General features: G+C 51.8%; 4 protein-coding genes across 25 annotated transcripts; 3 read left to right on the forward strand and 1 right to left on the reverse strand.

Moving 5' to 3' along the window:
• The first annotated feature begins 6,059 nt into the window (after positions 1-6,059).
• On the forward strand, positions 6,060-10,248 carry FXYD3 (FXYD domain containing ion transport regulator 3). Of its 5 annotated transcripts, XM_069550672.1 has the most exons (7): positions 6,060-6,627; positions 8,075-8,107; positions 8,214-8,237; positions 8,804-8,878; positions 8,957-8,993; positions 9,314-9,351; positions 9,489-9,688. In XM_069550672.1, exons 1-7 carry the CDS (start codon positions 6,588-6,590, stop codon positions 9,506-9,508), a joined length of 267 nt encoding a protein of 88 aa, XP_069406773.1. In that variant the 5' UTR covers positions 6,060-6,587; the 3' UTR covers positions 9,509-9,688. The 5 variants fall into 5 exon arrangements, with proteins under 5 accessions (XP_069406773.1, XP_069406770.1, XP_069406772.1 ...); XM_069550669.1 differs by lacking the exon at positions 9,314-9,351 and having other exon boundaries at positions 6,467-6,627; positions 9,489-10,248; XM_069550673.1 differs by lacking the exon at positions 8,214-8,237 and having other exon boundaries at positions 6,479-6,627.
• A 445-nt stretch (positions 10,249-10,693) lies between these two features.
• On the reverse strand, positions 10,694-19,502 carry LGI4 (leucine rich repeat LGI family member 4). The gene is made up of 9 exons (XM_069550486.1): positions 18,923-19,502; positions 18,446-18,517; positions 18,119-18,190; positions 16,696-16,767; positions 16,518-16,589; positions 16,124-16,293; positions 13,893-14,057; positions 13,304-13,809; positions 10,694-11,669 (listed from the first exon to the last, which is right to left on the reverse strand). Exons 1-9 carry the CDS (start codon positions 19,093-19,095, stop codon positions 11,355-11,357), a joined length of 1,617 nt encoding a protein of 538 aa, XP_069406587.1. The 5' UTR covers positions 19,096-19,502; the 3' UTR covers positions 10,694-11,354.
• A 1,971-nt stretch (positions 19,503-21,473) lies between these two features.
• On the forward strand, positions 21,474-37,258 carry FXYD1 (FXYD domain containing ion transport regulator 1). Of its 14 annotated transcripts, none has more exons than XM_069550611.1 (12): positions 23,315-23,429; positions 25,110-25,142; positions 25,723-25,797; positions 26,279-26,315; positions 27,228-27,277; positions 27,458-28,076; positions 32,879-32,908; positions 34,907-34,981; positions 35,123-35,165; positions 35,316-35,356; positions 35,598-35,688; positions 36,859-37,258. In XM_069550611.1, exons 5-11 carry the CDS (start codon positions 27,242-27,244, stop codon positions 35,681-35,683), a joined length of 930 nt encoding a protein of 309 aa, XP_069406712.1. In that variant the 5' UTR covers positions 23,315-23,429; positions 25,110-25,142; positions 25,723-25,797; positions 26,279-26,315; positions 27,228-27,241; the 3' UTR covers positions 35,684-35,688; positions 36,859-37,258. The 14 variants fall into 14 exon arrangements, with proteins under 14 accessions (XP_069406719.1, XP_069406727.1, XP_069406723.1 ...); XM_069550612.1 differs by having other exon boundaries at positions 35,123-35,156; XM_069550613.1 differs by lacking the exon at positions 35,598-35,688.
• A 292-nt stretch (positions 37,259-37,550) lies between these two features.
• On the forward strand, positions 37,551-49,156 carry FXYD5 (FXYD domain containing ion transport regulator 5). Of its 5 annotated transcripts, none has more exons than XM_069550665.1 (9): positions 37,551-37,866; positions 38,343-38,462; positions 38,552-38,612; positions 40,452-40,544; positions 41,135-41,233; positions 44,395-44,508; positions 45,600-45,629; positions 45,710-45,784; positions 48,852-49,156. In XM_069550665.1, exons 3-9 carry the CDS (start codon positions 38,552-38,554, stop codon positions 48,899-48,901), a joined length of 522 nt encoding a protein of 173 aa, XP_069406766.1. In that variant the 5' UTR covers positions 37,551-37,866; positions 38,343-38,462; the 3' UTR covers positions 48,902-49,156. The 5 variants fall into 5 exon arrangements, with proteins under 5 accessions (XP_069406766.1, XP_069406765.1, XP_069406769.1 ...); XM_069550666.1 differs by having other exon boundaries at positions 37,580-37,807; XM_069550667.1 differs by lacking the exon at positions 37,551-37,866 and adding an exon at positions 38,131-38,218.
• The last annotated feature ends 19,032 nt before the right edge of the window (positions 49,157-68,188 follow it).

The following is a 68,188-nucleotide window of genomic DNA, read 5'->3' on the forward strand; positions in this document are numbered from 1 at the left end:
AGAGCACAAAACTCCGGGTTACAATATGTGTGTGTGCGCTCAGTTGCTCAGTCATATCTGACTCTTTTCGACCCCATGGACTGTAGCCCACCAGGCTCCTCTGTCCATGGGGATTCTCCAGGCAAGAATACTGGAGTGGGTTGCCATGCTCTTCTCCAGGAGATCTTCCCAACCCAGGGATCGAATCCATCTCTCTTATGTCTCCTGCATCTCAGGAAGATTCTTTACCACTGAGCCACCAGGAAGCCCATGAGTCACCCTGTCTGGCACCTCACGTGACTCCTGGAGGCCAGGCAGACAGCAACATGCCCACAGCCACACCCTCAAAGTGGCAGGACAGGACCTGACAGTTCCCACTTTTCTCCCACAGGTGCTGATTCTCATGTCACAGGGAGCAGCTCCACAAAGCCCCAGGAGGTGCCATTCATCTGTCCATGGGTATCCCTGATCCCAGCCTTTCCCCATGACTGCGCAGTGAAAAAGTCCGCCTGGCAATGCAGTAGACTCAGGTTCGATCCCTGAGTTGGGAAGATCCGCTGGAGAAGGGAATGGCAACCCACTCAAGTATTCTTGTCTGGGAAATCCCATAGACAGGGAAGCCTGCGGGGCTACAGCCCATAGGGTCGCAAAGAGTACATACACACACACATAAATGTATTTGTATATAATCATACACGCATAATGCATACACATATATAAATAAGCAGACACACTTTAAATACGACTGAAGTCAAATCAACTTGGAAGACTCATCCCCCCCAAATTCAAACCCCAAAGGATGCAAGCGCTTACATGCACTCCACTCCTGCAGACTTTGCCCAGGTTCTCAGTGTTCACATTCCTTTCAACCACACAGGGGTCTCAAGCCCTGCCTCTCCCCGCCCTAAGCCCCAGGCCCAGCCCAACACCCACGTGGATGGGGCACATTCTAGGCCAGCCTGCTTTGGGTGTAGCCTTATAAACATCTGTCTATCCAAATGCAAGATCACGTGACTAAAGCTTCAGGGAACAAAGCTGGCAGAAGACTCTAACTGGGGCTCTTCTCAGGCTGCAACCAGCCCTTAGACATGTTTTGTCTAACCTGCATATTTTTTTTAATGGAAGCTAACTTTTAACATAGAGAGTGCTGCATAAAGATCCAGGTTGCTGGCATCTTTTGAAAGCATAGAAGCAATTCGCTAGAATTGTATACAGGTTATCCTGAAATTCTTTTAACTTTTTTCCTCAAAGTAGTACATTTGCAGGATATAAAATTCAGAAGGTACAAGAGGGTGTATGAGGATAAGTGAGTCTCCCTTCCCAGGCATCCCCCAGCTTCTGGGTCCTCCTTTTTAGAAGCAACCATGGGTGCCAATCTCCAAAGATACTTCCTTCATTCATAAGTACATGGTTATACATTCTTTCTCCCCCTTACAAATGGTAGCATACTTCTCAACACCTTGCTGTTTCTCCCCCATAACAAGATGTCTAGGAGATACTTCAGTTCTGTTCGCCAAGTTGCCATCGTGACTTGTAGTCTCACACTTGTCTTGCTTTACTTGTTCATGATTCTTGTCTGGCCCTTTTGGCAACTGAGTATGCAGACTCTGGCACAGTGAAGGATGGTGCATCCTTCCTAGCCACCCTGCACTGGTCCCCACTCAAGTTTGGATGCATGCAGTTCCCTGACTTCCCGGCAGAGGGAGACACCACTTCATCCCCAAGACCACCAAAGGGGTCTTAAAAGGGACATGGCTATCCTGAAATGTCTGGGAAAGAGATGCTGTCTGCCCAAACACAAAGACCCCCTTAGCTGGGCTGGGATCCTCCCCAAATCAGGCCTCCCCTTCTCTGTTTCTAACTCCCTCTGAACCTCCTGCTTTGACTGAGCCACATCCTGACTGAGCCCCACTCTTTGTTGAGACTGGCCTCTCCTTGATGGGAATTGGGGGGAGACCCTGTCCTACTCTAGGGCCTGGGATTGAGAATTTGCCCGAGGGACCCACATAAAGAACGTATGTATCTGGACGGGTATTCCTTGCCCCACCCTCGTCTTTCCCTGCTGAGAAGTGGGGGTAGGGGGGTCCTTTCTCCCTGCCCCCAGCAGACAGCTCTGTCAGAGCCTTGACCTCGAAACCTCCTGTCCCTGTCCTGCCCTCCAACACTCGCCATGGCACCCTTTCTCTGGCCTGGCTCCGGTGGCCTTCTTCCCACCCCCGCAATGGTGTTGGGGGTCGCCTGGAGTCCAGCTGGTGGCCAGTGCAGAGCCACCCCTTTCCTGGCCCTGCCCCTCCCCGTGACCCCAATCCTCCGCCAGCCACTCAAAGGCGCCTTGTTCTCCATCCAGCCCCCAGACAAAAGTCCCTCTGTCTAAAAAGGAGGAATTGGGGGGAGGGGGCACCCCAACGGGAACCAAGTGGGGGCCTGCATAGACCCCAGCCGGAAGGAATGCCATGAGGTGGGGGGGGAGGGGCAAGGGAGGCCAGCACAGTGCAATCGTCTTATCCAGGGTAACAGGCAGCCCCCACCCCAATGCCCACTGCAGAGACATGCGGCTCCCAGCACCCTAGGGAAGAGCCCCGGCTGGGAAGGTCTGCCTTGAGCTGGGAACCTAGTGTCCAGCTCCCTAGGCCGTAATGGGCAGGATAGGGGAGAGGTCATGGTCTAAGGCCCAACAACCCCCACCCCACCCCCACCCTTACCCCTTGGGCATCCCACCCCCACCTCATGACCTTGGGCCTATTGGCCCATTTTGCTGACCCTCCAACTGTGTCAACAGCAACAAGTAGCCCAGAGGAAGACTTTAGATTTCCCACGATGGCCACCAATCCCTCCTCCAAGGACAACACCCAGTCTAAGTAAGAAAGATTACATTATTACAACCAAAGCATGGCCTTCTCCCATCACCCCGCCAGGCAACAGCTCTGCTATTAAAGACTGGAATATCTCCCCCTTCCCTGTCCTTTTCTGAGGGGCAAGAGATTGGAGAACACACCCTCCCTGCATGTGAGGGGCCAAGTTCCAGCCCTCATCCTGTTCTCCTGCCCTGCCTAAGGTTGCTATGATCTTGGAGACCCCAGGGGAGCTCCCTGCCACTGGAAGGGGGTTGGGGGGTGTGAGTGGGAACTGTCTCTTTAAGAGCAGGCATGAGGTGAGAGAACCCCTGAGCTTTAGGGAGTCAGACTAGTTCTCTACCTGCCCAGGTTTGCTTAGGGCGTGGTGGCTGTGGATAAAGGCAGGACTCAGGCTAAGCGGCCCACTCTCCCGGAACCCGATCCTCCTCACAGCCTGGGAAGCACGCAGGTGAGGGGCTGGGGCCCTCTCCCTCCAACTCCTTCTTGGCTCTGCCCCTCTCTCTACTACTTTCTGTTAAAGATGCCTAGGACCTTCCCATATCAAGGGTCCTTCTCTGGGGGAGCAGATTAGAGAACACCTTCCCTCCCCATCAGTCTCTGTACAAGGGGCTGAGTGAGGCAGCTGGGGTGAGGGTAAGGCCCACAGATGGAACAGGGTGTCCGGAAAACTGGTGGGTCTGGGTATATTGGGGTGTCTGCATAGACCCCAGACTGGATTGGGGATCAGAGGAGATGGGTGGATGATGATGGACTTGGGGTGTCCTCATGTTGGGAATATGCTGGTCCTGAAGACCTCTAGGGAAAGGGGCTGGAGGCTTCCTGGGGAAGCTCTAAAACAGGGGGGTGGGGAGAAGATTTTGGGGGCACAAGGGAGTCATTTTGCTCATGCCTGTAGGGCCTGGCCACCATCATGGAGAAATAGAGGGACAGACAGTAGGGGGTGGATGGTGGAAATGGTCCTCCCACCACCACTGGGATCTCTGGGGTTGGGAGAGAGCAGAGAGGGGTGGGTTCAGCCTCCACTGCAGGCTGCCTTCCTCTCCAAGTCTTCACCCTGACCGCAGTCTGTTCTGGAGCAGCCGGAGAGACCTCTTTCCACAACAGCCTGAACAGGGCAAGGGAGGGCACATGATCAGACGCCAGCTCCCAGCGGCCAGCAGTGTGGGACAGTCAGGTGGCAATGTGCAGGGGCTAAGGTGTGGCTGAGACCACCCATCAGTGCCCCCTGTGCTGGGCATGCTGGGAGATCCCTGGAGATGGGGCCTATGGAGCCCCCCACCAGCCAGGGGGGTTTGGAGGCTCCCATGGAAAGAAGCTTAAGCCCTGAGACTGAGTCCTGCAAGACAGTCTAGAGCATTAAATTCAGTTCACAGGGGTTCTAGGGTTGTGATAGCAACGTGGGCTAATCATAGTGCCAACTTCATCAAGCTGCGAAGATTATATGCATGAATAAGTGCAAAGAGCTGAAAAGTGTGCCCGGCGTGGGGTAAACACTCAATCAGATCAGCTCTTATCACCAGCGTTAGTGTTACCATGGGGGGACAAAGACTAGTGTGTTCACTTTAGACAAGTGTCCTTCCACAGACCCAAGCTGGGGCCCTGTAAGCTTTCCTGCCCACACACCCACTCCAGCTCTGCCCCTGCCCCCTATTTGGGGGGGTCCTAATTGGAGACGGCAATGGCACCCCACTCCAGTACTCCTGCCTGGAAAATCCCATGGATGGAGGGGCCTGGTAGGCTGCGGTCCATGGGGTCGCTAAGAGTCGGACACGACTGAGCAACTTCACTTTCACTTTTCACTTTCATGCATTGGAGAAGGAAATGGCAACCCACTCCAGTGTTCTTGCCTGAAGAATCCCAGGGGTCGGGGAGCCTGGTAGGCTGCCGTCTATGGGGTCACACAGAGTCGGACACGACTGAAGTGACTTAGCAGCAGCAAACCCCTTAATAATGTTTCTCAAAGCAACAGGCTCTTTCCTTGCAAGAAATGGATTTTCAGAGTGACATTGTGGGTCTGGTATACAGGATGAACAAGGAAGCTAAGAGGGCTTCCCAGGTGGCTCAGTGGTAAAGAACCCATCTGCTAATGCAGGACACACGGATTCAATCCTTGGGCAGGGAGATCTCCTGGAGAAGGAAATGGCAGCTCTCCCCAGTGTTCTTCCCTGGGAAATCCCACGGACAGAGAAGCCTGTTGGGCTATGGTCATGGGGTTGCAGAGTTGGAGATGACTGGGCGACTGAGCACAGACACAAGGGCGCTAAGAAGGCTCCCAGGATCTGGGGTGGGCACAGAGAAATAAAGGCATCTGTAGAACATTATGGAAACAGAAAAGGAAACTCAGGGTAGGGGTTCTATGGAGGCTAGAGGAAGTAGTGGGGGGGGGGGTGGGTTGCAGGCTTCCCAGGTGGCTTATAGGTAAAGAATTTGCCTGCCAAGCAAGAGATACAGTTTCAATTCCTGGGTTGCGAAGATAACCTGGAGAAGGAAATGGCAACTCACTCCAGTATTCTTGCCTGGAAAATTCCATGGACTTAGGAGCCTGGTGAGCTACAGTCCATGGAGTGGCAGAGAGTCAGACACAACTGAGCGCGCAGAGAGAAACCGGGTGCTGTCTCCAGGTGTGCACAGGAGCAGAGCAGGGGATGCAATGGGCTTCCTGCCAGGCTCAGGGGAGGTGGGGGGTATGCTTTGCCATCTGTGAAATGGGGTCTCCAGGATTCTTGGGAGGTTCCATGAGTGAAAACCCAACAAGGTCATTTGGCGGAGCCCAGCAGCGGGTGGATCTAAGTGTTAGCTCTTGCTATCAAGATTGGGACAAGCTATGCTGTGCTATGGCAGTGGGGCAGGGGGAGGGGAGGGGACAGGGGGACGCACGGGGGACTGAACATGACGAGGAAGGGGACGGTGGAGTGTTCTTCGTCCTGGGCAGACCTACCTGGGGAAAGAGGAAGTGTCTGCTGCTGCAGGAGCTTGGTGGGAGCAGAGGCAGGGACAGGGGTTGGGGCTGGGACTAGGGTAGAGACAGGACCCGAGGACCAGGGTGGGATAGGCGGGGGTGGGGCAGAAGCAGAATGGTGGGATGCTGGCAGTGTGGGACAGAAGATAAGGCTGGGGCTGCAGCCAGGCGATTCTTTTCCAGGCCTGCACCCCACCCCTCGCTGAGTTCTCTCCCCTCCACATCCTGCCCTGAGCAGCCCAGGCCCCAGCCCAGGCTCCAGCCCTGGCCCGGCAAAGTCTGGGCAGGGCGGGCAGGCTCCAAACTGTCTATGGGAGACACCCCCGGGGACCAGGCCTCCTGCCACCTGGCTCCCAACACTCCATTCCCTACAACACCCCGAGGCCCTGAGAGAGTCAGCCAGGTCTGGTTTAAATCCCGCCTTCTGGCAAGGTGACCTCGAGCACCCACTTTCACCTCTGGAGCCTCAATGTCCCCATCTGTAAGATGGGGATAACAGTGGGCAGCCCCTTCCTCATTTGGTTTCCAGGGTGATTCGCTTAAGCCTGAAGTCCACATCCAGTGAGTTATTATTGCTCCTCCCTCTTCCGGTCTGAGTTCTCACCCAGCCCCCACTGCACTCTCCCACTCCTTATCTCTCAGCCCAGTGAGTTTCAAGGCCAGGCTTTCTGCCCTGGGGTGAGCTGTGTACCCTGGGTGGAGAGCAGAGTAGCAGGAGGTTGGGAACCAGAGGCCTCCGGGGTCCCTGCTGAAGCTGGTCGCTCTCCCCAGACCCCACCAGGCCAGCGATCGACATGCAAGAGGTGGCGCTGAGGCTGCTCGTCCTCCTGGCAGGTGAGTGTCCCTTCCTGGACTGCGTCTCCCTACATCCCCTCAGCTGGGTGGTGATCACGTGTGCATGTCACTCTCATGCTTTCTGCCTCCCCCATGGGGTGCGGAGCTTCAGGACAGCATCTCCTAGAGGGTAGGGCGTGTCCCACGGGTGATTTCAGGGGACATGAAAAGGAGGGCCTCTTACAGCCAAGGCTCACACAGCTCATCATCGTCTTGAGGTCTCCTTGATGACATCTGGGAGACGGCTCGGCCCTGGGCTACCGTATCTTCAACACTACGAAACACTTTATTACAAGTGGGAAGAGCTTCGTGGTTATGTGGCAATTACCAAAAACCCCCTGGGCCTTGGTTTCCCCATCTGGACAATAGCAGCACCTACTCAGAGAGTCACTATGAGGATTAAACGAGTTACAATTTGCAGCAACCCACTCCGGTATTCTTGCCTGGAGAATCCCAGGGACCATCTATGGGGTCGCACAGAGTTGGACACGACTGAAGTGACTTAGCAGCAAGGGTAGTGCCTGGGACAGAATAAGCACCCTGTGTCTATGCTTTAAATATAATTTTTTAAATGTGAATATCCCTTTAACAAAGGGTGAATAGAGCTTAGTCCCAAAGCTAAACAGCCGACTGCTTCTAGCCAGAATTCAGTCCTAGTCCTTTGCTTTCATTGTCTTTGTTTTTATCCATTATATCAAGCAAGACTGGTATTCCATTCAGGATAGTGATGGAAAGTTCTTTTTTAAAAAAAAGTGTATTCATTTTATTAAGTTTAAGGTGTACTGAGTTTATTAAGCTCCAATACTCTCGGCCACCTGATGCAAAGAAAAGTCCTGAGGCTGGGAAAGATTGAGGGCAAGAGGAGAAGGGGGCGGCAGAGGATGAGATGTTGGGATGGCATCACTGACTCAATGGACATGAGTTTGAGCAAATTCAGGGAGGTGGTAAAGGACAGGGAAGCCTGGTGTGCTGCAGTCCATGGGGTCGCAGAGTCGGATGGACATGAGGTAGCAACTGAACAACAAATTAGTAATTAGTAAGTCACTTTCAGGGAAATGGGGGTTGGGATGTGGATGTGGCAGACCCAGGAGATGACGGCTGAGAACACCTGGGAGTGCAAGCCATCTGTCATCCCCACGAGACTCTCGCTCGTTTCTATGGGGGGTGTGAGTCAGGTGTCTGCAACATCAGGCCAAAGGCTGACTAGGTGATCAAAAGCCACCCAAATGGAAACCTGCTTCAGGGGTGGGGCTCAGTAGGGGAAACCCTCACTCTCAAGGTGGAATGTGCAGAGATAACTAGTTTGGGGTTGAACCCCTGTGCCCTCAAGATGGGGGAACTGTCCATCAGGGGACCCTTTGCTGAGGCCAAGGGTTCCATGGCCTTGCTCCCAGCTTTGCCGAGGCCAGCACCTCCATCTCTCTCCTTCCCTGCTTCTCCCCACCAGGCCTGCCTGCCTTGGATGCCAACGACCCAGAAGGTGAGCCAGACTGACTCCTCCACCAGTCCACCTCCAAAGTCTCCCTGATGAGCCCTGCATCCCAGCTCTTGTCCTCGATTCATGTTCTTTATTTTTTTCCTTGCAGATAAAGACAGTCCTTTCTACTATGGTGAGAGCCTCTGCCCCTCCCTTTGCATCCCCCACCCACCCCTCGTACCTATTTTGTGCCAAGGGTCCCACACAGGTTGGGTGAGGGTCTGATGGGGGTGACCTCAGGGGTGAGACTGATGGTGTACTGTTCAATGCCCCCAGTTGAACAGTAAAAATGATGGATTAAGGGAATCAGATATGCCAGTCTGGTCCTTGGGACTCCCCACATTTTCTTCCACATAGCCCCACGCTCCCTCCCTCTTCAGGTCTCTATTCAAATGTGCCCTTTCGGAGGAGTCTTCCCTGGCCACTCTCCCTCAAAGAGCTCCCCTCTGGCTTTCTGTCTCTTGGACTTGCTGATTTGTCTTCAGACCCCTTCCTTCTCTCTACCTAATACCACATTAAGTCTCTGGTGCTTGCTCTGCGCAACCTGTAAAATCAGCAGAGGGGCATGGGGGGAGCCACCTGTTCTCTCCACTGCTATAACCCACATCAGAGGTGCCCAAGGGACATTGTCAAGTAGCTGGGGGCTCGGTTGGGGAGGGCATGGGCTGGCACCAAGGGCCCCCTCTGGGTTTCTCCTAGACTGGTACGGCCTCCGGGTTGGCGGGCTCATCTTTGCAGGGATTCTGTGTGCCATGGGCATCATTGTCCTCATGAGTGAGTGCAGGGGCTGGCGGGGTGGCGGGCAGGGCAGGGCTGGGGGTGTCCTCCCCTGACATCCTCTCCCCCTAACAGGTGGGAAATGCAAATGCAAGTTCCGACAGAAGCCCAGGTAAGATGGGTTCCCGGCAGTGTGCCTGCCTCATGCTGGAGATGCCTTTCCGGGATAAAGAGCTAAATCTCACAGGAAAAAGCCAGGCCTCCGGGCCCTGCCCTGGAAAATTCCTGCCCCTAAGATTTTTCCAGGCTCATTCTTCAGAGCCATGAATCTTCAGAGGGCCTCAAATCCTGAAGTGCTTTTGGTCCCCGGGATGGTGTAACCCTGTGAAAAAATAGCTAGGGAGCTATGTCAGGGCAAGCTGAGAGTCCTCTAGCCGTGAAGGAGAGGAGAAACAGGAGGGATCAGAGATCTCACCACTTTTCTCTCCTTAGCCACCGTTCAGGAGATGCCCCACCTCTCATCACTCCAGGTAAGATAGGGACAGAGTAGGGCTGAGAGGGACACAGTGGGGTAGGGAGGAGATGGGGTGTGTGTGTGTGTATGGAGGCACCCTGGGGAGAAATAACTTGATCCACTCTCACAAGCTGACTCTGTCACCTCTTCCAGGCTCCGCCCAAAACTGTTGAGAATGGATCAGCTCCAAGGACCACTCTTTCCCCAAGTCCTGGCTCTGCAAGGGAGCCTGAACTCCCAGATGGAATTCTCCACTCCCTCCTCAAACCGCCTGGCCAGGGCTCCATCTCACCTCTCCCTGGAGGGGTCTCTGTTCAATTTTTACTCTAAAATGATTTTTGTCTCATACCCAAGCAGCCTTGAGACTCCCTATATTTGCATTGGGGTTTGTGGCGGGAAGGGCAGGAGAAGGTTGATATGCATGGGGGCTGGCACGGAAGCTGGCAGCTGAATCTCTTCCCTGGAATGAGACCACAGGCCTGCTTCCGCATGACCTGGGGCCCGACCTCTGCCTCCGTGGCCATGGGAGCCACACGTGCAATTTAAAATGCTCTACTTAGGGGATATTTTTGAGATTGAAAGGGAGCTCCAGCCAGATGAAATACTGGGCCCTCAAGTGGACGCTGGGACCATCCCAGGAAAGCTAGGATGTGGAATGATCCTAGTACCCAGGAGTACCCAGACAGCTTGATTATAATAGTGAGGCCCTATGACCCTCCTAGAGAAGGAAATGGCAACACACTCCAGTATTCTCGCCTAGAGAATCCTATGGACAGAGGAGCCTGGTGGGCTGCTGTCCATAGGGTTACACGGAGTGGGACACGACTGAAGCAACTTAGCCTGCATGCATTCATGGCCCTCCCACTCACCTCAGATCCCACTTCATTATAAAAGATGCTTCCTAACACCCAAATGTTCCTATGAGAACTTTACATTACTCCCCACAATATCTCTAATAATATATAACAGCTACATGGTATGAGAACCTCTAACCAGGTTTGAACTCCTTTACACAGCCTCCAATACCCAATAAGACTTTCAAAAAGTCCCCAAGAACCACAAAAATGCCTAAAACCCTTCAAAACATCTCCAAATATCTCCTGGAATACACAGACCAACACTAAGCCCATGACCTAACCCCCTAACAATGCCTTTATATCCCCTGCACACCCCCACAAAGCCCCCCATACGAGCCCACGCTCCTTAGAGACCTCGTGAAAGCTCACCAAGGGCAGCCAGAACGCACCCTGGGACACCTCCCCTCTCCTTAATATAGCTCCTGGGACACTACTCCTCCTTCCCTACCTCAACCCCATGCCACAGGAGACACCTTCTCCCAATAACCCCACAACAGCAGGTGGGGCGGGTGCACAGCGCGTTTATTGAGCCCATGCACTTTCCGTCCGCGATCGTGTTACCGACCCGGGAGAGGCACCCCTGGCTCCCGGCTAAAACGCGGTCTTTCCCACCTATCCCTCGCGCACGCGCAAGAGGAACAACACGCTGGGCTTCCGCCTCGGCAGCAGGCGTGCGCACAAGCAGTAGAGGAAGTTAGCAGGCCCGGCAGGGAAAACTGCCCAGCGACTGATGACGTCATGAAGGCGGGCACTAAAAGCGATTGGCAGGATTGAGTTTAGAAGGAAAAGGAAAGCTATCGCCTTCTCAGTACTTTGACAGGGAACAGAAGGGGTGGGAGTGTGTTGAGGGAGACTTCTCCAGACTCATGGAGCTCTTCACATTACCCTCCCACCATGATTTGTCTACCGGCTCCATGCAGTGGTCCCCCAGCCTGAGCCCCCAAGTCATCTTTGATGAGTATCATCTGGTGTCATCTCCCAGCCAAGATGTTGCTTAAGACTGAAAGGGCAGCTCTTGCCTCGAACTTGGCTTGTGGTCAGCATCTCACAGGACCAGCTGTCACTTCTGAATAAGGCCAGGAGGCCAGTAAAGGGGACATCCTGAGGCCCAGGAATCCCCATGCCAGCCCCCTGCCAGCCATGTCCCACGTCCCTTCCAGACTCAGGCACTGAGGTCTAACTCATGATGCTGGTAGATCTGTGTGGGGCCCTTGAAGCAAGCAGCGAAGAGGAAGCGTCTGCCGGCCATGGTGATGTGAGCAAAGGCCCGAGGGGCCACTATCGCTGGGGGGCCCAGCTCCTGCAGTGGTTCCAGGAGCCCCTTGTCAGGCTCAAGGTGGAAAACCTGGCTGAAGGCGAAGTCACTGCCCAGGATGGCCAGCTGGTCCTTGGCAATGAGCAGTGGCTGGAAGACGTGGGCCCCTCGAGAGGGAAGTTTCTGCAGCAGGCGAAACATGGAGCCATCCCAGCGCATGACCTGTGGGAGGGGGGCCGCTCATTAGGGCTGGGGTCCCCAGGGCCAGGCCTGCTGGTCAGTGGTCCCCTAGGCTCCGGAGGACTTGAAATAGCTCAGGAACAGAGGCTTGTAAGTTCACAAACTCCCACAGCTTTCTCATCTTCCTAAATGTCACCAACCAGCTGCTCAGCCCACAGACTTGGAGTCACTCTGGACCCTTCCCTCTCCTTCAGCCCCACATAGAATCAGTCAGCCCTGGAGTCAGTTTCATCTATGATGGTATGCACTTCTCCCATCTCCTCTGACTGCACTCTGGCCCAACCACAGTCACCTGCCTCCTGGACCATCACATAACCTCCTCCCTCGTCTTCTTGGTCTCCTTGCTCTTGTCCCTGTGCCTACAGTCTGCTCCCCACGCAGACACCCTGTGAACCCCTGAGTCATATCAGTGCCTCTCAGGCTCAAAGCCCTGCCCATGGCTATATCTCACTCCAGAGAGTGCTGGAGGGAGTGGGCCATTAGCCCTGGGGGTTCAGGGTGTGGTGGCTGTGGTTAAATGTAAGTACTGGGGACTTCCCTGGTGGCAGAGTGGATAAGAATCCACCTGCCAAGGCAGGGGACATGGGTTCGACCCCTGGTCTGGGAAGATTCCACACACTGTGGAGCAATTAAGCCTGCAAGCCACAACTACTGAGCCCACAAGCCACAAATATTAAGTGCTGTGTGTGCCCCACTACTGAAGCCCACGTGCCTAGAGCCTGTGCTCTGCAACAAGAGGAACCACTGCAATGAGAAGCCTGTACACTGCAACGAAGACTAGCCCCTCTTTGCCACAACTAGAGAAAGTCTGAGCAAAAACCAATGAAGACCCAGAACAGCCATAAATAAAAACTTTAAAAAAATTGTAGGTAGTGGAGTGTGTCAGTTTGGGAGTAGAAGCAGAATCTTGGGGCCGGTGTCAGTGTTGGGAGATGGAGAGTGGTTTAGGGTCAAAGGTCCATCTAGTCAAAGCTATGGTTTTTCCAGTAGTCATGTATAGATGTGAGAGTTGGACCATAAAGAAGGCTGAGCACCAAATAATTGATGCTCTCAAACTGGGGCACTGGAGAAGATGCTTAAGTCCCTGCACAGCAAGGAGATCAAACCAGTCAATCCTAAAGCAAATCAACCCTAAATACTCATTGGAAGGACTGATGCTGAAGCTCCAAAACTCTGGCCACTTGATTCGAAGAGCTGACTCATTGGAAAAGACCCTGATGCTCGGAAAGATTGAGGGCAAGAGGAGAAGGGGACGACAGAAGATAAAGTGGTTGGATGGCATCACCAAATCAATGGACTTGAGTCTGAGTGAACGCCAGGAGATAGTGAAGGGCAGGGAAGTCTGGCGTGCTGCAGTCCATGAGGTCGCAAAGAGTCAGATACAACTGAATAACCAAACAACAGTCTTGAGGGGTCACACTCTTGGAGTTTGCATTGGGATAGGGTCAGAGCTCAAAGATTAGCATATTAGGAAGGTCAGCTGTCAGGCAGGTCAGCCTTCAGAGGCCAGCGTGTGAGGTTGGGTCAGTGCTTAAGAGGCCAGCCTGGAGTGGGAGTGAGCTGCTGCCAGTCAGGTGGGGCCTGTGCCCACCCCGCAGGATTGTGCCCAGCCTCACCATTGAGTCCCCGATGTAGCGTGTCAGGCATAGGAACACGTCCCCGCCGGCCTGGAAGTGGCGCGTGGCATAGACATCCTCAGCCTCAGGGATGTCCGTCCGCCTCTCGAAGCGGCCGCCGAACCAGTGGAAGAGTACAGGCCGCTGCGAGGCAGAGGCCAGCAGCAGATGGGGCCGGCCATCCAGTTCGAGGGCCTCGACGTCCGTGTCCCGATGCCAGGCATGCAGGCTCTGGCGCGGGTAGAAGCCGGGCCCGTCCCGGCACAGCAGTGTTGTGCTGCCCGCCTTGGAGGCGTCGGCCACCACGAAGCAGGGCTGCCCATCCAGCCACAGGAGCTCAGCGTCATTGGGCCGCAGCAGCCGCCGTGGGGCCAGGACCTGCAGTGGAGCTAGGCGCAGGTCGGGGCTGGGCCGGGCCCACAGCTGCGAGCCTCCCCACAGGCGGGCGGCCAGCACGAAGAGGCGGGGGCCCAGTGCCAGCGGCTTGCAGGACACCACCGAGGGCGCTGTGGGGAGCAGGGGAGCAGGGGGCCCTGTTAGACCAGCTGGGCAGGCTATCCGGCAGGTGGGAGGATGGGAGGGGGCTTACCAGACAGCTCTTCCTCCTGACGGAAGCGCTGCAGGCTGTAGTCCCAGGCCAGGATCAGGCAGCGGCCGGCAAAGGGCTGTGCCAGGACAATGTAGGGCTCCTCCTGGTAGGAGAAAGCCTCTACGCCCAGCGCTGACTCTCCCACCGTCTGGAACCAGGACAGCTCTGGAGGCAGGGGGAGGGGAGAGAGTCAGACAGGCCAGGGGGACACCCAAGGGTCCTCATCACCTAGCCTCAGCTTGCACATCTTTGCAGTGAGGACCGCCACGGTGCTGACCTCATGGGGATACACAGCGGAATCTTTTTATCTCCCTGGACGTATTAACTCACAACCACACGGTGATACTCTATTTTCTAATCTGGATGGCATCATCAAATAATTAGAAACAGTACTTTTATCATTCATTTAACTCCACAAGATCCCTGTGGGGTATATTCTGTTATTATATCCACTTTGCAGAGGAGGAAACTGAGGCACAGGGAGCCAACTGTCCAGCCAAATCCATCCTTCCTGTTTTCCATCACACAGGGTTGCATCTGGCCACAAAGCCACCCAATCAGAGGCCGTGAGCCCAGCACTGCCCCCATGCCACCTCCTGACATTGGCCATGAGCCAGAGCAGAGTGATGGTTCTAGTGCTCGCCTTGCTTCTAGGAGGACCGCTTGTCCTGGACTAGGTCCCTTTCCCCTCCTCCTGTGAACTGGCAGGTGGATGGGCTCACAACTTGGTTTCAACCATGGAAAGCAGGATAACACCCAGGGGCTGCCCCACCGCCCTGAACTCCTCTCATCTCAGACCCTTCTGTTTTCTTTGCGTCATGGTATTTAGACCCTCTCTGTTACAGCAGCTTAGCATTGATGGTAACAATGCACCCAGATTGTCCAGTGTGGTGGCGGTGGACTCCAGGTGACAATACTTCATTCTACAAGCCAGGACCTACTTCTAGGGGCCTGGGTTGAATCAATGAACCAAACAGCTAAGGATGCCCATACAAAGGGGATTTTTTTTCAAATGGCCACCAAATCATGTCACTGTGTGCTCAAAACTGTCCCTCTGTGGCTTCCCACAGTCCTCTGGATAAAGTCCACCTTCTTCTCTGTGTCTTTCAAAGTTCTGCAGAGTGAGGCCCTTGCAGGTAAGACATCTCATCTGTGTCCTTCCCTTCCTCACTCCGCCAAGAACTTCCTCCTTCCATCCTCAGTCAGGACAAGCTTTGTGCTGCCTTGGGGGGGGGGGGGTCACTGCACATGCTGACCCCGTCCTCTGTCCTCCAGTTGGCTACAGCCACAGCTGGCGCTACCTCTTTGGAGAAGCCTTCTCCGATGCCCCAGGAAAGGTAGGACCACCCCCTAAACTCCCTCATCATCCTCTGTGTTTATCACAATGGGTACCATGCATTTACTGTGCAATGTTTATTTAATGTCTGAGGCCCCACCTCCAGGACTGTGACCTCGTGAGGCAAAGGCCCCGGGTTATCTTGGTCACCACAGTGTGCCCATTGCCTCTTACAGAGCTGGTCACCGAGTGGACCTCAGTAGGTGTTTGTTGAATAACTGAACCAAGAGTGACTAAGTTAAATTTCCTTGTTCTATGAATTCTGAAGACCAAAAACTTGTCTTACATTTTGAGGGTGATGATGTTAGTAATGATCTTCAGGTCTGAACTCAAAGTTTCACTCCTTCCAAACCCTCCAGCTATGTCTGGCTCCCACTCTGACACAGGGCTCCCACATGTCCATGGGTTCTCTCCCCCAGTCCTGGCCCTGACCCTTCTGTGCTATCCCCATCTCAGCCCTGGTCATTCTAGGCCAGCCCTCTCTGCTTGCCTCTGGGTGTGGGCTCTGTGAGGACAGACCCAGGGCTGGCTTCATCACTCCTGTGCTCTCTGCTTTGCCCAGTACCCATAAAGGTACCAGAATATATTTGCGGAAAAGCAAAGTGATCGGAGGAAATATTTTTTACATGGTCAGTTTCATATTAATAACAACAACAATGAGAATGAACATTTATGAGGGCCTCCCCTCCCAGGGGTCCTGCCAAGTACATCACTGAACTCTCTTGCAGGAGTCCTGTGTCACGGTGTATTACCCCTATTCACAGGTAAGAAAACTGAGGCTCCGGGAGATGCTTGCTCAGCAGACTCTCAGCCAGGAACTGGCAGGGCAGGGAGGTGAGCCCCTCAGCCCTGGCCACCCCTGCTGTCCCTCCCACCCCGCCGGGAAAGCCCCCACCTATGGCTCTGCACTTGAACGTCTTGGGGTCCACGTGGCGGAGCTGCATGTGGGCCAGGGCGGCGGGGCCGGCGCAGGCCCCGGTCCCCACGCTGGCGTTCACGGTGGGGATCCACTGCAGCAGCCAGAGCGCGCGGCAGTCGCACTGGAACGGGTTCCCACGGAGGTCCCTGGGGCAAGAGGCCGGGGAGGGGCTGCGACCCGGCTTCCAGCCCGCCGGGGGGCCACACTCCCCACCCCTTCCCAGGCTAGGGCCCCACCGCGGTGCGGAAACTACGTAAAACCCATCGCAGTCACACTCACTCGTTCCAACCAGAAATGGGCACAGACGCCCCCTTCCCCCACCCACATGTCCCCCAATCCCCCCAACCCTCCCCGTCCCCCTGGGCCTCACACATGAGTCAGTGTCTCCAGGCCCCGGAACAGGAACCTGGGGAGGGTCTCGAGATGGTTATTGGCCAGGCTCCTGGTGGAGGGAGAGAAGGAGAAGCCATCAGCAGCTCCTAGGATGATGCCAGGGTGATGGGTGTGGGGTGCCTCCCAGGGTGGGCTGGGGCAGTGGAAGCACTCACAGATGTGTGAGTGAGCGAAGTCCTCTGAGGGCATTCTTAGAGATGGATCCAATCTCATTGTCCTCAATAAAGCTGCGGAGGGAAGATTGGGTCAGGGGGAGGTCCCCCGGTTCCCTGCTGTAGCCCCACAGTGGTTGGGGAACTCACCCCATGGTAGCCACAGGCCACGGCAACATGTGGAATTCTCTCCCAACGCCTTGCATAAACCCAGGGAAACACCTCCCAGGAGCCTCTCTCTTCACCAAGGTCCCAGCCTGCAATCCCAGGAGCCAAGAACCTGACCTTATCGTCCTTGCCAGCTTCACCAGGAACCATCACCACCACAGCCACCATGACCAACCCCAGTACGAACACCAATATGACCACTCACACCTGCACCATCATCCATTATGTCCAGTGCCTCTCCCACCATCGTCACCCCCAGTACCAAAAACTGCCAGCATCACCGACCACATACCACGCCACCACCATCACCAACACCAACATCGCCCGCTATTCCCATCATCAGTACCAGCATCAATAGCATCAACATCATCCAGCCTCACAGCAGCAACATTGATAAGCATCACCAAGAACACGTTCTTCATAATCAGCACCAAAACCACGGCCACCATCATCACCCACACTGCCACCGTTACCACGAGCACCAGCATTGCCAGTCCCAACATCATTACCCTCGGCGCTCACAGCATCACTGCCATCAGCACCACTACTGCCACAATTCCTGCACGTACACCTACCTTTACCATCACCACCAAACCCAATACCAACAACATTGCATTGCGCCAACATCCTACCCCAAACCACTGCCACCACCAGCACCCATATCATAACCACCAGTGTCCACAGCACTGATCATTATTACGAACACCAACCCTTCAGACTTCATCATCAGTGCCCACTGATGGTCCAACAGCACCATCACCCTTGGGTCCACCATTTTTATCCAAATCATCCCCACTCCGTCATCCGCAATAATGCCACTGCTTCCCTGTGAGCACCATACCCATTATCATCTCCGCCAACACTACTGCTGGCGTCGTGCCGTCAACACCACCACCGCCATCAGTACCACCATCACCAGCTAACTCAGAGTCGCTGCCTCTTAATTGGGAACATTTCCTTATCTCTGGCCTCTTTGTACCCTCCCTGGTCTCCTGAAAGTCAGGTAGGACCAGAAACAATCATGGGTTACCCAGGACTTCGTGCATCTTGAAACAGAGAGGGCCGTGGGGGCAGGCTGAGATTACACAGCTGAGCAGGAGCCCCAACCCCACTCAAGAGGCCGGCTGTCTTGCCCCTCCAGACACTTCTCTCTAGGGCAACAAGCTCCTCCTTTCCCCCCACTCTAGGAGCCGTGGAGGAGCACCTCCTTCCTCTCCCAGGCCCCCATTCCTGCCCCACCCCTCCTAGCCTCACTCACAGGTACTGCAGGTGGGATAGGCCCGCAAACGCATCATCCTCAATCACGGAGAAGGAGTTGGATGTGAAGAGGCTGGCAAGGAGGTAAGAGAGCAATTTTTCCAGAGTCACTGCGCCCCACCTGACATGTTAACCTCGGCTCCCCCCAACCCCAGCCCACGTGGGCATGGTCACACACACAGGCATGCAGTGTGACGATGTGGATCACACAGATACTTTCACAGACATGCACAAACACGTAAGTGTGCACACTCGCCCCGCCCCCCACGTGCATGTGCGTGGACAGCCCCTCCCTCGGGTGGCCTTCGCTCAGCCGGACCCCACTCACAGCAGGTGCAGTGACGGCACCCTCAGGAAACTGCCGGCCTTCAGCTGGGTGATTCGGGTCCTAACGAATGAGCTGGGGACGTGCGCAATGGTGGGTGAGGAGAAAACCGCTCCAGTGCGCCACTCCCATCCCAGAGCCGGCTCCTGTCCGAGGGGGGCAGGAGGGAACCTGATCCTGGGTGTGTGTATTTCCCCTGCATTCCAGGGGAGACGGGCAATTGCCCTCCTTGCTTGGCAAGGATCCTGGCAGCACTCTGCACACCCCATGGTTCTCCCTCCCCCGAGGTCCGCCCACAAGATGCCCCTGCCCTCTGGAATTCCCATCCCCACCCCTGCTCCCTTTCAAATCCCAGTAGCCCCCTCCCAGGACTCCCAACATCCTTTGCTGCCCCCTCCCAAGATCCTGACGGGCCCTCCAGCCCCCAGGGTCCCAGGACTCCCATCCCCAGCCTCAGGCCCCCAGAGGGCTGACACTCACAGCGACAGCAGGGTCGGGGAGAGGATCTCGGGCAGGTCCACGGAGCCCTCACACAGAGCACTGTCTTTGGAGCAGGAGCAACTTAGAGGACACTTTCCCTTTGGGGGTCTCCAGGCCTCCCCCACCCCCAGCCCAGCCAGCAGCAGCAGTAGCAGAACTCCCGCCCCTCCCATGCCCCCTGACCCCCGCCGAGGCAGCAGCTTTTCTCTGCCCTCCCAGCTCGGCCCAGGTCTTGGCCACTACATCTCCCATGCCAGGCGACCCTCCATGCCGCCAGCTGGCACGCCCTGCCCCGGCTTCTCTCTCCTCTCGGTCTCTCTTCAGCCTGTCTTTCTTCCTCTTTGTCTTCGGTGTCTAAATTTCTGCTTATGTCCTTTTCCCTGTTTTTGTGTCTCTCTCCTTTTCTGTATTTCTGACTCTGTTAGTCTGTTTCCCACTCTCTATCTCTGTCTCTCTATCTGAGTTGTCTTTCTCTTTCTCTTTTTCTCTGTCTCTGTCTGTCTGTTGGCCTCTCCTTCTCTGTGTGTGTGTGTGTGTCTGTCTGATGTCTTTATTTCTGTCCCTCTGCCCCCCCACCCCCCCCAACCCTTCCAGCTCCCTGGAAGTTTCTTCCCCTCCTCCCACGTCTCTTCTCCCGGGAGGTTTGGGAAAGGGACTCTCTGGGCACCGGGCGCTCAAGGCAAAGCAGGGAAAGGAGGCGGGGGTCAGAGGCCATAGGAAGAGCAGCCCCTGGGGAAGGGGCCAGAGGGCCCCAAGGGAGGGGAGGGGCCACTGGGGGCTGAGCTGCCCTGGCTCCTCCCAGCCAGCCCCCTCCCCAGACACCCAACTCCACTCCACTCACGGAGGGTGAGAAGGATGTCACCAGGGTGGGGACCGGATGGCTCTGTCGGCAGGAGGGGGAGTGGAAGGAGAGACCACTAGGGGCTGGAGCCGTCCAGGCCACTCCCATCCAGCCCCCTCCCCTGGCTCCAGGAGGGTGTGGAGGGCACTGGCCCCGAGGCTTCAAGGGACCAGCTCAGATCCAGCTGCTCCCTCTGGTGGCAATGCTCAGCAGGACAGCCACCCTGCTCCAAACCGACAACCTCTCTTGCCCCTCCTGAAGTTAACCCCTTGAGTGCCCACCACCCACTAGGGGTAGGGAGTCAAACCGAGGAAAAAAAGGATGAGAATGCCAGCCCTTTCTTTAATATTGACTCCGTACCACGCCCTGTCCTACCAGTTCATCTGTTAGCTCATGCTGCCTCACTACAACCCTCTGAGGCTGGGATGATCATACGGCTATTTTACAGAAGGAAATACTGAGGAAACGGGTCCAGTCATTTGCGATCTAGGTTATCTAACTGGGGCAAAGCCAGGGAGCAAGCCCAGGCAGCCAGCTCCATGGCTTCTCTTCCTTTGGAGGTCAGAACCTATGGATATTGGCTGCTTTCATTTTGGACCAAGCTTTTTAGCAGTCTGGATAGATTCTATCCATTAAATAACAAAAGGAAATAAATGACCCTTGTTACTCAACAGTCAATGTGAAATAGCAGTAATAATGCTCAGTGAGAGCTTGCTGTGCATCAGTCTTGACACGAATTTACTCGGCTCTCCACCCACCCACCCCCCTCCCGCCAACAGCCCGTGAGGTGGGTAGTATTACTAACTCCCACTTTACAGATGGGAAAACTAAGGCATGAGGAGAACACAGCCTCTGTTGGCACTGCTGCACACACCCAGAACCCTTGGAGGACAAGGGGCTTAGCAGCATCTGCTCTGGCGGGGCCACTCATATCTGGGTCCCTAATCCTTAGTTTGCCCATCTGTCAAATGGGGCAATTGTGGCACCCACTTCTCAGATGTGTAGAGAATTCAGGGAGAGGATAGAGAGGGTTTAGAGCAAAGTGGGTACCCAACAGGTTGGGGTAAATTTCGGACCAAGTGCTTATCCAGCACCCAAGGAGCTCTGTGATTTGAGCAAGGCCCTTCAAATCTCTGGTACTTCAGATGTAAAACAAGGATGAGAAACTTCTTTACAGGGTCTATGAAAAGCTAAATAAAGAACTTAGGGCCAGGGACACAGAGTAAAGACAGACAGGCTTAAATCCATACTCACTGAGTTCTCAGCACAGCTGGGTTCTTACTCCTGTTTACGATAAGAAGAATCACAAGGATGAGGATGGTGAGAGCTTTTTTTTTTTTCTTTTTTGGATCACTTACTGTGTGCCAGACTTAACTGTGTTCTAAATGTTTTCCATGGGTCATTTCAGATCATCATCCGGACCTCCCTCTGAGTCGAATACACTTTTAATTTTCATTTTACAGAAGAAGAAACTGAGCCACAGGAAGTTAAGTCATTGGTACATCGCCAGCTAGAAGGTGGCAGGGCCTGTCCTCTTTGGAGCAGCGGGTTCTGAAGGGGAGGATAACGGCGCACTGGCTAAAGCTAGCCAGGTGTCCCCTCCCTCCTGTCCCCCTGACTCCTTACCACCCCTCCCCAAGGCTACGCACACATTAGGGTTATCATTAACCAGGACTGCTGGTGACCCTGGAGTACAGGGCCATCAAGGTCAGAGGCTCAGACGGATGGGGATGAGGGAGCTTTTGAAGCTGCCAGGATCCTGTGAGGCCGTGTGCGCATGCGTGCACGTATGCATGTGTGTGTTTGTGTGTGTGTGAGGGCCACTCGTGCCTGAGTGTGAGCACATCTACCTGCCGCTGATCTGTGTCGCAGAGCGCGGTACCTGAGCCCAGGTCTCTTTCAGGCAGGGGCAATTTCTACCCTTAACCACCAGAGGGACCTTAGGAGAAGGATCTTCACTTTGCTAACCCTTGGTTTGCAGATCTCTAAAATGGGGTTAATAATAAGACAAGGTTGGGTTCAAAGACCTCTGAGCCCGGCCCGGAGTGATACGTGTGGCCTTAGTGACGTCTCCTTTTTGTAGGATAGGAAACCGAGGCACGGAGTAGTCTCTTGGGCTGCTTGAGCTCTCTCACTCCACAGGGAATGGCAGCGTCCAGAGCTGATCCCCGATTTCTTGGTCACCAGAGCCTGTGAGCCCAGCCCACCCATGAGGATGCCAGGTGCGCTGTCCTCCACGGGGGCCTGGGGGGCCACAGGATCTCAGGGACAGGGTGCTTTGGGGCTAAACAGATCAACACAGGTTTGGTGGTGTCTCCGAGTGTGTGACCACAGTGTGTCAGCCTGTACATGTCACTGTGTGGCCAGCGGTGTGCCTGTTTGCCCATGTGTGAGGATGTGAACACAAGCATCTGTGTGTGTGTGTCTGTTTTTATGGTTATGAAACCACAGCGTGGCTGCTTGTATGGCTGTGTCCTTGACTGTTTCTGCTTCTCTGTGAACCCACATAAATATGTGTGTGTGTGTGTGTGTGTGTGTGTGTGTACAAATGGACGCAGTTTGTGTGCCTTCACATGCCTGAGATTGTGTAGGAGTGCTGACCTTAAGCCCGGTGACCTTAAGCCCAGGCTGGGCCCAGTTCCTAGGAAGCAGTGCAGAAAATCATTGGCACCCACCCTCTCACCCTAGCTCAGAAGCTGTAATGTGGCTTTGAATGTATTCAAGTGTGTGCGCATTGGTGTATTTCTGTACAGACAGTGTGTTATCTTTGTGACCATTTGTAAGTGTGCTTAAAGCTCTGTGCCCAGCTGGGTCTTTGATTGTGTCTCCATACGGGCACCAGCTTGGTGCATATGTATGTGTTGTGTGTGTATACAGATGTGTCTGTCCTGATGTTTTGTGACTGGTGTAAGAAGTGCTGGTGTGTGTGTGTGTCTTTGGGCTTCTCCCTGGGTGTGTAATTCTGAGTTTGTATTTATGTACATGCATGTATTTGTCTTGTTTTGTGCCTGTTTATCTGGGTTTTTGGGTTTCTGAGTGTGTGTGTGTGTGTGTGTGTGTGTGTGTGTGAGTCCTCATAGTCAGCAGCAGACAACTTACTCACACACTGAAATGCCCCTCAGACAGCCCTGTGGTGCTGATGAGGGCCTTGGAGGGCACCGGGGTCAAGGGTCAGTGGACTCCTAAGCTCTTAGGCCATGTGACCTTAAGCCCAGGCTGGGCCCAGTTCCTAGGGTGCAGCACAGAAAATCATTGACACCCCCTCTCACCCTAGCTCAGAAGCTCTCTGAGCAGTTTGTGAGGCTGGTGTGTGTGTGTTTGTGTGTGTGTGTGTGTGTGCATGCCTGCCTGTAATCCGGCCTGCCTGCCAGCACCTCCTCTCCCCAGCTTTCCCCATCGCTGGCTGCCTACTGTTCCTCCTTCCGAGCTGAGAGAGTTAACCTAGCGGGCCAGGGCGGTCTGGGCTGGGGGCCGCCCCCTGGCCCCCCTCCAGCCCAGCTCCAGTTACAGCCTCGGGTTGGGGAGGGTAGGGGTGGGGTGGGGCTGGGAGGGGAGACCGCTGAGGGCAGCGCGGCCAGCTCTGGGCCAGGGGGTCCAAAGTGCTCGGCCCCGGGGCACAGCCGGACGTTTGGGGGCCTTCTTTCGGCAGGGGACAGTCTGACTGGGGTGAGCGTCCCCCGCCCCTCCCCTCCAGGGCCTCACCCCTGGCCTGGCTGGGCCGCCTATTTTGGGAGCAGGAGCCGCTTCCCAGGCAAGCCAGACCCAAGAGGAAGGGAGTGTGGTTGGGACGTTGGGGTGGAAGTGTGGGTGCAGCTCCGCCCTGCCTCTGCTGTGGTGCGTGCACACTGGCTGGGTGTGGGTTTCGCACACTCGTGTGTAGGTCGGTTGCCTCACTGAGGGCTCCGGAGGCCCAGATGGGGACTAATACGTGTGCCTGTGTCTCCACCCCATGCCTTGCTCCAACCAGAAGTTTGGGGAGCGGGCGCCGTCCCCATTGCAGCCCCACTGTGTGTCTGTATGCATTGCGCATGCGTGCATCGTCCCCACCCCTGGCATCTGTCTTCTATCTCAGTCCCACCAGCCCGAGCCTCATGTCACTTGCCTGGTGCTGTCCGCTGGTGAAAGATGTCACCCAGAGGCAGGCCAGGGGATGTTTTCCCTGTTCTCATTGCTTCCAGAAGAGGAGAAGGGGTGGCCTTTCCCACGGGGGCAGCTGGTGGCAGTGAGGCAGCCCGGCCTCACCCAGGCAGGGTTGTGCATGACCCCCAAGTGGGGGGAGGAAGGCTGTTGCCATGGTGGCCTGTGCGAGGCAAATTCCTCCAGGGTGAAGTGGGAGATATTTATACCCAGGGTCAGGCAGAGAGCAGGCCAGCGGCCGAGGGCAGGAGAGCCGGGCTATTACGGACACAGTGAGGCCGTGGTGTGCGGGCAGGTGGCCCTTGGGCGTTTCCTGGCTGTCTCGTCCCTGGCAGTGTCTGTCTCTCCACCTGGGTGGGGTGAGGCATCTGCTCTCCCCTGCCAGGGTAGGTGCTGGGAACCCGGGGCCTGCAGTGGGGGAGGCCCCGGCCTGCGGGAGATCCTTGTGGACTGTGTGGGCCTCACCCCTGCCCTTGCTGCTGGGTGACCCCCTTTGTGTGGGTTGTTTTGGTGACACTGTGTCCTGGTGAAGCAGGGGGCGCCTCTGTTTCTCAGGGTGACCAAGCCGGATGATAGATGCTTTTGGAATTAAGTCCCTGGACTGTCTCTGACTTAACCGCTTGGGTTCAGGCCCCAGTGGTGGGAGAATGAGGGCATGCATTTCCTGACCTTTGGTATTCCCCAGGACAATGGCATCTCTCAGCCACATCTTGGTTCTTTGTGTGGGTCTCCTTGCCATGGTCAACGCAGGTGAGTCTGGGGGAGGCAGCCCACTACCACCTCAGCCACAGGGGTGGCAAGGGTAGGGGAAAATTCTGCAAGAGAACCAAGCTGGAGCCTCCAGTCTGAACTGAGTCTCAGTGGGGTCTCACGTGGGGTCTAGTCACAGGCTGGTATCTGGGGGAGGGGAGAGGATGCCCCAGGTCGGGCAAAGGGGGAGGGTGGGATGGAGGCCGGCTTCCCGTGAACGATGGAATCATAGACAACCTGGAATGAGATGGAGAGCTGAGGCAGTCAGGTGCCTCCTGCCCTACTCCGGACAGTACAGAGAGGCAGCCAAGACCCAGAGAGGGTGGGCAGCCTACTCAGAGTCCAACAGTCCCCAGACTCCTGCCCCGAGAATGTAAAACTCCCACAGGGTCTTGTGATGCTGCTCTCTGTCCAGGGTCCCAGGAAGCATCCAACCCTGATTTCTTCTTCTCTTTCCAGAAGCACCACAGGAACACGACCCATTCACCTACGGTGAGGGAGGGGCATCTTTCTCTGGGTGCTAGGTGGTTAGCCTGCCCTCTTCTCATTCCTCCCCTCTCCCTACCTCTCTCTGTTTCTGTCTCCATCATTCTCTAGACTCTCGGTGTTTATATCTTTGTCATTCTCATTCTTTCTCTCTTGATTTGGCTCTCTGACTCTTTCTGTCTCGATCTCCCTTTGTCTCTGTCTCTCTGTGGTGTGAGTCTCTGTCTCTCCATGTGGTCCCTCTCTGTCTCTCTGATTCTTTCTCTTCTTACCTCTTAGTATCCCACGGCCCATCCTCTGTTGCCACCTGCCTTTCTCCTCTCCCTGACCCCCTTTCCCTCTCCATCATTCTTCCTTACTCGATTGCTTCCTCCCTCCTCCTTGCCCTGTCCACCTCCTCCCTTTTCTCCCTGATCCCCCTTCTCCCACATCGCTCCCTCCTCCTCTCACTGATGTCCTTTCTCTCCTCTTCCCCATCCTCCCGCTTTGCCCCTTCCTCCCCATTCTGCCCCTTTCCTATCCTTCCTCCTCCCCTCCCTGCATTCACCCTCCTCCCTGCATTCACCCGCCTCCCTGCTGCCCACAGACTACCAATCCCTGCGGATCGGAGGCCTTATAATCGCCGGAATTCTCTTCATCCTGGGCATACTCATCGTCTTGAGTGAGTCCCCCTATCCTGCCTTCAGTCGCTTCCGGTGTCTGCCCCAGCCCTGCCCAACCTCCGCTCCGCCTTCAACCCCGCCCCTTCTGTGCCCTTGGCCCCGCCTTTGTTTCTGTCCACCCAACTTTCTGCCCTCAGCCTCGCACCTGTTCTTCCCCTGCCCTCAGCCACGTCCCAGTTTCTGCCCTTCCCCCATTCCCGCCTCCGGCCCCGCCCCGTCCTTATCCTGCCTGCCCTCGGGCCCGCCCCGCCTCGATCCCCGCCCCGGCCCCGCCCCCACTTCTATCCCCGCTCCCGGCCCCGCCCCGTTCCTATCCCCGCCCTGGACACGCCCCCACTTCTATCCCCGCCCTCGGCCCCGCCCCCGCCCCTGCCCCACCCTTATCCTCAGCCACTCCAGCCCGGGCACGCGAGATCTGTGGCTCGCTGTGCGGCTTACAGGGGAATCTCAGCGCACTCCTCTCCATGCCCCCACCCACAGGCAGAAGATGCCGGTGCAAATTCAACCAGCAGCAGAGGTAAGAAGCCTCTCTGGACCCTCATCTTCTCTCGCTCTAAAGGAGCGTTGGGGGTGAGGCCAGAAGTCCACTTGATCCACAGACCCGTCGGCAAATATGTATTAAACACCTACTACGTGCCCAGCCCCAAGCCAGGCCTTGGCACCAAGCCACGAGTTAACTGCCCTCTCTGTATGTCTGAGCTTCCAGCCAAGTGGAGGCGGTGGCCATGGGTTCCAACAGACCCACAAATATAAAACCACAAAGCGTGATAAGTGCTGTGAAAGAGTCGGGGTGAAATGAGATCACCTCACTTGGCGGCCCAGTTTAGCTCAGAGCCCTGTTCCTAGCTCTTTGATTTATCGTTAAATAAAATTTTAAAGCCCAAGCAACATATGAATATCTTCTTCCTATTAAGATACTTGTAGATGTTATTATAAATAAAGGTAGTATTTTATTGTGTCCCTCGTTCAAGATGCTATTTCATTATGTGTTATTTACCTTTCACACCATCTCTATAAAGTAGGTGCTGTTATTAACCTCATTTTACAGATGAGGAAACCGAGACATGGGAAGGTGTTCACACGCCCCAGATCATTCAACTGGAAGATGAGGGCTCTAGGTTTCTAACCTAGGCTGTCTCCAGGCAATCTGCCCTCAAGTTGCTTTGGCTGTATACCTCCTCTTCCAAATTCTAGTTCCTTCCTCAGCACTGTGGGAGGTACTCGCTGTTATCGGCTTGGAGCGCCTCCTGCCAAACACTTAAACTGCTCCTGGGTTGCACTGGATTTTCTGGCGGCTCCAACCTGCTCCTTGCCCATCTGTGGGTCTCAGTGGATTGGTCTGTGAAATGGGGCCGGCATTGGGGTCTTCCGAGTGTAGCTGTCTCTCTCCTTTTCCACCCCCCAATTCCTGATACATCTCCTTTCCCAGGACTGGGGAACCTGATGAAGAGGAGGGAACTTTCCGCAGTTCAATCCGCCGTGAGTCTGGGGAGACTTCGGGTGTTTGGGAATGCGAGTTGATTCCAAGAAGCCCTTTGCGGGCCCTCCCTGGGCGAGGGGGGTCGCGGGGAGGGGCTTGATCTGCCCTGCCGTGCCTCGACCTTTCAGAGGAGCTGGGGTGCCCCTCTTGACTTCCGGATTCTCTGTCTTCCTCCTCAGGTCTGTCCACCCGCCGGCGGTAGAGACACCTGGCGCGATGGACCCCTGCCAGGTCCCGCAGCTCTAACTAGGCTGGGGAAGGGAGGAGAGAGGAGGAGGAGGGGGCAAAGGGCTGGGGTAGCGGGCCTGGAGGGCTCTCCTGCCCCTCACCCTTTTCACCCCCACAGGATTCCCCTGGCACTTGACGCTTCCCACCCACCTTCTGCACGCCCACCACCACCTGGACTGCCCTCTTCCCTAGCCCTGCCCCCACAGACTGCCGCTCAGATTTCCAATAAAACGTGCTTTTCTCTCTTGACAGCGCTGTGCGAATCTGTCAGTCCCTTCGCGGTGGAAAGCCTGGGCGCCCCCTTGGCCCCGGCAGAGGGCGCCCCCACCCTTGGGGAAGGGGCGGGGACGTCGGCAGTGGGCGGGGGCGGGGGTGGGGGTGGCCGGGACGGGGGCGGGCTCTCCGGGCCCCCATTGGCTACGGCCCCCCGAACACCAGGGCTCCCCCCCCATCTACCCCTGACAACAGTCGGTCCGGCTTCCAGCTGCTGCAGCCAGCGCTCCTTCACCGCCTCTACATCCAGCCGCCCCTTGCTCCGGCCCGGCATGGCGACCCAGGTCCCCACAAAGGGTGAGCGTCGCCTGGGGAGAGGGCGCAGCGGGGCTCCGGGATCTTAAAGCTTGACAGAGGATCTGGGGGAGAGCCCAGTACTGAAAGGGGAGGGGAATGGGGAAGGGGATGTTCCCTCCTCACATGGGCGGAGGCCCCTGCATTGCACCCCTCGGTACTCCATTGGGCATCCTCTCCCGGTGGTCTCGGTTCCTGTGCGGGACCGTTGGTTGGAGAGCAGCAGTCCCGGGAGAAAGGATGCTCGGACCGGTAGCTATAGCAACCGTGCAGCTGATCCAGCGCAGCGGTAGTAGTGGACTCGGAGAAATGGTCTTCGAGGGTGGGAGCCGCTGGGTTTGCAGCCACAGAGGTTCTCCCAGATTTCATGGTCCCTGCGGAACGTAAGGGGACGGGGTCCATTTCCCTCTTTTCTATCCACCGCCCCCCGCCCCACCCCAACCACCGCTTCTCTCTCTAGTGCTGGCACCTGTGGTGGGTGTTTCCTGAAATCTCTGACAGGCAGGTTCAGAGGGAAGCGAGGAGAAAGAGGGAAAGACAGGAGCTGTAGGAAGTGAGAGATGGAGACAGCAAGAGAGAGGGAGGCAGTAAGGAATATAGAAAGAGACTGAGTGAGACAGCCTGAAAGAGATAGGGACCAAGAGACAGAGGGAGGCGTAAAGACACAGAGGGGGAGAGAGCGAGAAGGACCGACAGCGTGAGACGGAAACGGGAAAGAGAAGGAGGGTGGCACAGGGTGGGGCCTGCACCACTGCAGTGAGCCCCCATGGGCGGGGATGGGTAGCAGGACCCTCCTTCCCAGCCCTCATTCAAGGGTGTTGTCCAAAAGGTGCATTTGGGTGTGCACACAGATGCCTTCCCACCTCCCTCCAGCCACACAGAGATGGACATTTCACACCATTTGCCCGATTAGGCACCCCTTAAATACTCGCTCCCCACAACATTCCCCCTTTCTTGAGCTTACTTGTGCAGAGGAACAAGGGGGAAGAATGCTTTCATGGTGGGGGAGAGGTGGGCAGGGAGGGGGTTTCCAGCCCTGAGAGCAGGGTCATGCAAGAGGCCATCATTGCTGAGGAGCCTCTGGCACTGAAGGGAACCCCAATTCCACTCTGATCTCTCCTTCCCTGCCCCCTTTCCTGGCAGGCGGGGGCTGCTGCACTGAACCATATCTGCAGAATTTGAAGCAGGGCGGGGAGGGGGGGCAGTGGGGGGGGCGGCTGCAGAGGCTGGAAGCCACCCTAGGGAGAGGGGGCAGGGTTGAGCCAGCAGCCCTGGCGGGAGCCCAGCGCTTCTTTTCGCAGAGATGGTGGTTAGCAGGATCGATGGCAGCAGACGGGCAGAAGTGGGAGGAAGATGCCCTGCCTCCCATCCCCCACACACACCCTTTCCCCAGTCACAGCAGGAGAGGGGACCGCAGGTCTTGGGAAACCCGGAGGCAGGAAACGCATGTTGCCTGTCGTAAACCCCTTAATGAAATTAATTAACAGATCGTTAGGGAGGGGAACGGCTCCCTTGCACCCCTAGCCTCCACCCCCACCTTGTCAGAGAGCAGGAGGGAGTGTTGGGGACAAACAGAAAGGAGATGGAAAGGCACACCTGGGCCTGGGTCCCCATCCTTAAGAAGGACCCTCAGCTTGGCCACAAGTCAGTTGTTCAGGGGCAACAATAGGAAGTACAAAGGGAGCAGAGGGAATCAGGGCCCCAGAGTTAGAAACCCAACCCTCAAGTCCCACACAGGACCCCATCCAGCCTGGGGTACCCGGATCCAGTACCTCTCCTCACCTCTCAAGATGCTCCAGTTGCCATAGTAACCACCTCCTTCCTGATTCTCCCTGGCAACTGGCCAGGAGTGGTGCACATTCCTTCTCCTACCTCCTGGCTCCACCCTTAGCTCAGCCTGCCTTGAGGACCCAGATTGCTGGGACAGCAGGAACTAGAGAGGAACTTCTGCATGGAGCAAGGAGCACCCCAGGAGGGTGGAACCAGAGAGGAACCAGGGAGGATTCTGGGGCAGGCGCTCACCCTCTGGGGCAGGGCTTCTCAGATGGTTTGGGGAGGCAGGATGTGTGGAAACACAGAGGACAAAAGCAGGATAATTCAACTGTTCCATCTCTGATGCTGCCTAGCAGGGGTTCATTCATTCATTCATTCATTCATTCTAGAAAAGTTTTTGAAGAACTTTATAAATGCCAGGATTAACAGCAGAGATGAGTCGAATAAATTTGCTCTGTATCTGGTAGGGGAGCTAGGACAGAGCAGAGATGATTCTAAAATAATATTTTCCCATCTTGATGCTTTCCCACCTTCATGATTTTTGCCCTGTCCAAATATTCCCCACACTGATATTTAACATTTTTTCCTTCAAAGGATTAACTTTTAAGAAACTTTGTTAGCTTTATTTTATATCACCTCCGCAAATGGAAAATCAGGATTTTTTTTTTTGTCTTACACCGAAAGCAAGTATTAAAATTATATTAAACAACCAATTTCACTTTTCTGGGCCTCAGTGTTCCTCTTTAGTGGAAATAGAATGAAGATAGTGCCTATATCAGAGAATGGCTGTGAAGATTAAATGTGGTAATATCTGTAAAGTGCTCAGAAGAGGGCCTGGCATGGAATCAATGCTATCAAGTGCTGCTTAGATAAATAAATAAAGGAGAAAATCAAATAATGTCATAACAGTCTACTTAGATATTATTACCGGCTAAAGACCCTGAGCCCAAGGCCTGTTTTCTCTTGAGAGATTAGCAAGGGTTGGAAGGTGTAGAGATAAATCAGCTCCTTTTTAAGAATGTCTCTTTGGACAGGGAACTGAAGAAGGTGAACTTATGGTGAATCGGTGCTGTTCAGGGTCTTGGATCAGTCAGTTTAAGCTACAGTATGCAGTAACAATGGCACCCCACTCCAGTACTCTTGCCTGGAAAATCCCATGGACGGAGGAGCCTGGTAGGCTGCAGTCCATGGGGCCGCCAAGAGTTGGACACGACTGAGCGACTTCCCTTTCACTTTTCACTTTCATGCATTGGAGAAGGAAATGGCAACCCACTCCAGTGTTCTTGCCTGGAGAATCCCAGGGACAGGGGAGCCTGGTAGGCTGCCGTCTATGGGGTCACATAGAGTCGGACACGACTGAAGCAACTTAGCAGTAGCAGCATGCACTACCAAGGGCTTCCTTGCTGGTTCAGCAGTAAAGAATCTGCCTGCAGATGCAGGAGACACAGGTTTGATCCCTGGGTCGGGAAGATCCCCTGGAGAAGGAAATGGCAACCCACTACAGTATTCTTGCCTGAAGAAATCCCGTGGACAGAGGAGCCTGGCGGGCATGGAGTCACAAAAGTGTCAGGCCCGACTGAGCTACTAAACAACAACAAATGAAGTACCAAAAATCCCAGTGATTTCTGACAACCAAAGTAGATCTCTCTCTTAGATTATGTGTCCACCACGGGTTGACTAGGGTCTCTACTTCCCAAAGAAAACTGGAGCAGCCACAATCTTGAACATTCATGTCACCAAGCCAAAGGCAAAAGAGAGCTCTTGCACGGGCAGTTAATGCTGCAGACCAGACTCACGGTTCATTGGCCAGAATTAGTCACATGTTCTTCCCAACCTCAAGATAGCCATCCTTGCTGAGCCTGGATGGGGGAAGGACACTAATGACAACATCTGGCATCACCCTGGCACCCCCAGTACACCCCCCTCCCCTAGTGGGGCATGTTTGGCAGAATTCCACTCTAAACAAGGCAGGGTGTACTACAAGCTGTCAGTGTGTTAGGGAAGCAGCAGGATGGGTTTCGTGAATGGGAAGGATGTTCTGAGTTCTCCTGGAGGAGACTACCGTTTGAGACAGGGAAATGGGAGATAGGGAAAAGTAAATACACACACACACACACACACATTAGTGAAAGTGAAAGTGAAAGTGTGAGTTGCTCAGTCTTGTCCAATTCTTTGCGACCCCATGGACTGCAGCCCGCCAGGCTTTTCTGTCCATGGAATTCTCCAGACAAGAATACTGGAGTGGGTTGCCATTGCCTTCTCCAGGGGATCTTCCTGACCCAGGGATCGAACCCAGGTCTCCTGTGTTGAAGGTGGACTCCTGACCATCTGAGCCACCAAGGAAGCCGCCATACACATTATCCACATGTTAACATTTAGAAATCGGGGCGAGTCTTCTAGTGGATGAGTATGTTTTTCTGTGGTACAGTTATATACATATACATGCATACATGCACACACTGGGAAAGTTACTACAAACTCAGTTTTGAATCTTTAATTTGATGGTGTCCGAGAAATAAGTAATATAGGTAATAATATGAATTTTTGGACAGTTCCTCTCTGCTGGATTTGGTGGCAGGAACAAGTGGATGAGAGCTCTCAGAAGACTGAGAAGTTGTAGGGAGTGTTCAGGGGAAGCTGATACACTGAGCAGTTGGTTCTCCAGTGGGATTCATACTCCCAGCATCATATGCAAAAGAGAGTGTATACGTGTTTCTCAAGAAATGAGTCCATGCTTGCATTAGATTTCCACAGGGGTCTAGGATCAGGACTGCCATGTGTGGTTAGGTAAGTTGGGCATTATATAAGGGAAGGTGTCGAGCAATGGAGTGAGTTGGAGCTGGAATCCAGCCTATGCTCCAGTCTTTAAGTTTTGTGTCCTGCCATGAGGTTACATTGTCCAGAGCAAGGGGTCTCAATGATCTGATTTCTACACAGAAACCACTGGGCCAGTGGCCCCATTAGTATCCTCAAATAATTAAGAAGCCCAGTGTTGAAATGTTTTTCCCTCTCTCTCTGCCTTCTTCCCACAGTTCCTCAGGATCCTGACCCATTTTACTATGGTGAGTGGCAGATTCTGCGACGAGGGTACCCAGGGGCTGGGTGGAGGGGTGGCTGTAGATCCCCACAGGTCACTGTTGAAGTGGCTTCAGCTATGGCTTACATGTTATGTGCTGGGTCACTGGCCACATGACCCTGTGGATATAATTGACATCAGCTTGGCCTATGGAGGGTTGAATCAGACATGGGGAGGGGGTGCCCTCTAAGGACCCTCCTCAGGCTTCACCAGCACTCTGGGCTAGTTTGCTGGGGTCATCAGAGAAGCCAACCGCTCTGACACCAGGCTGGCTGGATTTGAATCCTGGTTGATCCACTCACTAGCTGTGTGGCCTTGAGCAAGTGGCTCTGTCTCTCTGGGCCCTTCTGTAAATAAAGAACACTAAGTTTTCACCCATAAGGACTGTGGGAAAGATTTACTCAGATATCATTAAATCTTTCCATAGCACTGAAGTCAGAAAGTGACTCCAGGTCTAGTGGACCTGAGCCCAGATCCCTCTCTATATACCCTCTTGTTCTCTCCCTTTGTTCACTCATATTCTTCTCCATGTTCTAAGCTGTTTCCTGCCTCAGGACCTTTGCACTTACTGTTCCGTCTGCTGGAATACGCTTCCTCTAGCTCTCCACACAGCTAGCTAAGGCTCCCTTTTCTTCTTCAGGCCTCAGATCAAATAATGACTGTTAGGAGCCGTATGTCATGAGAGGCCTTCTTGAGTCCACAACAAGAGAAGCCACACATAGATCTAGGCATGGTCCCATGACTGAGTTTTGTGGGGTTTTGTGTGTGTGTGTGTGTGTGTGTGTGTGTGGTTTTATGTTCTTTATCACAAATGAAAGACAACTCCCTGAGGGCAGAGGCCTGGACCACTGCTGGTCCAGAGTAAATATTTCTATAGATATGTACTGTGGCATACTAGATAAGAATAATTCTTATGAAGGAAAATAAAAGAAAGACTGAGGTTAAGAAATGTTGAGGAGAGGATGGGAAATTCTAAACAGGACAGCCAGAGAAGGGGTCGCTAACATTTGAATAAAGTCCAGGAGTTGGTAAGGGAGGGACATTTGAGAGAGGAGCTTTCAGGAAGAGGGCCCAGCAAGTGCAAAGGCCCTGAGGTAGGACCATGCCTGATAGGCTCCAGGAACTGCAGGGAGAGCCTTGCTTGGACAAGAGAATTGAGAAGGAGAGCGAAGTGGAATGAGGTCTGAGAAGGGATCAGGACAAGATGGTACAGGGCCTCATGGGCTGTGGGGAGGACTCTGGCTTTTCTTTGCTATGAGGTGGAGGTTAGAGGGAGTGGAGTGATGTGCTCTGAGCTCAGGAGGACCCTGATTGGACTCAAGTGTTAACAGGATCCCTGTGGCTGAGGCGCTGAGTGGGGGGATGGATGATGGAGAGACCACAGAGAAGGCTGTTTGCTGAAAAAAGTAAATATATGCAGTAGAACAAGGGTCCCCAATGGTTGGGCCAAGGACTGGTAGCAGTCAGTGACCTGTTAGGAACCGGGTCGCACAGCAGGAGGTGAGTGGCCAGTGAGCAAGCGAGTGAAGCTTCATCTCTATTTGCAGCTGCTCCCCATCACTGGCATTACTGCCTGAGCTCCGCCTCCTTGGATTCCGATAGATTCAGGAACGCTATTGTGAACTGTGCAGGCGGGGGATCTAAGTTGCCCTCCCCTTATAAGAATAATCCCCAAACCATCCCTTAACCCCTGTCCATGGAGAAATAGTCTTCCACAAAATCAATCCCTGGTGCCCAAAATGCTGGGGACCATTGCAGTAGAAGAAGGTCCTATCTATATCTATGGCTGAAGAATCCAGAGAAGGGTAGTGGGGAGAGGTCTAAGGGGAGCACTTGGTGTCCAAGGGCCATGTCTTTGATCCTCACATGAACCCATGGGAGAAGCCTGCAGCCTTGAACTGGGGCCAAGGCTCCAGGGTTGGGTGGGGGGGGTGTCGCTGAGGAGCCGTCCTTACTTTGATGACCTCTAATTTTTCTTCCCCAGACTATGACACTGTGCAGACGGTAGGCATGACTCTGGCTACCATATTGTTCCTGCTGGGCATCCTCATTATCCTCAGTAAGTGTGACCCTTTCCTGAGCTCCAAAGCCCCTCCAAGAGGGCCCCTCGGGGTCCCCAGGCACCTACAATTCCCCTACTGGCTTTTGTCCAGACCCTTATGTCCTGTCTCCTTGTTCTGTTCTCTGTCTCTCCTAACAGGCAAGAAGGTGAAGTGCAGAAAGGCGGACTCCAGGTCTGAGAGGTCTGGCAGCAGAGGGGAGAGAAAGGGAGGGGTGGGAACAGCCTGGGAGCTGCCATAACCAAAGGGATCCCAGAGCCAGCCAGGGGTCTCCCAGAAAGCCTGCTCAGTTGAGTCTCTTGATGCCTTTCTCTCTCCTCTTTGCTTCCACAGCCCAACATGCAAATCCTGTAAGTCGGAGCTTCCCTCCTCAGGTGAGGGTGTGAGAAAGTGTGGTTCTGCGAGGGTGAGTGGGAGTGGGGAGGGGAGTCCAAGGGGACGTTGTGCTGGATCTCCCTAAGAATGGGGCCGCCAACAATGCGGCTGAGATTCCACACATCAAACCTGTTAAAGCATAAAGTTAGTGGGATGTGACATGGACTCCTAAAGAGTCCTAGAAGATGCCCAGAAACAAGTACCTAATCTTATAAAAGCAAGGATGAACTCATTCTCCAGAGGAGAGAGCCACAGCCTGTGAAGAGAGGGGTCCCACGTGGGAAAAGAGCGTTGGCAATCAGAATGAAGGCAGAGTTGAGCACTAGAGAAGGTAGGAAGATAGAACCATTTCTTGACTTTCCTGTTCAGTTAGGACAATCAAGGATGAAATGACTGAGAAAAAGGAAGGGAGAAGGGAGGAAGCAAGGGGGAAAGGGATAGAGGGAGGGAAGAAGGCAGGCAAGCAGAAAGGAAGGAAGGAAGGGCTTAAGAATCATTGTATCAAAAAACAAAAGGAGACACATATAGAATGCAGATTTTAAACACTGATATTGGAGAAGAAAAGAGAGAATATAGGAGGGAGTAGGGTGGGGGGTGGTGGAGGATGGGGGTGGGGGTGGGGGGTGGAGGGTGGAAGAGGGGTGGAGGATGGGGATGTGGAGAGTGGAGGGGATGATGGGTGGAGGAGGGGGAAAGTCAGGTGCAGAGAGGCTATAAAGGAAGGTGGAGAGAGATGTAGGATGTAGGAGCAGGGATAAACATGTAGATGAAAGATTGTGACTCCTTGGGGGTGTTCATTTTAATTATGTAAAAATATCTCGACCTGTTTTTGATGGAACTGTGTCCTTTCCAGGGACTTTTAAAAAACCAGAGATGGGAATCTCTTTGGCTCTTTTGTTTTTAGAACTAAAAAAAAAAGGGGGGGCCTTGGGGTAATCAACATTTGGAGGATTTGATGTTGAATTTCGTGTGTTTTGTTTCATGTTTATTTCGTGAGATTGAAGAACTTAAAGGGTCACTTTGTGAATGATGAAGGGGTTGGCCCAGACACCTGACCACAGTCTAAGAGTATATATGAGATTTTGACCCATGACAGTTGAATGATGGTCCCAAGTGGGTGGGAGACAGGAGAATTCCTGTTGTATACCAAGTTCCAGAGATGGGGTGTTGGGGTGTAGGAAGAGGTTGGGGGCTTGGCAGAGGGATGGAGACTCTTCTTCTGGAAGGGGGACACCCCAGAAGAGCCCAGGGTGGGCCAGGGGTTCCCAGCTTCATCACAGGTGCCCTGTGGGATAGGATAAAAGCCACCAAGGTGTCTCTATATGGACCAGACATTGGGGTGCAGGGAGGCAAGACAACATCCGAGGGCTAGCTCAGGGGTGACAATCTGCAGGCTTGACCTCAATGCTGGGGATGAAGGGCCCACTGCCACCCCTCTTGTCTCCGACTGACGTTCCCCGGCTCTGTCTCTCTCTCTCTTTTTCTCTCTGTCTCTCCCCAGCCCCCGGAGGTGGCGGCGTGTAGAACCAGTCGTGGTCACCTCCACTGCAGTCCCTGCCTGAGAGCGGAAGCCTGAGGATCGGGTGGAGGCGGTGGGGACCCCAGCCTGGCCCCGCCCCCGGCAGCGCTCCCCTGAATGAGCCGCCCCACCCACTCCAAGGCTGGAGCCGCTGCACCTCCCTAGGCCTTGGCAATGACGACCCCCCAAAGAGCCCGTCTGCATCCCAGATCCGGAGACTCAGGCCTCCATCTCCTGGGGTCCTGAGTCCACGCTCAGCCCCCCGCCGTCCCGGGGTGCTGCTCCCAGGGACTACCCTGTCTCCTCTTAGGAGACCCGGACCCCGGCACCCTCGGTGTCTATGTCTTGAGCTTAATAAATCTGCGTTTGGTTTTCCCCCCTCTTCTGTGTGTGTGTTCTCGTCTGTGGGGAGGAAACGGGGGAGGGGGCAAAATCGAACCTGGGGAGCTATCTCTCCATCCCCAGACTTACCCCCTTCCTCTCCTTCCCCTCCGCCAGCTCCCTAGTGGCCTCCTCCTCTCTCGGAACCCCTCAAACTTCCGCTCCCTTCCCTCCTTGCCACCCCCGCCCCAACCCAGCGGCCCATCCCCGAGACCCCAGAGTAGACCCCTCCCCCTGCTCCCCTTGCCTCCCCAGACCCCACCCCGCCTAGACCTGCCCGCCCCGCGGCTCCCGCCCCCAGCCTCCCCTAGGCGGGGTGGGCGGAGGCCTCCGCCCTGCCTCTCACCGCAGGCCCCCGCATCGCCCTCCACGTCTCCCCCTCCTGCTCCCACCCCGGGCTCCGAAGCCAGGAAACCCGAGAGGAAATGACTGAGCCCGTCTCGGTCCCCGCCCGCCAGCGCGCTCCCCTGGCCACACCCTCCGCCTGGACGCAGCCGCTGCCGCCGCCCTCTCAGTACGAGGCTGCCGGCTTGGGACCCCCGGCGCTGACGTGAGTGTCTCCTCCGACTGTCCTCCATCCGCTCCCCTCTGCCCAAGCGCCGGGCTCAGGTGGGTAGAGACCATCCTCTCGGCGCCTCTCCGCCCCCCATTCATGCTCACTCTCCGTCCCGCTGTCTCCGGCACCGCCATGTGGGCACCACTCGGCGCCTCCTGCCTCAGTCTCCCCAGTTCGCCTACCTCCCGCTCATCCGCTCAGATCTGCCCGGCATCCTGCTTTGTTGTCCCTGCTGGGAGGCCCTCACACCAACTCACTTTTTCCTCTGAGATCAGAAGCACATTACTCACTCTTCCTCTTTCCCCCTCCTTGCTGGCTCCTCACTCTGAGGACAGCCCCAGAGGGAGGGCCGAGGCCCTCCTATCTCCTCTTCTGTGCCCCAGCGCCTTCCCCTTGCCCGGCAGGGTCAGTCCCAGCCGGCCCCTGAGTGCTTCTCCACTTCGTGGGGCAGGGGGACTGTCCTGGGCAGTGGCTGCTTCTTGGAGCCTGGTGTAGACTGATGCTTTTTGTTATCTTTGGGGACCTGCAGAGGGAACCAGGGATTGACTGCTGGGAACCTCCACTTCTGAGACCCTCCCCTTGGCCCCCTTCCCCACAGCCAACCATCAGCCCTAGCAGGGGTCTCTGAAGCCAGAGGGGCCTGCTCAGGGTAAGGAAGGGAGCTGCAGGGTCCCGGGGGTTGCCCTGTCCCTGCCTCCCTGACATCTTGGCTGACCCCAGCTCTGGCTTGCTTTATAGATGTCGCCCTCTGGTCGCCTGTGTCTCTTCATCACCGTTGGCCTGATTCTCCCCACCAGAGGTAAGGCCCAGCCCTTTCTTTCCACCCTGCTGCAGAGCCCCCAGCCCCACTTCGAGTGCCTGTGTTGCTGGGCGGCTGCCTGGTGAATCTGGGTTCTCTCTCCTGTGTCCTCAGTCTTCTACTGAGCTGGCACCAGGAAGTGGGGGCCCCAGTAAGGGGGCCAAGGTTACACCCTGTTTAGATACCTCAGACCTGGGTGGCTGCTTCCAGTGAGTCTGGCCAGGGCCTGTCCTGCTGAGCATCCTCCATTTGACTTCCAAGAAGAACTCACGGAGTTTGATTTGGCAGGGAGATGGGTGTAGGTTTTCTACTTGGCAGCCAGGAACCCTCGACTCACAGCACAGGAGCTTCCTGGATCCTCAGGTGATATGTGATTAGGGGAAGGGGGTGAGCTGAGGCCAGTCCAGCAGCTGAAGACGTCTCACTCTTGCCTGTGAAGTGTTTTCTGAAAACAGTATCTATGGGGGATCCTTGCAGGTGCTTTCTACATGGCAGGTGCTTGTTTCAGCTTCTGCTCTAATCTATGATGCTATTATGGCCATTTTACAGATGAGGAAACTGAGGCTCAGTGAAGGAAAGTGCCCTGTGCCAGAGGCTAGTGTGTGGAGGGGCTGGGCGCTAACCCCGGAACCCAGAGCAAACTCTGCACCGAAGTGGCCCCATTTCTCTGGGATAAAATGGTTTTGGTGTGTTCATTCAGTCATTCAACAAGCGTTCACTGAGCAGATCTTATTCTAGGCACGGGGGAAACAGCAAGGCATAAAACAGGAGCTCACATTCTAATTGGAAAGACAGACACCAGATTCATTCAGTAACTTATATTGGGTTGGCCCATAACATCTTATGGAAAAAACCAAACGAACTTTTGGCCCAACCCAATATTATATGCTAGAAGGTGGAAAATGCTATGGGAAGAAAATAGAAGAGAGAAATGAGGCTTGCTTAAATAGAGTGATCAGGGAAGACCTCACCAGAAAGTGACATTCACCAGAAAGTGACATTTGGGCAGATACAAGGAGAGGAGGGGATGAGCAAAGCAGGTATGTGAGGAATATGAGTTCTATCTGGAGAGCGTGAGAGACAGCAGGCAGGCCGGGCCTGGGTTGGGATGAACAAGGGGTGGGGTGGAAACAGGAGAGGTCAGAGAGGTGACAGGAGATCGGGTTGTTGGGGGGGACGCTTATGGGCCACATGAGGGCTTTGGCTCTTACTCAGAGCAAGGTGGAGCCAGAGGAGGCACTCAGCCAGCAGCCTGATCTGAATCAGGTTCACAGGCTCCCTCTGGCTGTGTGTGGGGAGCGGGGAGACCAGGGTCCCAGAGGGAGAGGATGGAGGCGGGGCCAGGCTGGGGGCAGTGGCGATTGATAGATATGATATCCGATATCCAGCACTGACTGCATATTAAGCAGTAGGGGAGACTCTTCCCACCTCCATCTCATTTCACCCTCTCTACAGTCTTGAGAAATAGATTCAAGAATTATCTTCACTTTGCAGAGGGGGCAACCAGGGCTCAGAGGGAGAGGTTTCACTTGCTCCAGGTCACACAGCGAGGAAGTTATTGGGAACAGAATTTGAAATCAGGCCCCTGGCTGACTCTAGCACCTGGGCATACTTGCCTTAACTGCCTCTCTCATCCCACAAGGATGGATAGGGAGAGGCGGCTGGAGGTAGGGTGCTGTGGTGTTAGCATTTCTTAAAACGCTTCCACCAAAGCTGATCGGTCAACTGCTGCCCCACCAACAGACAACCAAGGTTTCAGAAGGGAGGAGAGGGTAAGAGTGTTGGTGAGAGAAGGGGGACCAAAGGCTCCCCACTGACTTCTCATCCTTGATTTTCCAGGACAGATATCAAAGGAGGTCGTAACTCCAGCAGATCCAGTGACTGAAATCACTCATGTCCCTACTCCAGCCCCAGATGAGGAACAAGGAATGGGTCTGTCAACATCCTGTCACAGCAACAAAAATCTCAAGCTTGAACCAAATGGGAGTGTTGGGGTTTGTGTAACTGAAAAGTCCAGGGATGCGCCTTCAGGCATGGCTCCATCTAGGCTCAGTTCATCCTGCTGCTCACAGCGCCACAATGAGAAACCTCGTCCCTTCCTCCTTGAGCACTTACAGCACAAATGAAGGGACAGTCATGGTTCTAAATACTTACCCTGCATTCACTCACCCAGTCCTCACACAAGCTCTCTGAGAAAGAAATGAGCACTATCCTCATTTTACAGGAGGCTCAGAGTCACTCACCGAAGGAGTCACCAAAAGTCAGTGACATGCCTGGGATGAGGGTCCAGGAACCTGGCTCTGAAGTTTAATCATGACCCTGTGGGGCACAGGACCACCGACTTGCCCTGCTACCAGCGGCACGTGAGAGGGTCCCCCTGTCTCACCCCCACAGCGACATTTATCTGTGGACATCTTTGATTTTAGCCAGCCTGGTTCAAGGAGAAGGACCCTTGCTGTTTCTGCAGATCCATGATTCACTCCTTTCTCACCCTCCCCGCCTTTCTCTTCTGCCCTGAGTAGAAGCAACCCCGAACCAGATGGAGACCGAGACCCAGCAAACGACGGAAACGGAGGTGCTTCTAACAACAGGTCAGGGGACGGACAAGAGCACGATGCAAGGTAGACCTGGGACTGGCCCAGCAACATACTTGAGTTGTGTTTAATTCTCCATCTAGGGCAGCATTTCCCTGAGTACGTTTCTCAGAGCATCCGTCTGGGGAATTAATACATTTTTCCAATTTTTTTTTTTTTTGGTTTGCAGTTAAAGATATTTGGGAAACTCTTGAGTTAAACACGTTTCTATCTGCTGGGACTTCTCGGAGTCGTAATAAAGCTTATTTGCAGCAGCCATCCCAAGAGGGACCATCTGGTTTGCAGCATTTTCAAATTTGATAGACTCAGAGACCCTCTTTTTTTTTTTAATGTAACTTGATTAAATTAATTAATTAATTTTGTTTTGGTTGCACTGGGTCTTGGTTGCACAGTGTCTTTGATGCAGTACCCGGGCTTCTCTTTTTGTTATGGAACATGGGCTCTAGAGTGCTTGGGCCCCATAGTTGTGGCCCTCGGGCTTAGTTGCTCTGAGGCATGTGGGATCTTCCTGGACCAGGGATCAAACCTGTGTCCCCTACATTGGAAGGCGGATTCTTAACCACTGAACAACCAGGGAAGTCCCTCCAAGACCCTGAATAAAAGATTCAGGTCCCTTCATAGGGCTGATGCGGGAAATGTGCCTGTGGGTTTATCCTTGGTGTAGATCTTCTTAATGTTAGAGCAGGAGCTTTTCAGTTACAAAATTCAGAAAACCCAACTGAAAAAAAAAATTATTAGCAATATATGCTTTGTTAAGTATAGAGGCACTAATGTCAGGCACAGCTGGGTCAAAGAGCTCAAGCACTGTCATCACGACTTTCTTCCTCTCTCAGCTCTGCTATCTTCATTCTGAAGAGGTCTTTCCCATCTTAGTGGCAAAAGTGGTCCACTAGTCCTAAGTTGCAATTACAAACTCAGCAACTAGAGTGCCTTGCTAGCTAGAAGGCCTAGAGCTGATTCTCATTGGCCCAGGTGGGGTCATGTGCCCATGACTGACCAATGGGAGCCTGGGAAATGAACAGCTCTGATTGGTCAGGGCTGAGTGTTGTGCCCCATCGTGGGGCTGGAAAACCCCTTCAGCTCTGTCTGAACCACTTAGATCAAGAATAAGGGAAGAGGTGACTCACCACAGGACAAGTGAGTCAATGTTACTAGGGGTAACATTTGGGAAAGGGAGATGAGCGGAAATAAAGGTAATAGGTGGTTTCTAATGCCTGTGTGATGGCCCATATTTGAGAAGCAGCCCCCACTGGAAAATCCTATAGTTTAGGCCACTCACAAGCTGGAATGCACGCATGGTTGCTCAGGTTGGGCACTGCACAAGGGCACTACGTGGAAAGTCCTCCCCCTGTAGATTTTTTTTATTGTTATCATTGTTACAACTTCCCAGTGATGACAGTAAAGCATCTCTTGCTGACAGTCTGTCTATTAAAACAATTTTACAACAGATGGAAATATAGTGTCTTGGGGGAAGGGAGTTTTTGCTTTTTTTTAAATTTTGTACAACCATGGGTGTCGGGGTATAGCAGCTGTTTCCACATTTTCCAGTTGAGAAAACATCTTCATATTTCTGGATTCTCTTACTCTGAGTCCTTGCTGACCTGGGTTACTCTATGTGTTCTTCTATATCCCTGGTTATTCATGATGAAAATTCAGCTGGGCGGAGGGGGTCAAGGAGCCAAGAGGTAAAAGGCACTGCTGAATCGCAAGCTTGCCCAGCCCCCACAGAGCTTCTCTCCCTCCTGTGTATTTGTTCTCTCGTGCTGGAACTTGTCTTTCACCTGGCAAGGAAGTGGCTCCATCACCTGCAGGCTCAGAACTTCTGAGTTTCACCCAGCATCTGCTGAAAATTTTAACTTGGAATTTGAAAGGTCCCAGCGAAGGATGGAGCTTCCCAGGTGGCTCAGTGGTAAAGAACCCGCCTGCCAATGCAGGAGACATAAGAGATGCGAGTTTGATCCCTGGGTCGGAAGAACCCCTGGAGAAGGGCACGGCAACCCACTCCAGCATTCTTGCCTGGAGAATCCCAGGGACAGGAGAGCCTGGCAGGTTACAGCCCATAGCGTAGCACAGAGTTGGACACAACTGAAGCCACTGAGCGCTACGGGAAAGGATGAGGCTGGGTCACATGCTCCCCCTTGTGGCTGGGTTACCGTAGGAGACCGAGATGATCTGGGGAAGCAGCATCATTTCCCCTGAGAAAAAGGTGGACTGCGCATAAGAAGGGGAGAGTCGGAGCCAAGTAGACAGTACAGCAGTGTGCTGAGGGTTGCTCCATGCACTGTGCTAAACTTTTACATGATCAGTCATTTAGTGCTGATCACTACCCTACATGGTAGGAGCTATTGGTACCCCATTTTACAGGGAAGAAAACTAAAGCCCAGAGAGGTTACTCGGCAGGCCTTAGGCCACACGGTGCAAAATGGCAGAACCAAAATTTGAGCCCAGGCTTCCTCACACTGGCGGAGGGGGTGATAAGCCCTAGGTACCGCTGAGGCTGTCCTTTTACATTTCCTGTGATCCTTCCATCTTTGCCCATGACTTTGCTGCTCCCTTTTCTTGGAAAAAGCTTTCCTGAACATCTTATAACCTTTGGCTGTTGGTTCATGTTTAGGGAGCGAGGCACTGAGGCTGGCCTGGGGAGCCAGTCACGAGGCAGTTTCTCTGCTTGCTGACTTCACATCTGGGCATCCGTCAGGGGTGACCACCTTACTGGGGATGCTTCTCAGTGCCAGAGGGGCAGGACTTTACTTGGGGATATTCATGTTTTTACCAAGAGGAACCCTCTGATGTTCTTGGTCTGGGAGCAGAGGTGATATTCAACATGTTTTGTAACCAGTATCTCCAAGTTCTGTGACTGGGTCAAGATCCTGGAGGCCCTTGTCTGGGTCTGACAGACATTACCCTTTATTCCTGATCATGGGGCTGTGCAGAAGGTCCTCAGAGAGGGGCCAGGGGTTCCTCCGGGGTTAGCAAGCTAGCCTGGACTGTTGGTCTTAATCAGGGTGAGCACCTGCCACTCCTGGCTGCCTCTGTGGGTTGGTGGGGGGCACCTGTGCCAGCTCACTGAGTGTAGGCGTGGGAGAGGGGCTACTCCCAAAGATCATTAACGGTGTATCTCCTTCCTCTCCCTGGTTCACTCCTGCCCTCCACCATCTTCTGGCTGCTCTCTGCCGATCCTACTCAAGACTCTACGCCCTCCAAGACGAAACCCCCTGCCAATCCCACTCAAGGCTCCACGCCCTCCAAGACACGATCCCCAAGCAGGCATGAGAGGAAGGACTCCATTCTCAGACAACCTGGTCAGTAACTCCCTCCTCAGACTGGACACAGGCTATTTCTTATTCACTGCATGTTCTTAGCACCTCAATACTGTGCAGCACAGAAGAAAGCGCAGTAACTAGGTGTCGGGTGAATACCTGACTGCAGGGCTGGTACTGTGAGTGAGTAAAGGGTGGGCACACAGTAAATGTCTGAAGAGATGAATGAATGTGTGAGTGGTGCATAGAGATGACTCCAAAACCCAGTGGCTTAAAATGACAATCATTTGTTTAGCGCTCAGGTCTGCAATTTGGAAGTCTAGTCTGGGCTTGGCTGGGTGCTTCTCTGGTCTCAGCTGGATTTACCTGTGCATTGGAGATCAGTTTGGGGTCAGCAAAGAGCTCTGTGTATAGGGGCAACTTGGTTCTTCCCCTCCTGGCCTTATCTTCCACTTCCTGTGCAGCCAGCCTCAGTGAACAGATGGAAATGATACAGCCATGATCACATAGAGAGTTCAATCACTCATTCATTCAAACAATAGTCACTGAGCACTTATTGTGGGCCAGGCCCTCCTCTAGGTGCCGGGAGTACAGAAGTGAGTGAGACAGATGAAAATCTCTCCCTTCATGGAGCAGATGTTCTCTTGGGAGAGAGACAATAAATAAGGATCATAATAACTATATATAATAAGTTAATAATAGCCATATATTAAGTTGCTGTCAAGGAAAATGAAGGAGGGGAAAAAGAAAGACGCAACAGAGTTAGGGTGAGAGAGTGGTCAGAGAGTATTTTCTGTAAAAGGCCAGGGAGACTTCACTGAGAAGAAGCTAAGGGGAACTATGTGGATGCCAGAGGAAGGGAGCTTCTGGCAGTGGAAGCAGCCGGTGCAAAGGCCCTGGGGTGAGCAGGGCTTCACACAGTTCACCCGTAGGGAATGGGGGTGGGAGAAAAGCGCAGTGAGTAAGGGGATGAGCGAGAAGAGTTTAGAGGTGATGGGAACCCGACTGTGTTCCTTGTGAGGACTTCAGGTTTTGCCCCAAGTGCACCAAGGCTGAGATCCAAGTGTCTCCTCTCTGACTCTCTTGCTCGCCAATTTGCTCCATAAACCTTTGTTCCCTTCTGTCCCCTCCAGGGTCAAAGGAGGATGACCCCTTCTTCTATGGTAAGTTACTCTTGGGAGGCTGTGGGGGAAAGGAGGCTGAAGGCCCCTCTCATCACGTTCCTCCATTTCTCTCTCTGCAGACGAGGACACTCTCCGGAAACGGGGGCTGATGGTGGCAGCAGTGCTGTTCATCACAGGCATCGTCATCCTCACCAGTGAGAATGGGGGCTGGGTGGGGGAGGCATCAGGACTGGGAGGGAGGAGACCTTGGCTTACACTCTGACCGGACAGGACTTGAAGGCCCCTAACAAGATCATTTTAAAGGAGACATATCCATGTAAACCGGGCTTCACAGGTGGTTCAGTGGTAAAGAATCCACCTACCAATGCAGGAGCCGCAGGTTCAATCCCTGGATCAGAAAGAGCCCCTGGAGAAGGAAATGGCAACCCACTCCAGTATTCTTGCCTGGGAAGTCCAATGGACAGAAAAGCCTGGCAGACTACAGTCTGTGGGGTTGCAAAGAGTCAGACATGACTGAGTGACTGAGAATGCACATCCATGTAAACCACCCCGGAATTCAGTGGTTTAAGATGATAACCATTTACTGAGCTCTCACTTCTGCACTTTGGAAACATAGTCTGGGCTCAGCTGGGTGGTTCTTCCGGTTGCCGCTGGATGTATTCGTGCCTCTGAGGGCATTTGCGGGTCAGCAGGGATCTGTTTGAACGGGAACCTCAGGTCTTCGCCTGGTGGTCTTCTCTAGCAAACTAGCCTGGGCTTGTTCACATGGCAGGGAAATGCAATGGTGCAATTCCCCAGGAGTAGCAACACCTGGGAGCTGTGATGCCGCAGCCTGAGGCAGTGAGGGGAAGGAGCAGCTGCACCAGCGCCTGGTGAGAGATGGAGCTGAAGGAGGGGCCCCCAAACAGGAGCTGTGACTCCAGAGAGAGGTTTCCAGCCACTGCTTCCTGGTAAGCTCCCCAGGAAGGAGCAGAGCAGGAGTCAAGAGGATCAGACACCTCAGCCTCTTTCTCCTTTGTGCCCTCATCTCTCCCACCAGGCTGTGCTCAGCCTCCCAGGGCCCAGTGTCAGGCAGGAAAGGAGAACAAAGGGAGGATTTCAAGCAGAGAAACTGATTTTTTAATAATGCTACAGATTAAATAAAATACAAGGGCCACCAGTTTGCAAGCTCTCAGTTAAACTGTATAACCCACGCCAAGTTTTATGACCTCTCTTGTCCAGCTTCCTCATCAGGAAAAGGGGCACAGCCATATCTTTTTGCCTTAAGGCGGGAGGCAGAACATGGATAGAATTAAAAAGAGATCACTGACACGTGTCTGATCAGTGTTAAATAAGGGAGTCAAGCACTGTTGACTCAGTTTTTCAACTCGTGTTTATAGATCCTGACTTTGTGCCAGGCACTGTGCTATCCCCTGTGGGAAAAGTGAGGCTCAGAGAGTTGCAAAGTTTGCCCAAGGTCACACAGCACATAAAAATCAGGGAAGGGCTGGACCTATGTCTGTGTGAGGGCAGAGCCTGAATGTTACCTCTAGGGCTATAAATTGTTCCAGTGGTATTTGTGAGCACCTACTCTGTGCCCAGGCTTCCCAGGTGGCACTAGTTGTAAAGAATTCACCTGCCAATGCAGGAGACACAAGAGACGCAGGTTCAATCCCTGGGTCGGGAAGGTCCCCCCCCGAGTAGGAAATGGCAACCCACTCCAGTATTTTTGCCTGGAAAAATCCCATGGACAGAGGAGCTTGGCTGGTTACAGTTCATGGGGTGGCAAAGAGTCGGACACGACTGGGCACACACACACTCCCTGTGCCCTCCTGTGCTGTGATGCTGGGGACTCTGGTCCCCATCGTTGGGGAACTCACAGCTGGTGGGAGAGCACAATAAATAGGTCAATGCTTTCGTGAGCAGTGTGAATACAGAAAAAGAGACTTGCCAAGAGGAAAATAAAGATGAGATTGAGAAGGATGAGAAGAGGCACTTCCTCTTAAGAGGTCAAAGCAGAATGGATTCTGATGATGACAAAGACGATTTTAAAAACCAGGCAGAGGGAGCAGCAAGTGGAAAGCCCTGGAGGCAGGAATGAGCTGAGCTTGTTAAAATAACCAAGGGAAGAGGAGGAGTGGCTGGGAAGGTGTGAGGGAAGAGGAGTAGGAGATGAGTCCAGAGGGACAGGGAGGGGTAGGTAAGGGTGGCAGCTGGGAGATGGAAAAGGGCTGTTTTCTGAAGTTCCCTTTGTTTTCTTTCTTAAAAAAAGAATTTATTTAGTCGGCTGCTTTGGTGGCTCAGATGGTAAAGAATCTCTGCAATGCAGATCCCTGGGTCAGGAAGACCCCCTGGAGAAGGGAATGGCAACCCACTCCAGTATTCTTGCCTGGAGAATCCCATGGACAGAGGAGCTTGGTGGGCTACAGTCCATGGGGTCGTAAAGAGTCGGACATGACTGAGAGACTAACACACACTTTCACACATTTTGGGGTCTTCGTTGGCTGCAGCATGCAGGTTCTTAGTTGAGGCACGAAGGATCTAGTTCCCTGACCGGGGATTGAACCTGGGCCCCCTGCACTGCGAGCAGAGTCTTAACCGCTGCACCTCCAGGGAAGTCCCCCTCCTTTGTTTTCTAAGATCCCCCTCATTTGCTTTGGCCCAATCCCCTGGCCTTCTGGCTCTCCTTTAATCCCTCCTGTCTACTCCCTCACTCAGGGCCTTAGACCCAACTGTTCCCTATGCCTGGAACACTCTTCCTCCAGATGTCCACGTGGCTTCCCTCTCATCCCCTTCAGATCTTTGCTCAAATATCACCTCCCCATTAAGGCATGTCTAATCATCGCCATGAGGATGCTCCCAACTCCTGGGCCTCCCTGCCTCCTTCCTTGTTTTATTTTTCCTCATAGCACTCATCACTGACTCATCACCATCCGTACCCTTGACTTAGGGCTTTTCTCATTGTCCGTCTCCCCCACTGGCAAGTCAGTGCTCCCAGAGCAGGGATTTCCTCCATTCGTGCTCCTGGCCGTGTTCCCGTGTCCCCAGTCCCCAGGTCACTGCCTGGCCCACTGGGTGCACAGTAAATATTTGCTGAACATGTGAGTGACCCCTGGGGACCCTTGAGCCAGCTCTTCCCCATCAGCTTCTTGTCACTTGCTCAGAGTTGCCTTGGAGCCTTCTGAGGGACAGGGCGGATGGGCCTCATCCTCCAGCACCCAGATCACACGTAATAATCAGTATCGTTCTGACTCACGACTGAACTGTTTCTTTCACCCACAGGTGGCAAGTGCAGACAGTTGCCCCGATTGTGCTGGAATCGTGACAGATGAGTCCTGAGGAAGCAGGGGCTGAAGATCTAATGGGCACCCCGAGACTGAGCCCCCACTGGCTCACTGTGACCTTGCTGGACCTACAACAAAGCCCAGCCTGAGAGGGAAGAGGCGGATGGAGCCAGAGCCAGGACTGATGGCCTGAGCCCCCTGCTTTCCCAGCCCTGCCTGCCTGAGGACTGCTTGCCCGCCCCACCCCCCCACCCCATGTATCCATTGTGTTCAGACAGGAAGTAAAGCCCTGTGTTCTCCGTCCCTTGGTCTCTGATCACTCTTGACCGGGGAGTGGAACAAAGTGGCGGGGGCTGGGGCAGAGCCCCCAGGAGTAAGATGGGAGCGTCACAGACTTGAGAGCCTTGGTGGGGGATACAGTGAACCAAGCCAGCAGGGGTGAGGTGGGAGGAATGAGGGGTGGGCCTCAGGAGGATTTGGCCAATGAGAGAGTCAGCGCTGGATTCTGCCCACGGCAGATGGAGACCCTCGGTGTGTGCAGAGCCAAAGCCAGCTTGGCCCCTGATGTTGGGAGGTGGTTCTGGTAACTGGGCAATTACAAATGGAGGCCCCAGGCCCATGGCAACTGGCTTTTTCCCCACTCTGGGTACCTCCAGCACGTGAGTGTAGACACCCCACCCTGCACATCCAAGCTCCAGCCATACTCCTGGTTCCCTCTTGGTTTAGGGTGTGTCCACAAGAAGGCCACTAGAGTGGGCTCAGAGTAGTTTGGGTGGGGAATTCCAGGGTCCTGAGGTCCCATAGCAAGGTCAAGAAGGGTATAGGCCCCAGTGGGCACTTCCTGAAGACCCTTGGGTTCTGTCGCCTGTGGGGAGGGACTCAACCAGTTTAGTCAAAAGTAGACCCTTGGAATCACAGGGCTGGGGGTGGAGGCCTCTGCCCAGGGTCAAGGGTCATTGTGCCAAAGCAAAGAGACAGGGTCCGGTTCAAAGTGGTTGCATAACAATGTTTCACAAACTTCTAGTCACAGCCTGTTCACGGGTTACAAAATCAGTTTAGTGGGCTGAGTAGCATTAAAAAAAAAAAAGGAAGGAAAATGAGTAATAAAATAGAAACAAAAGTATCAGAAAAGAAAATAATATGATTTGGGGCTTCCCTGGTGGTTCAGTGGTAAAGAACCTGCCTACCAATGTAGGAGACAAGAGTTTGATCCCTGATCCAGGAAGATCCCACATGCTGCAGAGCGACCAAGTGCCACAACTATTGAGCCTGTGCTCTAGAGCCCAGGAGCCACAACTACTGAGCCCCACTGGGCAGAACTGAAGCCTGTGCGCCCTAGAGCCTGTGCTTTGCAACAGGAGAAGCCGCTGCAATGAGGAGCCTTTGTACTGCAACAAATAGTAGCCCCCGCTCGCCACGACTAGAGAAAACCCCCGCACAGCAACAAAGACCCAGCACAGCCCAAAGTAATTAAATGAGAAAAAAAGAACACAATACAACTGTTTATATATTCTCTTCTCAATTTTTGCCACATTTTCATCACAACTTTATTATTATTCATTTATTTAATAGAGGAACTCTCATTTTAACTTAAAAAATATTTTAAAAGCACACTAATATATGGAAAATCTGTATTGTTTCATATAAATAACAGGTAGCCCTAAAGATACATTCAATTAAAATGCATATATTGCATATGTTATATTTTGTATATATATGTGTGACATGTGTATACATATGTATAACATATGCATGTTATATGTGTGATATGTACATTATATGTACATGATATATGGTAGTAGTACTGTTGGTCACTTAGTTGTGTCTGACTCTTTGCAACCCCAAGGACTGGAGCACGCCAGGCTTCCCTGTCCTTGACTATCTCCCAGAGTTTGCATAAACTTATGTCCACTGAGTCGGTGATGCCATCCGACCATCTCATCCTCTGTCACCCCCTTCTTTTCCTGCCCTCAATCTTTCCCAGCATCAGGATCTTTTCCAGTGAGTCAGTTCTTCCCATCAAGGGGCCAAAGTACTGGAGTGGAGACCTAGTACTGCTTGATATGAATAGAAAACAACCATAAAGATAAATCCCTTGAAGACAGACAAGAAAAAAGATATATTGAGTTTGAGCTGGATACTGAGTTGCTGACTGAGGGCTCTGAGTTGGAGGCCAGAGTCTGATGCATTGGAGGACATCATCAGGTGTGAGGTGTGTGATCGTCCCCTTACTGCCCAAAGATACTGCTGAACTTGGGAGGCCCAAGACCACCCTCACTTTTCATGCCAACTACAAGGCTGGGTGTGCTCAAGACCACCTTCAGGGTCAATAATTCACTAGAAGGACTCAGAACTCACTGAAAGCCATTATACTCACAGTTATGGTTTATTGGGCTTCCCTGGTAGCGCAAGCAGTAAAGAATCTGCCTGCAGTAAAGGAGACCTGCTTTCGATCCCAGGGTTGGGAGGATCCCCTGGAGAAGGGAATGGCTACTCACTCCAGCAGCCTTGCCTGGAGAATTCCATAGACAGAGGAGCCTGGTAGGCTAGTCTCTGCAGTCACAGAGTTGGACGCAACAAAGTGACTAACACACACACACACCCACACACCAGAAGAGTTCCAGCCTTGAAACTCCCAGGGGTTCTCTCCCAGTGGAGCAGTGGACAGTGCTAAGTTCTGGCAGCAGTGTGCAACAACACTGCCAGTCGGGGAAGCCCCCACAAGATTTGGTGTCAACGTTTTTATTGGAGCTCAGTCACCAAGACATGACTGACCACTTGTGTGGTCACCTTCCTTTCCTGTCCCTCTGGCTGATACCTGTGACCCAAAGCTGCTGCCATCCATCCCATTGTTAGGAACTGTCTAAGCTGGCCCAAGGCCCCCAGGTAAAGAAAGACACTGCTTTCAGGCAGGACATTCCAGGGGTTTAGAGATTACCTTCCAGGAGCTGCGCACAAAAGCTAGCTGTCTCTACCAAACAGAGTCTTCTTATATCATTAAAAGATATTCAAGGGCTTCCCTGGTGGCTCAGTGGTTAAGAATCCACCTGCTGATGCAGGAGAGGCGGGTTCGATCACTGATTTGGGAAAATCCCTGGTCTGTGGGCCACAGCTATTGAGTCTGTGCTCTAGAGTCCAACAGCAGCAACTACTGGGCCCATGAGCCTGAGGGCCCTAGCGCCTGTGCTCTGAAACCAAGAGAAGCTGCTGCAATGAGAAGCCACCGCAGTGAGACGCCACATACCACAGTGGAGAGCAGCCCCCGCTTGCCACCGCTGGAGAAAAGCCTGTGCAGCAACAAAGGCCCAGCACCGCCAAAAACAAATGATTTGTAAAAGACATTCGCAAAACAATTCATTCTTGTGATGCAATTCAATGTGAGTTAATATTGTTTGGGGCCTAAAACCATTTTCTGTGCCACTACTGGAGCATAGCCTGGACTCAAGGAATCACCAGCTCAGAGGCACACCTGACTGCCTCTCAGGAAGAAGTAGGGCAGAGCTGACCTACTTCATTCATAACTAGGGGAATTATGTTACGTGTTAGGTGTCCATTCCCTCCCCATGCCATCTTCCCATGGGGCAGAGATGAAAACACTGATACTGTGTTTTGAAGATGCCCATGATATGGAGTTTTGGATGCAGATTCAGCTCTGCCAATTAGAGGCTCTTATCTGAAATTTGGAGGTTTCCCAGGTGGCTCAGTGGTAAAGAATCAGCCTGCCAATGCAGGAGACACAGGTTCAATCCCTGGGTCAGGAAGATTCCCCTGGAGGAGGACATGGCAACCCACTCCAGTATTCTCACCTGGAAAATCCAATGGACAGAATAGCCTTGTGGGCTCCATGGGGTCACCAAGAGTCAGACATGACAGAAATGACTTAGCACTCACACATGCATATGAAATTTGGAAGGCCAAAGCGATCATCTTTTTGCTCAATTGGCTATTTTCTGCTGGTAAGGAGGGTTGCCAAGGTGATGAGTTTGGGACCACATCATTCCAGTGTCTAGTCACTAGCTTTGTGGGCATTAAGAGGCAGTTATATGTGTGTGTGCGCACACACACACACACACACACACACAGAGGATTTCTAAATGGCCAATAAACACATGAAAAGATGTTCAATATCACTAGTCATGAGCAAAAAAGTAAATGAAAATAAGAATGAGACAGCATCTCATGCAGAATGGCTGAAATTAGAAAGACTAACAATGTCAAGTGCGGCAGATGTGGAGCAAGGAGAATTTCATACATTGCTGTGAACTGGAGTGTAAATCAGTACAGTCACTTCAGAAAACTAACAGTTCTTTAATACTTATTTATTTGGCCGTGCAATGGCACCCCACTCCAGTACTCTTGCCTGGAAAATCCCATGGGTGGAGGAGCCTGGTGGGCTGCAGTCCATGAGGTCGCTAAGAGTCGGACACAACTGAGCGACTTCACTTTCACTTTTCACTTTCATGCATTGGAGAAGGACATGGCAACCCACTCCAGTATTCTTGCCTGGAGAATCCCAGGGATGGGGGAGCCTGGTGGGCTGCCATCTATGGGGTTGCACAGAGTCGGACACGACTGAAGCGACTTAGCAGTAGCAGCCGCATTTGGCCGTGCCAGTTCTTAGTTGCAGCATGTGGGATCCAGTTCCTTGACCAGGGATGGAGCCTGGAGCCTCTGCTTTGTTAGTCTGGGTCCCTGAACCACCAGGGAAGTCTCTATCAGTTCTTTAAAAAGGTGAATGTACATTGAACATATGGTCTAACAATTCAATTCTTAAATATCTGTCCAAGAGAAAGGAAACCAGGTGTCCAGAAATGCATTGTACTACACAAGTGTTTACAGCAGCAGTATTTATAATAGCGAAGAAGTAGAAATGGTCTAAATGTCCATCAGCATAGGTGAGTGGATACAAACTGTGGCAAACTTAGTGATGGAACACTATTCAGCAATGAAAAGAATTACTGGTATGCATGACAACATCAATGAATCTCAAAAGCATTGTCATGAGTGAAAGGAGCCAGATAGAGAGGAACCCACATGGTATAATTCCATTTATGTGAAGCTCTAGAGTAAGCAAACTGAACTGATGGTAACAGAAGTCAGAATAATAGTGGCCTCCACTACTAAGCAGGAGGTTGATGGAGAAGGGATATGGGGGGACTTTCTTGAAGGATTAAAGTGTTCTACACCCTGACAGCGATACAGATAAACTGAATGTACCTATTGATCAGAATTGGCTGAACTGTACACTTCAGATTACTGTATGGTGGCTCAGACCAAAAGAATCTGCCTGCAGAACAGGAGATATGGTTTCAATCCCTGACTTGAGAAGATCCCCTGGAGAAGAGAATGGCAACCCACTCTAGTATTCTTGCCTGGAGAGTTCCATGAATGGAGGAGCCTGGTGGGCTACCATCCATAGGGTCTTGAAGAGTCATACACAACTGAGTTACTATCACACTTTACTGAATACAAAACGCAACAAAGTTGAGAACAAAAGGGCTGTATCCTGGCCTGTGATGACTTCTGGGTCCTAGATCAGAGATCAGAGATGGAGCTGTAAGATTCTGAAGATGGCATGTACAATAGATCCTCTCTCCTGGGATGGAGGGAGAAGCTCTCCAGGTGGATCAGTTCAAAGAATATATATATATACACACACACATATTTGAATTTGTTCCCAGTTCCTGGCACAGCTCCTAAAAGCCTTCTAATTTCCTAAGTGATAGGAAATTACATTAAGAGTATCCTTTATTCTAATATTTGGTCTTTGATCTCAGTTCCTGACATGGAGCTCCTCAAGACTTTGGAATTTCCTAAGTGATAGTAGTGTCTTTGGTTCTAGTGAAGCTATGCCTGGTGGGCTCTTGGGTGGCGGCTGGTCACCAGAAAGATCAGGCCATGGTTAGAAGCTTAGAACTTTCAGTCCCACTCCTTATCTCATGGGCAGGAGAGAGAGGCTTAGAAATTGAGTTAATGGTTGATTATGCCTGCATGATGAAGAAACCTCTATAAATATCCCAAAAGTACAGGGTTCAGAGAACTTTCAACTCATTAAAACATAGCAGGAGGGTGATGCACCCAAATTCCAAGGGGACAGAGGCTTCTGTGTGCTCAGGACCCTTCCAGATCTTCCCTTATGCACGTCTTCATCTGTATCCTTTATCACATTCTTTATTATATAATAAACCAGTCAATGTAAATGTTTCCTGGAGTTCCATAAACTGTTCTGGAAACAATTGAATCGAAGATTTGGGGGAGTCATGGGAACCTCCAGTTAGTAACTAAGTTGGACACACGTTGTGGGTAACCTGGGGACCTGCTAGGGACTGGCATCTGAAGCCCTTAACTTGTGTTGTCAACATTAATTCTGGCTAATGTCAGAGTTGAATTGAATTGTAGGACATCTAGCTGCTGACACACAATTGCTTGGTGAGGGGGGAAAAAAACCCATACTTGGTATCAGAAGTGTGACGGTAGCATGAAAATAAAGGAAAATGCAAGAAGGAGGAATGAGTTTCTCATTACAGTTATGTTCTGAGAATCATTTGCAAAGTCTTAGCCTAGAACCCACTCCACTAGCCTTTTCTTTTCCCACCACCCTTTTCAAAGAACGCGTCAGCTCCTAATCCCTTGTATCAAGCCAGCCCATTTTTTCCTTAAATTTGACAGTAATAAACAATCTCAAAATCTCAGTGACTTTCAACAATGAAGATTCTTTTTCTCACTTACATTGCATGTCCATCATGGGTCAGCCAATAGCTATAATGTGACCTAAACTGATGGAGAAGCTATTATAGAAATATTCCTACTTATCTATGACAGAAAGAAAAGAGGACAAGAGGAAATACATACTGGCTCTTGTAGCTTCTGCCAGGAAGAGATACTCATCATTTTCGCTCAGATTTCTTGGCCAAAACGAATCATAAGACTATAGAGGCGGTCGAGAGAGCAGGAAACTACAACCTTCTTATAGGGAGGGAACTGGGTATTGTTGAGCAGTAATATAGCTTGCTGCACAGGAAGTTTATTATCTCACATGGCAAGAATTCTGAAAACAGAAACTGTTGCAAGAGACATAAGCCAGAAACATCAGTGATGTAAACAAGGTAATTTATTTCTGTCTCACATAACAGAACTCTGGAGCACATAGTCCAAGGCTGCGGAAGGGGTTCCTTGATGTCTTGAGGGACCAGGCTCCTATTGATTTACTGTTCTGTCATCCTTAGAATGTGGCTCTAATCCTCAAGATCACAAAATGACTGCAGGAGCCTCAGCCATCACACCATATTCCAGGAAAAAAAAGCAAGAGGAAAAGAAATAATTGGGGTTAACCACTTGGACAGGTTAACCCATATTTCCAGAATCCTCCCCTTCCCCATGTGCTTCTGGTTAGGGTGGGCCATGAGAGATGTTCTACTGGGAGAATTGCAGGGTGAAGATTAGAGCAACAGCTGTTTTGGGGCTCACACTGGTTGTCACTGATCTGCCCACTCACCGCTAGATGAATCAGCTCCTTTAAAAGAGTCTTTTCAGGATCCCCACCCAAAGGCTTCCATTAATACTTACTTCCGATCGGCCACTTCTATCAGCAAAAAGAAACTGGGAAATGTGGTCTTTCAGCTGAGTCTACAGCACCCTGAATACCATCAAGGAAAACGATAGCCTGGAGGAATTTGTGGAGATGGTGAGAAGGAGGTGGAGCTTCTCATTCTCAACAAGTTGAGGGATGGGAGCTCAAGCAATTTTAATTCAAATATAAAAAGAGAGGGGGACTTTGCTGGCCGTCCAGCGATTAAGGCTTCACCTTCCAGTTTGGGCAGTTCAAGTTTGATCCGTCAGGGAACTAGGATCCTGCACGCCTCACAGCCCAACAAAACCAACCCACAAACAAAAATCAGAACATAAACAACAGAAGCAACATTGTAACAAATTCAATAGACTTTAAAAATGGTCCACATCAAACAAAACAAAGCAAAAAGAGAGAGAAGGCAATTCTTAAGACTGGCGTCTGCTGAAACCTCTGAGAGACCGCAGCACTGGGTCTCAGACTCGGAAAAGACACCCAGAAACCTCTCCACTAGTGCCCCAGGGCTCCCCTAAAAGCTGTTATCTGCTGCCTGCACCCCTTCTGGCCCGACGCCTCTTTCTGCTGTGTAGTATCTGAGCTGAAGCCTCACCCTCCACTCTGACATCAGGGGCGAGGTTTCTTGCCAAGAGCTAATGCAGTCGTTCTTGTCACACAGCCAGGCTCCTGAGTACAATACTGATGAGCTTCGGGTTCTGGGAGAAGTAAGGCCAAGTCACAGCAACTGGTGACTCTACTCTGCTCATGTGAGACTAGACTGTGCTTTTCTTGGGCACCAGGAGCGTCCTCCAAATGCTTGCTTCAGGCAGGGGTGCTGCCTCTGAAGAGGCTGATGAGTGACTGAACTCTGGCTTCTGCTGGTGGGAGATTAAGCAGGATTTCAAAAACTCTCTGAGTGGCTTTGTGACGTGTCCACTTGGCAAGCTTAACCTACATATTCCAGAGTCCTCCCCTTCCCTGTGTGCTTCTGGTGAGGGTGGGCCACGAGAGACGTCCTGGGAGGGCTGCTGGGTGGAGATGAGGGCAACAGCTGTTTTGCAGCTCAAATTGGTTGTCACTGACCTGCGCATTCATCTCTTTGATGTCAGGCAGCAAAAGGGCCTGTGAGTGCTCCTGTTCCTCCCAGATCCAACTCCTGGGCCAGGTGTCTGTTTAGCCCTGTGATCAGCGGCCCTGGCTCTGCCACCCATGCGCACCACCCAGGTCAGAGGTGACAAGAATGATGCGATTAGCCTCCTACCTTATTGGTGGAAATGTAAATTGGTGCAACCACTCTGGAGAACAGTATTGAATTTCCTCAAAAAACTAAAAATAGAGCTGCCATATGATCTAGCAATCCCACTCCCGGGCGTATATCTGGATAAAACTGTTATTCAAAAAGAGGCACGCACCCTTATGTTCATAGCAGCACTATTTCCTATAGCCAGGACATGGAAGCAACCTACACGCCCATCGGCAAAAGAATGGATAAAGAGGATGCGTGTGTGTGTGTATATATGTACGTGTATGAACATACATATAAATGGAATGCTACTCAGCCATAAGCAAAGCATGAAACAGTGTCATTTGCAGCAACATGGATGGACTAGAGATTATCACACTGACTTAAGTGAGTCAGAAAGACAAAGACACCATAAGACATCACTTCTGTGTGAAATCTGAAATAGGACACAAATGAATTCATCTACACAACAGAAAAGACTCACAGACGTAGAGAACAGACTCATGGTGGCCAAAGGGGAGGGAGGTGGGATAAGGAAAGACCGGGAGTTTGGGATTAACAGGTGCAGGTGTTTAGACAGGATAAACAGGTGTTTAGACTGGATAAATAATAAAGTCCTACTGTGTAGCACAGGAAACTACATTCAATAACTTGTGATAAACTATAATGGATAAGAATATGAAAAAGAATATATGTGTGTGTGTAAATATATATATTTTTTACTGAGCCACTTTGTTGTTAGCAGAAATTAACACAACTTTGTATATCAACTATACTTTGATAAATTTGAAAAATAAAGAATGATGGTGTTCTGTCCACCCTTGTGGATTTCAGATTGTTCTTGCTCTCCCTGACTTAATATCTATCTGCCCATCCTACACCAAGAATTTCAAGTTCCAGCACCAAACACAGCAGCCTTGCAGAGACAGCTTGCTCAGTTCCCACAAGGGGGGAAGGTGAAATCCCTATAACAAATCATGAGTGTGTGTGAGTGTGTGTGTGTGTGTGTGTGTGTGTGTGTGTGCGCGCGCGCGCGCATGCACGCGTGTGTATGTATCAGTGGTTTTGCTTTGCTGATACAGAATTGGATCTACAAGTGGTTCCAGAAGAACAGGCCCTTAAGGATGAGTTTTGGGTTTTTCCGAAATTGGATCTCTGATCTAATCAGATTTGAAGTTGTTAATGACCCTGATTCCAGCGAAAAATGGGCCGCTGAAGTCCATGGCATGAAGTAGCAGAGCAGTTACTCAGATCAATACTTGTAGTTTCCTGTATCAGCTTCTACAGGAAACAAGGTTCTGGGTGACTCCACATTTGCTTCCATAGAACAGTTCAGTAAAATGAGAGAGCATGCTGGTTTGGTTGATTGCTTCTAACTGTGCTGGAAAACATGGGGGAAAAGAAATGATGAGCTCAGAGCTTTAAATTCCTAGTCAAGACCTGTATAAGGGACTTGGAAGCTTCCACAGTTTGCATCAAAAGAAACGTATTTCTCGTTGTCACAGGACCAAGAGTTCCGAAGACCAAGTTTAAAGTCTGATGCTGTGGGTGACCAAATTATAACACAAATTGAACTTCCAACCTCATGGGGTCTTTCTTGCTAAAGTTAGGACATTGCTCGGGAAAGACTGAAAAGTGGAAGTGCTAGTCCCTCGGTTGTGTCTGATTCTTCGCAACCCTTTGGACTGTAGCCTGCAGGCTCCTCTGTCCATGGAATTCTCCAGGCAAGAATACTGGAGTGCATTGCCATTCCTTTCTCCAGGGGACCTTCCCGACCCAGGGATCAAACCCAGGTCTCCCACACTGCAGGCAGATTCTTTACCACTGAGCCACCTGGGAAGTGCTAGGATCCTGAAAATTGGGATTAGGATGTATGAGAAGATTCTAATAAGGCTGGGTACCTCCAACCCCTTAATGCTGCCATCTTCTTTACCCAAAAGCAGCAGCTTATGCCCTATTGTACTGGTCTGCACAAGGCAATTTCATGGTAAGACCCTGAGAATCCTACCCAGAACCTACTCCCTTTTCTTGCTCCCAACACCTATAACTAGACTCGAGTCTCAACAGAACCCAAAGGATGAGATCAAAATATGACCCATGTGGAGGTGTGATAAAATACCAGAACAATCTCCAATTTCTGTTTGCCAATCTATATCAAGAGAAAACTGGAACATATGTACGGAAATGGGTCTTAAGAGAGGTGCGTCAAGGTGGAAGGATTACAAAGTGGCTCAGACCAAATGTATTGACATTGGTCCACTAAACAGAGACTCTGCATTCAGAGGTTGAAGCTGAGGGGCTGGGAATTGCTCTGACAGTTGGCTTGGTGTATGTTCCCGAAGATGGCCTATCCTGGGTGGAAATGTCAGAAGTTCCTTGGTACCCGCAGAGCATGAGTTGGCAAACTTCTTCTGTCAAAGGCCAGATAGTACGTGTTTTAGGTTTCACAGGCCAGTGTCAGTTGTGACTATTCAAATTCTCCTGTCATAGCTGGAAAGCAGCCAAAGATGACCTGTAAATGGGTAAGCATGGCTGTGTTCCAATATGATTTATGAACCCTGCAACTTGCAGCTGGCATCATTTTTTGAAATGGTACAAAATATTATTTGTTTGATTTTAATTTCAACTGAAAATTTAATAACCCCTTTTAGCCTGCAGGCCATACAAAGACTGTGGGCTAGAGGTGGCCCCTGAACGGCAGTTTGCTGACCCCTGCTGTGGGGGATGATATCCCAAGGCTTAGGACCTGGAGGACACTATGCTAATAAAAGAAGCCAGACACAAAGAGACAAATACTGCATGATATGACTTCTAAGTGGAATCTAAAAAAGTCAAGCAGAGAGTGGGGTGGTGGTTGCCAGGAATTGAAGAGTGAGAGAAACGGGGAGGTGTTGGTCAAAGGGCATAAAATTTTAGTTATAAAAGAGGGATAAATTCTGGAAATCTAGTATACAGTGTGGTGATTATAGTTAATGATACTGTGTTTATTAGAGTAATACCGAAATTTGTTAACAGAATATATCTTTAGTGTTCTCATCCACAGAGGAAAAAAAAGGGTGACTATATGAGGTGATGCTGGGCAAGTTTAAAGGCAGGAGGAGAAGGAGACAACAGAGGATGAGATGGTTGGATGGCATCACCGACTCGAAGGACATGAATCTGAGCAAGCTCCGGGAGTTGGTGATAGACAGGGAAGCCTGGTATGCTGCAGTCCATAGGATCGCAAAGAGTCGGACAGGACTGAGTGACTGAACTGCAGTGACTGATGTAAGATGATGGAAATGCTAATTAGCTAATTATTTCACATTTTGTATACGTATCTATCAGGACACCATATTGTACACTTTAATCATAGACTGTTTTTATTTGTTAGTTATACCTCAATAAGGGCTTCCCTGGTGGCTCAGATGGTAAAGCATCTGCCTGCAACTCAGGAGACCCGGATTTGATCCCTGGGTCGGGAAGATTCTCTGGAGAAGGAAATGGCAACCCACTCCAGTACTCTTGCCTGGAAAATCCCATGGACAGAGGAGCCTGGTAGGCTATAGTCCCTGGGGTCACAAAGAGTCGGACACAACTGAGCGGCTTCACTTTCACTTTCATACCTCAATAAAAGGGCTTCCCAGGTGGCAGAGGTGGTAAAGAATCTGCCTGCCAATGGCAGAGATGCAAGAGACGTTAAGGTGAGTGTAATCCCTGGATCACAAATATCCCTTGAAGTAGGAAGTGGCAACCACTCCAGTATTCTTACCTGGAAAATTCCATGGACAGAGGAGCCTAGTGGTCTACATAGGTCCATAGAATCAGAAATAGTCTGACACGATTGAAGTAACTTAGCATGCAGGCACTCACCTCAATAAAACTGGGGGGAAAACCACACAGGCTTAGGCAGATTGAAACGTTAAGTGGCTTTGTCATTTAAGACTTGTATACCCACACGCATCTGGAGGGTCAAGGGGATGCAACTTTCACCATAGCTGTCAGAAATAAATTCATGATGGAGAGTCTGAACATCCTTGAGGAGCTCTGGGGTGGTGCTTCTTTGTAGGTCAGAAAGAAATTCTAGTGGAAATAGCTATGATTAAGTGGGACCTCTCAAAGCAATAGACATACTAGAACCCAGAGGTAGCATGGGTCCTGGTGGCAGTTATACGCCAAAGATAAGATGGGCATGGTTACCATAGTGAATAGTGAAGCCAAAACAGTAAGGAGCACAGTGTGACTGAAAGAGGTCTTCAGCATTCACTAGCTTATCACAGCAGTACCTGTAGACATGAAATAAGTGGGGAACCTACTAAGTTAAGTCTTGCTTGATCTGACTAAGTGGAGGAGTTCTGGGTTTGGTGAACAGAAGCCTAACCTGAATGGTCAAAACAGAGAGTCACAAACCCTTAATCACTCCCCACACTTGAGCCCTTGATCAAAGGAGAGGTGACTCCTTGAAGAAGGGCCCTGTTACACTGCCAAAAATGTATGCTGTTAACCTTCCTTCCAGTCTTCTCCAAAGAGACCTGTGTCTGTTCACCAGGAGCTTGTGCAATAGTGTTAATCATTTAGTCACATTCAACTCCTTGCGACCCCATGGACTATAGCCCTCCAGGTTCCTCTGTCCATGGGATTCTCTAGGCAAGAATACTGGAGTGGGTAGCCTTTCCTTTCTCCAGGGGTCTTCCCAACCCAGGGATTGAACCCAGGTCTCCTGCATTGCAGGCAGATTCTTTACCATCTGAGCTACCAGGGGAGCTGTGTGCAAAAGGAAATAATCAAACTTTCTAAGGATTACTGGACACAGTAATTACTGACTCTAATTCCTAGGATCCCAAAGCATTGCTCTGGTCAGATGATTAGTGGAATCTGGGGGCACAGACTTCTCACAGAAGGCCTAACTGGTTCCTGAATCCACCTTCTAGATATTTCTTCAAAGCTGAAATGCATCATTGAAATAGACATCTGGAGCAACTAGAAGAATCCCAACATTGATTCCCTGACCCATGGATGAGGGATTTTATCATAGGAAAAGCCAGGTAGGAGCCACTGGCACTCTCTGTACCTATAAAAACACTAAACCAAAGACAATACCACATTGTTGGAGGGATTGCAGAGAATGGCACCACCATTGAAGACCTTAAGGATACAAGCATAGTGATTCCTATCATATCCCCATTCAACTTGCCTATCTGGCCAGTGAAGAAGGTAAATGGGTCATTAAAGAATGGCAGTGAATTATCAGAGACTTAACCAATTGCAGCTTCTGTTGCAGAGGGAGTTTTGTTGCTAGAGCCATCCAGGAACTAAAGAGCCTCTTGATGAGGGTGAAGGAGAGTGAAAGAGCCGGCTTAAGACTAAATATTAAGAAAACTAAGATCATGGCATCCAGCCCCATTACTACATGGCAAATAAAAGGGGAAAAGGTGGACGTGGTGACAGATTTCCTCTTCTTGGACTCCAAAATCACTGTGGACAGTGACTGCAGCCATGAAATCAGAAGATGATTACTTCTTGGCAGGAAAGTGATGACAAACCTAGTCAGAGTGTTGAAAAGCAGAGACATTATCCTGCTGACAAAGGTCCGTATAGCCAAGGCTATGGTCTTCCCAGCGGTCACATATGGTTGTGAGAGCTGGACCATAAAGAAGGCAGAATGTCAAAGATTTAATGCCTTCAAACTATGGTGCTGAAGAAGACTCCTGAAAGCCCGCTGGACAGCAAGGAGATCAAACCAATCAATCTTAAAGGAGAACAACCCTGAATATTTGCTGGGAGGGCTGATGCTGAAGCTGAAGCTCCAGTATTTCGGTCAGCTGATGCGAACAGACGACTCATTGGAAAAGTTTCTGATGCTGGGAGAGATCAAGGGCAGAAGAAGAGGGCATCAGAAGGTGAGGTGGCTGGACGGTATCACCGATGCAATGGACATGAACTCGGGCAAACTCCTGGAGATGGTGAGGGAGAGGGAGGCCTGGTGTGCTGCAGCCCATGGGGTCTCAAGAGTCGGACATGACTGGGCAACTGTGCAACAACAACAACCAGTTGCAGCTGCTGTTCTGGAAGGGAGTTTTGTTGCTGGAACCATCAGCACGTCTCCTGGGATCTAGTCTGCAGTTATCGATCTGGAAAATGCTTTTTAATTGACACCTGTTGGTAAAGGAAGTAAAGAAAGACGAAGCTTGTTTTTCAGTTGGCAAAAGCAGCAATCCACCTTCACTGTCCCCCCGCAAGGATGCTCCAGTTCTGTATCATAATATGCTTTGGACTCACTTTCTCTTCCTTTTCCACAAGATTTCATGCTGATCTGTTACATTGATGATATTATGATGATTGGATCTGACGAACAAGAAGTAGCCACCTCTTTAGACACTATTGAAAGACATTCACATGCTAGAGGTGGGAAACCAATCCCACCCACAAAAATTCAGGGGTCTGTCGCTTGAGTGAAAGTTCTTAGGATCCAGTGACTTGAGGCATGTTGGAGCAGGAGGAAGAGTTGCTGCTCCTGGCCCCTTCTCACACTCAGAAAGAGGCAAAGACCCCGGGAGCCCCTTCGGATTTTGGAGTCAACAGATATCTCACTTGTTGTGTGATTCATTTACTGAGCGACCTGAAAAGCTCAGTTTTGAGTGGGATCCCGAACACGAGAGGGCATCCCTGGTGGTTCAGTGGTAAATAATCCACTCCAGGGATGCGGGCTCGATCCCTGAGTCAGGAAGGTCCCCTATAGAAGGAAATGGCAACCCACTCCAGTATTCTCACCCGGAAAATCCCATGAACAGAGGAGGCTTGCAGGCTACAGTCCTTAAGGTCGCAAAGAGTTGGACACGACTGAGCGACTGAGCATGCATGCTCAGGAGAAAGCTCAGCCACAGATTCAGGCTGATATGATGGTGTTTGATGTGTTGGTGGAAAATAGGGATGCTGATGGAGATTTTGGCAGCCTCCACCTGCAGAATCACAGTGTAGACCTAGAAGATTTGGAAGGAAGTCATGTCATTCACTGAAAAAAACCACTCTACTTAAAAAAAAATTATTTACTTTTGGTTGCACTGGGTCTTCATTGCTGCACACAGGCTTTCTCCAGTTGCGTCAAGCAGGGGTACTCTTCCTTGTGGTACACAGGCTTTTCAAGCGTGGCTTCTCTTGTGGTGGGAGCACTGGCTCTAGGCACATGAGCTTCAGTGGTTGCACCAAGAGAGCTTAGCTGCTCCAAGGCACGTGGGATCTTCCTGGGCCAGGAATGGAACCCCTGTCCCCTGGAGAAGGAAATGGCTACCTGCTCCATTATTCTTGCCTGGAGCAATCCATGGACAGAGGAACCAGGTGGGCTACAGCCCATGGGGTCGCATAGTGTCTGACACAACTGAGCGACTAATACTGTCACTTCCCCTGCATTGGCAGGTGGATTGCTAGCCATTGTACCCCCAGGGATTGCTAGCCATTGTATCCCCAGGGAAGTCCTAATCACTCTACTTTTGAGAGTTTTACGCTTTCTACTGGGCTTTAGTAGAGACTGAATGCTTGATCACAGGTGCCAAGATGCCCCGTAATCTGAGCTATTCGTCATTATCTGTGCGTTGTCTGATCCAACAAGCCATAACGCTGGGTGTGCACAGCAACACTCCGTGGAAGTGGTTTATACAAGGCTGGGCTCTAGCAGGTCCTGGAGGCACAAGTAATTTGCATGAGGAAGTTGCTCAGATGTCTGATTCATTGTCTTCTGTTTCTCAAAAGACATTGATGGCTCATGGGGCGTTCCCTGTGATCAGCTGACAGAGGGAGAAAAAAACTCAGACCTGGTTTACATACAGTGCTGCTGGGCGTGCAAGGACCACCCCAAAGTGGGCAGCTATATGGCCCCATTCTGGGACACCCCTGAAGGACAGAGTTAAAGGGAAATTTTCCCAGAGGACAGAAATTTGAGCGTTGCATCTGGTGGTCCATTTGACTGGAAGGAGAGATGTCCAGAAGTATGGATCTACATCAGCTCGTGGGAGGCCAGTATGGCAGCAATGGAGGCTGTACACAGGCTCAGCAACAAGAACTTCCCCTTACCAAGGCTAGTCCAGCTGCCACCACTGACAAGTGCTCCATCTGCCAGCAGCAGAGACCAGCAGTGAACCCTTATATGGCACCATTCGCTCCCTGGTGGCTCAGAGCGTCAAGAGTCTCTCTGCCTGCAGTACAGGAGACCTAGGTTCAATACCTGAGTTGGGAAGATCCCCTGGAGAAGGGCATACCCACTCCAGTATTCTCGCCTGGAGAATTCTATGGACAGAGGAGCCTGGCAGGCTACAGTCCATAGGGTTGCAAAAGTCAGAGACCACTGAGCAACTAACACTTTCACTTTCATTCCTCAAGAGGATAAACCAGGTGGAGGTGGTTGATTTCATTGAACTGCTTCCTTCAAGGAAAGAGCAACATTTTGTTCTTTTTTTGTAACAGCTTTATTGTGGTATAATTCACCTGTCAGACAATTCACATCTTTAAAGTGTACAAATCAATAATTTTTAGTATCACACTACTATATATGAAATAGATAATCAACAAGGACCTATTGGATAACACAGGGAAATATACTCAGTATTTTGCAATAACCTCTCAGGGAGAATAATCTGAAAATATGTATCTATATATATCCACGTATAGATATATCTGAATCATTGTGGTATACACCTCAAACTAACACATGGTAAATCAAATATACTTCAATAAAATTAAAACAACAAAAATAGTAATTTTTAGTATATTCACAGATATGTACAACCACCACCACCATCGATTTTGGACATTTTCTTCACCCCAAAAAGAAACCTCGGGAGGATTCTTGGAAGATGGTGGAGTATAAAACAGCAGCAATCTGTCTGTCTCCCATCCGGACAACATTGCGCTGGCAGGCTCTGTCTGACACAGCTATTTTGGAACTCTGGAGTCTGTTGAAGGCTCATCCAGGGGAAAGCTTGGATGGTAAACTGTAGTTAATTTTAGCTAAAAGCCTGACTCTCTTATTACTCTATTTGGAGATTAAATATGGTTTAAAGAAATGCATAAGTGCAAGCTGACATAGACTGTGGCAGCTTTGTAATATGACTCGCTTAGATTAGAACTACACTTCCCAGAATTCCTTTTTCAGCCACAGGAGAGATTCCTATGGGAGACTTAAGGACGCAGTGGGGAGAGGGGAAGTAGCCTCCATTTAGCATCTCCTAATGCTATCTCTTTTCTGCTGGCTCACTTTGTTAGTCCTGCCACTGCTCCACCTTCCTCTGAATCCTCCTTCCTTCTGGGCCAGGTGTGTGTTTTTTTGCTTTTCTTTGTTTTAAAAATATTTATTTACTTATTTGGCTGCATCGGGTCTTAGCTGTGGTGCACGGCTTCTCTCTAGTTGTGGCGAGGACTCTAGAGTGAGAGGGCTTCCATAGTTGCAGCTTCATCACTGCACGGCATGCGGGATCTTGGTTCCCCAAACAGGGTCTCTTGCATTGGAAGGTGGATTCTTAATCACAGGACCACCAGGGAAATCCCTCCAGGTGTGTGTTTAGCCCCATGGTGAAGGGCCTGGGGCTGCAATCCATGGGGTCACAAAGAGGCGGACAGGACGGAGCGCGCAGGCACAAAGGGCCCTGACTCCAGCAGGACACCCACAACACCAAGGTCATCAGAGGTGACAAGAATGGGCAAGGGGTTCAGCCCATCCTCATGGAGTCCAGCCTGGGCTCTGTGTTCCAGCTTATTCTTACCCTCATCAACTTGACATCTATCTTTCTTCCTGACTACCTGCCCTGTGGACCTCAGGTTTGAGCGTCATTCAAAGATAATACCTTGATGGAGACTGTTTCATCTCCCCAGATTAGATAAGATCAAATCCAGATACAAGTTCCTTCATAGATATTCACCTATCACCTGCTTCTCTGGTGAATCCAAACTCTGAAACGCGGGCCTCACCCACTGGAAGGAGGAGAACTGTCAGAGGAGAGCTTCTAGTATCGTCTGACTGAAGCCTCGATCCAAAAAATAAACAGGAGGATAGAATTTCACAGGGAAGAGAGGAGGAATACCAAATTCAAAGTCTGAAAAGGGGATTGTAGGCGGAAGATTGAGAAAAGAATGAGCAAGAAAGAGAGTCTTTCCCTCCTGACCCCTACCTTCCCAAGAGCACAGCTTGGGTGGCTCCCTTCCCTGATGTGGTTCAAGGAGGCAAGAAAGGTGGATAAACTCATGCCCTTGAGTCCTCCGTGTGTGTTAAATTGCTTCAGTCATGTCCAACTCTTTGTGACCCCACGGACTGTAGCCTGCCAGGCCCCTCTGTCCATGGGATTCTCTAGACAAGAATACAGCAGTGGGTTGCCATTTCCTACTCCAGGGAATCTTCCTGACCCAGGGATTGAATCTGCACGTCTTAAGCCTCCTGCATTGGTGATTTAGTCGCTAAGTCGTACCTGACTCTTAGCCAAGACATTGCTCTTGGCTAACCTGTACCAGGGGAATCAGGGGATGTGACTTTTGCCACACGTGAGCAGTCCTCAGTCACTGTTGT

The sequence above is a fragment of the Ovis canadensis genome, chromosome 14 (genome assembly GCF_042477335.2).
Source record: "Ovis canadensis isolate MfBH-ARS-UI-01 breed Bighorn chromosome 14, ARS-UI_OviCan_v2, whole genome shotgun sequence".
NCBI lineage: Eukaryota > Metazoa > Chordata > Mammalia > Artiodactyla > Bovidae > Ovis > Ovis canadensis.

What these genes read in the sequence shown, in the direction of transcription:
- FXYD1 (XM_069550611.1), top strand. Translation starts at nt 27,242, where the DNA reads ATGAAGAGGAGGGAACTTTCCGCAGTTCAATCCGCC. An exon ending in GGGCATCCTCATTATCCTCA is followed by an intron (nt 34,982 to 35,122) that starts GTAAGTGTGACC and finishes CTCTCCTAACAG; the next exon opens with GCAAGAAGGTGAAGTGCAGA. An exon ending in GTCGGAGCTTCCCTCCTCAG is followed by an intron (nt 35,357 to 35,597) that starts GTGAGGGTGTGA and finishes CTCATTCTCCAG; the next exon opens with AGGAGAGAGCCACAGCCTGT.
- FXYD5 (XM_069550665.1), top strand. Translation starts at nt 38,552, where the DNA reads ATGTCGCCCTCTGGTCGCCTGTGTCTCTTCATCACCGTTGGCCTGATT. An exon ending in GGATGACCCCTTCTTCTATG is followed by an intron (nt 45,630 to 45,709) that starts GTAAGTTACTCT and finishes CTCTCTCTGCAG; the next exon opens with ACGAGGACACTCTCCGGAAA. An exon ending in AGGCATCGTCATCCTCACCA is followed by an intron (nt 45,785 to 48,851) that starts GTGAGAATGGGG and finishes TTTCACCCACAG; the next exon opens with GTGGCAAGTGCAGACAGTTG.
- LGI4 (XM_069550486.1), bottom strand. Translation starts at nt 19,095, where the DNA reads ATGGGAGGGGCGGGAGTTCTGCTACTGCTGCTGCTGGCTGGGCTGGGG. An exon ending in GTTCAAGTGCAGAGCCATAG is followed by an intron (nt 14,058 to 16,123) that starts GTGGGGGCTTTC and finishes CCCTGCCTCCAG; the next exon opens with AGCTGTCCTGGTTCCAGACG. An exon ending in TCAGGAGGAAGAGCTGTCTG is followed by an intron (nt 13,810 to 13,892) that starts GTAAGCCCCCTC and finishes TGCTCCCCACAG; the next exon opens with CGCCCTCGGTGGTGTCCTGC.
- FXYD3 (XM_069550669.1), top strand. Translation starts at nt 6,588, where the DNA reads ATGCAAGAGGTGGCGCTGAGGCTGCTCGTCCTCCTGGCAG. An exon ending in GGATGCCAACGACCCAGAAG is followed by an intron (nt 8,108 to 8,213) that starts GTGAGCCAGACT and finishes TTTTCCTTGCAG; the next exon opens with ATAAAGACAGTCCTTTCTAC. An exon ending in AAGTTCCGACAGAAGCCCAG is followed by an intron (nt 8,994 to 9,488) that starts GTAAGATGGGTT and finishes CACCTCTTCCAG; the next exon opens with GCTCCGCCCAAAACTGTTGA.